This window comes from Corythoichthys intestinalis, chromosome 14, assembly GCF_030265065.1.
Source record: "Corythoichthys intestinalis isolate RoL2023-P3 chromosome 14, ASM3026506v1, whole genome shotgun sequence".
Lineage (NCBI taxonomy): Eukaryota > Metazoa > Chordata > Actinopteri > Syngnathiformes > Syngnathidae > Corythoichthys > Corythoichthys intestinalis.
The window spans coordinates 33,416,479-33,483,650 of record NC_080408.1 but is presented as its reverse complement, the minus strand read 5'-3'; the positions used below and the strand labels follow the sequence as shown (position 1 = coordinate 33,483,650).

Below are 67,172 nucleotides of genomic sequence, written 5' to 3'. Positions count from 1 at the left end.
CTTATATATTACATCCTCTGGTTGTCTTGCGTCTCTGACCGTTCTTTTGGGCAATTTACATTGATATTTTTGTGTAGCGATCGCAAATGCTACTCGTTGAGAGCCAACGAACACTGCACTTGGCACCAGGACACCCTAGGCCGCAGTTCAATGATCGACTTTGTAATCGTGTCATCGGACTTGCGGCCACATGTTTTGGACACTCGGGTGAAGAGAGGGGCGGAGCTGTCAACTGATCACCACCTGGTGGTGTGTTGGCTCCGATGGCGGGGGAAGTTGCTGGCCAGACCTGGCAGGCCCAAACATATTGTGAGGGTCTGCTGGGAACGTCTGGCGGAATCCCCTGTCAGAAAGAGTTTCAACACCCACCTCCGGCAGAACTTCTCCCTTGTCCCGGGGGAGGTGGGGGACATTGAGTCCGAGTGGGCCATGTTCCGCACCTCTATTGTTGAGGCGGCCGATCGGAGCTGTGGCCGTAAGGTGGTTGGTGCCTGTCGTGGCGGCAATCCCCGAACCCGCTGGTGGACACCAGTGGTAAGGGATGCCGTCAAGCTGAAGAAGGAGGCCTATCAGGCCTTTTTGGCCTGTGGGATTCCGGAGGCAGCTGACAGGTACCGGCTGGCCAAGTGGACTGCGGCTTCGGCGGTCGCTGAGGCAAAAACTCGGACATGGGAGGAGTTCGGCGAGGCCATAGAAAACGACTTCCGGACGGCTTCGAGGAAATTCTGGTCCACCATGCGGCGTCTGAGGAGAGGAAAGCAGTGCACCATTAACACTGTGTATAGTGAAGATGGTGTACTGCTGACCTCGACTCAGGACGTCGTGAGTCCGTGGGGAGAATACTTCGAAGCCCTCCTCAATTCCACCGACACGCCTTCCTTTGAGAAAGCAGGGTCTGGGGACTCTGAGGTGGGCCCTTCGATCTCTGGGGTGGAAGTCACTGAGGCGGTTGGTAAGCTCCTCGGTGGCAAGGCCACGGGGGTAGATGAGATCCGCCCGGCGTTCCTAAAGGCTCTGGATGTTGTAGGGCTGTCATGGCTGACACGCCTCTACAACATCGCGTGGACATCGGGGACAGTGCCTCTGGATTGGCAGACCGGGGTGGTGGTCCCTCTTTTCAAAAAGGGGGACCGGAGGGTGTGTTCCAATTATAGAGGGATCACACTCCTCAGCCTCCCCGGTAAAGTCTATTCAGGGGTGCTGGAGAGGAGGGTCCGTCGGGAAGTCGAATCTCGGATTCAGGAGGAGCAGTGTGGTTTTCGTCCCAGCCGTGGAACAGTGGACCAGCTCTACACCCTCGGCAGGGTCCTTAAGGGTGCATGGGAGTTCGCCCAACCAGTCTACATGTGTTTTGTGGATTTGGAGAAGGCGTTCGACCGTGTGCCTAGGGGAGTCCTGTGGAGGGTGCTCCGGGAGTACGGTGTACCGAGCCCCTTGGTAAGGGCTGTTCGGTCGCTGTACGACCGGTGTCAGAGTCTGGTCCGCATTGCCGGCAGTAAGTCGAATTCATTCCCAGTGAGGATTGGACTCCGCCAAGGCTGCCCTTTATCACCGATTCGGTTCATAATTTTTATGGACAGAATTTCTAGGCGCAGCCGAAGCGTTGAGGGTGTCCGGTTTGGTGGCCTCAGCATTTCATCTCTGCTTTTTGCAGATGATGTGGTGCTGTTGGCTTCATCAAGCCGTGACCTCCAACTCTCATTGGGGCGGTTCGCAGCCGAGTGTGAAGCGGTTGGGATGAAGATCATCACCTCCAAATCCGAGACCATGGTCTTCAGCCGGAAAAGGGTGGCATGCCCTCTCCGGGTCGGGGAGGAGATCCTGCCCCAAGTGGAGGAGTTCAAGTATCTTGGGGTCTTGTTCACGAGTGAGTGTAGGAGGGAGCGGGAGATTGACAGGCGTATTGGTGCAGCGTCTGCAGTGATGCGGACTCTGCGCCGGTCCGTTGTGGTGAAGAAGGAGCTGAGCCAAAAGGCGAAGCTCTCGATTTACCGGTCGATCTACGTTCCTACCCTCACCTATGGTCACGAGCTGTGGGTCGTGACCGAAAGAACAAGATCCCGGATACAAGCGGCCGAAATGAGTTTCCTCCGCAGGGTGTCCGGGCTCTCCCTTAGAGATAGGGTGAGAAGCTCGGTCATCCGGGAGGGGCTTGGTGTCGTGCCGCTACTCCTCCGCGTTGAGAGGAGCCAGTTGAGGTGGCTCGGGCATGTGGTTCGAATGCCTCCTGGACGCCTCCCTGGAGAGGTGTTCCGGGCATGTCCCACCGGCGAGAGGCCCCGGGGTCGACCCAGGACACGCTGTAGAGACTATGTCGCTCGGCTGGCCTGGGAACGCCTTGGAATCCCGCCGGAGGAGCTGGCTGAAGTGGCTGGGGAGAGGGAAGTCTGGGCTTCCCTGCTAAAGCTGCTGCCCCCGCGACCCGACCCCGGACTAAGCGGAAGATGGATGGATGAATGGATTTTTGTGTAGCGATCGCAAATGCTACTCGTTGAGAGCCAACGAACACTTAATTTTTTTTTAATAACAAATCTTAATTCTATAATTTATTTACACTACCCCCTTACTAAAGTTTTTTTTTTTACAACAGAAAAGGGAACAGTGGCAGTAAGACACCATTTGAATTCTTTTCTGTTCATTCATTGTCAGACAAGCAGCACGGCACAACGCCACGCTAAAAAAAAAGTTAAAAATATCAAAATAGCTTACCTGTTTGTCCTCTGAAGGTGCATGCCAACCCAACAAAATGTTTACTGCATATGAAATGTGAACGGCTTCACCTTGGCTTCACCGAGCTGGCGTTAAAATATCCGAGTTTATTAAATCTTCACATTTTTTTCTCCGAGTTTTTGGTTTCGGGAAACGTATGAAGAAAATATCCTTTGTATGTCGAAATGTCTAGAGTCGTTTCTGTATGGTTCCAAAAAAGCAATGTGTGATCGGCATGTTCGTTTTTGAAAGATGACCGGAGAAAACTGGCAGAAATAAAATTGTTTTTATGCAAGGGTGGGTCTATAATGTCCCACTTCCGCTTTACGATGCGACGTCACAGTCTAAAAATAGCATTTGTGCGGTACACTTTAACCATAGAAATTACATTTATTTATAAAGCTAGACGTCTGAAGGTGGAGTCAGTGGCGTAAGTAAGTAGCGGCCATCTTGCGTCGGGATAGTTCTATGGTGGGCTTTATTGTAGCCATCGTGATTGTCTCTACGAAAATACTCTTAACTTCCTGAGTTCTTGTCAGTTTTGGTTTGCTTCATAACAAACCGTATTAACGTTGCTATGATTCGAGCTGAATAATTAAAAAATATATATATTATTATGGATAAATCATATAAATTTTTACTATTGAGCGAACGGTCCTGACGCAAAATGGCCGACAAATCACGATGCTCGGCTATTGCATTACACTTACTGTAATAAGGCATACATGAGAAACTGATTTTCATTTTTAAAAAATGTATTTAAAAGTAACATACATGAACAAAATATGTACAAATAACTAAAATTATGCACAGTGAAATGGAATATATTTTGAAGATAATGCAAATATTTTTTTTTAATATTATAAGGAAATAAGTAGCCTAACATAGGTAAATGAACAAAAAAGTCCAAATTTCACATAAACTATACTGCCAAATGTATCACATTTGAGACAAGCATTTCTGGACCTCATTGCAGTAAAAAAAAAAAAAAAGTTTAAAACCTTATTGTGTTCAATCTCACTTTAGTTATATTTGTATTACCACGATAACTGCATGTAATGCTTAATGTATCATTTATGATACAAATTAGAGAACATACATATACAAATTAATTTAAAAAAAGAATAAAAGAACTTGTAAAAAGTGAAAATCGACTTTTGTCTCCTTCAATATGTATCAATTAATAAAAAGGGTTAGGTTTTTCCGTCACTTACAGATTGTATGGATCAATTGTTTAAATTTCAGGTCGCCGCTAAGGGCCAAGAAGTGGAGCTTGTACTAAAAGTGGCAGTGAACAAGTACAAATGAAAGGGATCTCGTATTTTCTTTTCTTTATTACCCAAGTAAAACAGGTACATTATATTGACTTTTCCGCATATTTGCTTTTCAAATCTTTGGAAGTGAAATGTACATTAAATGTTTGCATAATTCTGTGTTTAATACAAGACATACCGCCATTGAAAACATATTACGTATTCGATCTGCTCAAATTAAGGCAAAGAAAATGGAAGCAATTTGAATGAGCCATGAACCGTGGTTACAACAATCCTGAAAATGAAGCTGATATACAAATGTTATTAAAAAAAAATAATAATAATTAAAAAAAACCACCAGGTGCCTTGTGTGCAGGTAAGACATGTCCAGCAGAGAGTGTGAGTAAAAACACCAAGACATGCCAAATTCATTGACAAGTTTCTACATAGCAAACCAGGGTAGGATTTTAGATGAATTCATATGATGATTTTACAACAGTACACTGCATTATGACCTCATTGACATGGAGAAGCATCACACTGAAACAAGTGGTGAAAGGCAATGCAGATTCATGCGGCACCGGAGTTATTCATGAACAATAAAGTTTTTTTATATATTTATAGGGAAGCCTACATGGTAAACAATAGATGAAGAGAAATTTTATTGACACCAATAAACAAGAACAAACACATATTTATATTCTTTAGAGAAATATTTGAAACATATCTCTTTATCTACAATTTTTACACTTAAATATTTACTGTATATATTGCTATTAGAAAAATGAAGTGGGTGAAAATAAAAATGGTCAAAGCAGATACATGAATGTTCAGTCCTTATTTTCTGGTACACATTCGTCACTTTTTAGTAACTTTTCAGTTTACCATGACCTCCATGTAAGATTAAGCAGCATTGCATTATCTCAATACAGTATTACAACCTCCTTTCCCCACTATATGGCACGACCCTTATTTATCTTAAGGCCCAATCAGACAATAAAATGTGGTGGAAAACAAAAATTTTTTAAATGCATTTCATCAATCCCATGCAGCCAAGGTCCTATCCGTTAATTTTTTTCATTGCACATGCCCTACAGTGTATGTCAAACGGTCATTCAACAAGTCTTTGCCAATCAGCCTTTAAAATGAATGGGGGAAAAAAATAAATACATAAAATAAAACTTAAAAAAAAGAACCTTAATGCTAATTAGCCCTGCCCAGGGCTATCAATAGAATGGACAAACATGCCCGTCAATGGCATTAAACAAATTAAATGCCATTAAATGCTAATTAGGTTTTACACAGGGGTGAAAGTGGACCGGAACGAGCTGGAACGGAGTTCCGCTATGAGTTTATTAGGCGGAACCGCCCGGAACGGCGCTTTAATCCCATAAAGATGATGGCAACTGTCCAAACACCGTTACAAAAAAAAAAAAAAAAAAAAAAACTGCCACGCTGCCAAACACGCATCTCTGATAAGAATCTACTAACGTCAGATTTACATACACAAGTGTTAACAACAAGCCTAATAAACAGCTTGTGTAGCATCATCCATTTCCACTGATACTTATCATTCATTTATTTCTTCGACGTAGTTCGTTCCAGCATCTCTCTCTCTCTCTGCCTCTGACAAGTCGCGTCGCAGGCAGCAAAAAAAAAAAAAAAAAAAACATGGACTCTCCTGTTCGTCCAATTAGCTGACATACTGACACGTGATAAGCAAGGATGGTAATCTCTGATTGGTTCAAATGCATGTTCTTTCTCAAAAAAAAGGGGACCGAGATGAGCGGAAGAAGAGCTTGAGAGGGGCGGTTTGCAGCCAGAGCCCTCTCCGTTTTTTGGAACAACAAATAGAAGGGGAAAAAAACAAGCTTGTTGAACTAAAGGAGTAATGCAACAGAAAATTGATCAGATCTTTAAGAGAAAGGAAAGAATTGATGAGGTTTATTTTAACCTTCCATGTTAATGTGCACATTGGACTTATTTTTGTTCATTTATGTAAGGCTAGGCAACATAAATAGTCTGAAATATCAACAAATCTTCTGCAGCAGGATGGTGCTCCATCGCATACTTCAATCTCTACCTCAAAGTTCCTCAAGGCAAAGAAGATCAAGATCCTCCAGGACTGGCCAGCCAAGTCACCAGACATGAACATCATTGAGCATGTCTGGGGTAGGATGAAAGAGGAAGCATGGAAGACGAAACCCAAGAATGTTGATGAACTCTGGGAGGCATGCAAGACTGCATTCTTTGATGCTCCTGATGACTTCATCAATAAATTGTATGAATCCTTGCCGAACTGCATGGATGCAGTCCTTCAGGCCCATGGAAGTCACACAAAATATTACATTTGGATCTCACAGCAACACTACTGAATTCGCTTATGTTATGTAACATATTTTTGTATTTGAAGTATTTTTTGTTCAATTGTCACACTACTTTCTGTAGGCGACAAAACTTTTGTCTTGCCAAAATTTGACCTTAATGTCTTCATTAAATGATGAATCTTTTTTCTGTGAAACAAATATATTTTTTCACATTCAACATCATTTGGGAGGGACTTAGCTTTCATATGGGCCATTTCTGAAATCATTTGAATAATTAAAAATCCGGTTATTAGTAGGGCTGTCAAAACTATTGCGTTAACGGGGATCTTTTTTTTTTTTAAATTAATCACGTTAAAATATTTGACGCAATTAATGCACATGCCTCGCTCAAACAGATTAAAATGATAGCACAGTGCAATGTCCACTTGTTACTTGTGTTTTTTGGAGTTTTGTCGCCCTCTGCTGGCGCTTGAGTGCGACTGATTTTATGGGCTTCAGCACCCATGAGCATTGTGTAATTATTGACATCAACAATGACGGGCTACTAGATTATTTTTTTATTTAAAATCTTACAAATTTTATTAAAACGAAAACATTAAGAGGGGTTTTAATATAAAATTTCTATAACTTGTACTTATATTTATCTTTTAAGAACTACAAGTCTTTCTATCCATGGATTGCTTTAACAGAATGTTAATAATGTTGATGCCATCTTGTTGATTTATTGTTACAATAAACAAATACAGTACTTATGTAATATACTTAATTAATTTTCACACTACTTTCTGTAGGCGACAAAACTTTTGTCTTGCCAAAATTTGACCTTTATGTCTTCATTTAATGATAAATCTTTTTCATTTTTGTACATTCAACATAATTTTGGGAGGGTCTTAGCTTTCATATGGGGCATTTCTGAAACCAATTGAATAATTAAAAGTCAGGTTATTAGCAATTGTTTCTACAAAATGGATAAGCGACAAGACTTTTGTCAGGGACTGTAGATTTGAAGAAATGAGGGGAAAATAAAAATTAGATGGAGTTTTAGATGGAATTTTGTAAATCAGTGGAAAAAATACAATTTTGAATAGAAATCAGTTTCTCATTTATGCCTTGTTCCAGTATAATGCAGTAGCCTAATGCATGTGTTAAACCTTTCATTCATTCATTTTCTGAGCCGCTAATCCTCACTAGGGTCACGGGGGCGCTGGAACCAATCCCAGCTAACAATGGGCAATATGCGGGGTACACCCTGAATCAGTTGCCAGCCAATCGTAGGGCACAAGGAGACGAACAACCATTCGCGCACACAGTCATACTTAGGGACAATTTAGAGCATGCAGCCTACCACGCATGTTTTTGTGATGTGGGGGGAAACCGGAGTACCCGGAGAGAACCCACATAGGCACAGGAAGAACATGCAAACTCCACACAGGAAGGCCGGAGCCCAGGATTGAACCCTTGATTTTTTGCATTTCAGTGGTTTTAGGAGGTTTGACACCCCATACCCATTAAAAAAAAAAAAGGAATCAGACTTCCGGCAAGAAATTCTAGCCACTTTCACCCCTGGTTTTACGTAGTTTGAGCACTATTCAGAGTCTCATTTAGTTTATGCCTAGCTAAGAAACAAGTTCAGACAGATAACATGTATTCTGCAAAAACAGTGGATGCTTGATGAAACGTCATTCCCAAGGCTGCATACTGAAAAATATAAGACAGTGATCAGTCATTAAATCCAAATCTGATTGAAGATGAAGCTAAAAAATACTTTTTAAAATTATTATTATTTTTGACTAATTAGCTATCATGACAGAGATAGACATCTAATCCAATAATCCAAGGGCTCATTCACTGCCTGCCTTCTCGCAGTTCAAGTGGATTAGACGTCTATCGCTGTCAGTGGCAGCCAATGAGTTAATAAACTCAAACTGAATACAATTCAGTGACAAAGTAACCCTACCATAGAACTTTTAGTACCTTTTCCACTTTAAGATTTTAATCATAATATAGAATCTATTATCTTTTACAGTAAATTTACAAAGACAACAAGTAAGACAAAAAGTTGGGAGTAGTTTGGCGGCATCACTGTATGGTTCCACAATTATGTTTCCAGGAATCCGTTAAGATGTCACTCATGGAGGGCTCAAAAGCATTTCAAGTAAACAACAAAATGTTTTGCATACACTCATCAGCCGTCTTGGATGGATGGTCTCAAGTTGAAAATATATGAAACTAAAGACCGATTCATTGTCTTCAGGTCAAAAACTGTGATTTCCACTGTTTTTGCTCTCATACAGGTCCGTTAATTATCTGCCAAATATTTCCCTGTGAAGTAAAAAGGAAAAAGTATTAGTAAATGGAGAGCCACTTTGTATTGATGTGTGTCTTAAGTAGGGGGCACAAAATTCATCTATAGGGGGACCATTGTAAATAGAGAATTTGCTGCATCAAGGAAACGCTTAGCATCATTTGACAAGACAGCTACAACAAACATTGTGCCACACTTTCCTGTTGGTGGCTGACCCAGGCAGAGCGTTTGGCTTTCACTGTGATAAACTGAAACACACGCTGCGTTCAAACGATGGATTTAGGTGGAAAAAGGAGGAAAGTTTTACTGCATACAAGCAGGCAGGAGTTTCTCAATAGTGATTTGGTCAAGGATTCAAGGTAATTATCATATAAAATAGCCCCATGCATGCACTTTAAAACGTTGTGGGAAAAAAATGCATGGAAAAAAATTGCGTAACTTTAGCTCGAAATAATTACGTAAAATGAATTATAACTGCCTGGCTTTTTTTTTTTTTTTTTTTGCTTTCAACCAAGAATCTAGATTGCTCTATGTTCATATTTATAGAAATTCCAGGATGTACGCATTTATTTACAAGAATTTTCAACTTAAAAAGCTATTTCTTTTGTGATGGCCGTCTTGTTGTATCCATACACAGTATAGCGTAACTTTACATTCAAATGATCAGGTAATTTTCGGCCAACTGCCCGTTTTTTGGCCGGAAAAAAAAAAGTAGTAACTTAGACATTCCTGCATCCATACAAAAAAAAAAAAAAATCACCTTTTAGGTGTTTTATTTTATGTAACATTTCGATCTAAAAAAGACGAGGGATTCATAGCCGGCAATACGTACCTCCATGTTGAGGCAATAGTAACATCGGAATTCAACCTAAATAAGTTCTGATTGTATCTTAGAAAATGCTAATTTTGTTTTTGTGGAGTAAAACTAAGATGATTCTGCATGCTTTCCTCAAGTATTAAGTTTCTGATGTGAAAATTGAGTGATTTATTAGCTGTTGAAAACTTGCACTACATAAGAAAAAATTAAGTTGCTATTTTGGGCAAAAACTTATATGATAAGTTAAATATTGCTATTGATCCTGAAAATATAGGTCATTATCTCTGCATTTGGTCATTTTAGGGCATGTTGCGTAAAATTTGAGAATTTTATAGCCATTAGCCAAGTTTTGTTATACTTGTATAAAAAAAATAATCGGGATTTTATTATGGAACGACTGAAATTTTTTATGTCGCTATTCATGGAGATCATATATGACTCAGGGAGGTGCCTGTTTTATTTTAAGGTCGCTAACGGCTTTGGTTTTGAAAATATTTGAATTTTAAGTTCTTGAAAATAGGCACTCTACGTATCGGCCCCGTGCCCCGTTTCCCGTCTACTGACAGTGAAGTCTATGTGTAAAGCCATCAGAGAAAAAAATTCCCAGAGCAAAATATAGGCCAGTTTTCTTTTTTTCAATTTATGTATTTATTAATCCATTCATCAATTATCTACTGTTAATTTTTTATCGATTGCAATTTGTTTCGTTCTTATAATTATTATATGTAGAATGATTTATATCATTTATCGCCCGTGGCTTTTTCAAATGTACATGTTTATTATTCAATTCTATTTTATTTTTATTTATTTATTTTTTTTAAATATGTCAAGCAATTTAAAATTTTAATCCCAATTAATCACATTTAATCATAGTTAACTTGAAATTAACTCACATTTTTTAGGGTGAAAAAAAACCATCTTTTTTGGGGGGTCATTATTTTATCAAATATGATACTAATGCTGTCAAGTGCATGCAGTCCAGAGTTAACTCGTGATTGTTTGCATTTTGTTTTAATTATTTTTTTATGCAAAAATGATTATATATTTAAAGTTTTAAATGCACCTTTTAGCACAAGAGTTGACCAATGTGCTAACCTTACATCATTTAAATTCATTAGAAACAAGAGTTGGGCAACTGTACACTTGTAAAGATGAATTAAACTTCAGTTTTCCCTTAATAACTTCAAAATAAAAGGCCGGAACAGAGGAAGACACGTCTGCTCACAGTTCTGAGATCAAGGGTTCATGCCCGAGTCCTTTTTTTGGTAGAATCTATAATAGTTGTATTTGACTTTATATAGCTTTATTTTATTTACTTTACTTTTCTATATTTGTATATACTTTAATGAAATATCATTTGTTATCATTGGTTATATTATTATTATATAAGTTATAATATTATTTATGAATTAAATTACAAAAAAATGAAATGTGAAAAATGAGATAAAATGAAGCGGATTTTAAGCGGGGGCCAGGGCCCCCCTGGAGGCCAAAAAGTGTCATTGCATGTAATTCACTTTCCTATATATATATAAAAGTTGTAAAGCAATAAAACTGCCACAAAAATGAATGAAATGAACAAAAAAATGTATTTTTATAACGGGTATTATTTTTTTAGCACCTTAGACGGTCATTTGCTTTGCATATAATTTTCAAAAAAATACAAAATAAAAAAAAAAATAGAAAAGAAATATTTTTTAAAAATGTTTTTTTCTTTGATTGAAAATATGTATATTTGTTTTATGGAAGCAACTTTTTGGGGGATTGAATGATTTGGACACAAATCTCCTAAACCAAGAAGGATTGATTCAAAGAAAACTTTTTCAGTGAAAAATTAAGTGTTCAAATGCAAAATTTTACATCTCAAATATTTTTTCGTATTCAAAAAATTTTTTTGAATGAATTTTTTCTTTTTCTGATTGAAGTGATTTTCTTTTTGAAAATCTATATTTTTTTTTGAAGCAACTTATTTTTTGATTGAATAATAAGGACAAAAATGTCCTAGCCAAAATGTGGCCCAAACACAAATCAACATTACTTCAATCAGAAAAGTTGCTTCAATTAAAAAAAAAAAAAAAAAAGAAAAATAGCTTTCACATGCATTTTTTTTTTTTTTTTTAAGTTTTTTTGAGTTTCAAACTTATTTTTGCATTCAAACACATTTACTTTTGATTGAAGCGACATTTTTTTGGTTTAAAATATATATTTTGATTGAAGCAACTTTTTTTTTGTTGAAGCAACTTTTTTTGATTGAATAATAAAGACACAAATCTACCTCCATATGGTTCCGCCCAGGGGATACAATTTTTGACTAGGGTAACTACATTGGCACGATATCGGCGGGAGTGCAATATTCAATGGTTGACGATCTTGGTGAAAAGTATTGCCTATGCAGCCTGATTTAGAACTCCCCCAAGAATGATGGGAAACAAAAACGCTCATTGTCTTATTATTATAAATATACTTGTAAGTTAATTTTATTGCTGACACTGCGTTTCGGGGTCATCAACATGTTGTGACCCCCTGCCCCAAAAGTCGAACTCCGCCTATGTGAACACACCAAAATGCTTGTCTTCCAAAGCATTTCTATAGTTCGTTTATTCACTTTAGGGGAGGGGTTGCACCAGTCAGTCCACCTCAGAGTGCCACATTTAAGTTTAATCCATTACATTTTGTCTGAGAATGTGGATTTCACCCCGATCATCTGTCCTTTTGCCCGAAAATAGTGAGCTCCAGACATTCACTTACAGTTTACCTGTCGATTGCAGCTCAATAAACAACAATAAATGCCACAATTCACCTCAGAGTGCCACATTTTGGGCTAAAACAGCTAAAGTTACTTTTCACTTGACGGGGATTCCACCCCGGTCCTCCGTGTGCTTTTGCCCATATATAGTGCGTCTTGAGCAGCCACGAGAGCTGCACATGGCGGCAGGAGGTTCATTGCTGTATTTTCTTCCAAACGTGTTCGAAAACAACCATGATGGTTGCTGCCAAGCGGCCATGCGGTTTCACGTTCGTCATGCAGCCTCAACGTGCTCCATTTTGGCCATTAAAACACAAAATTAGGTTTTACCAGGATAAGTAACCAGTATGATTCCTGGCTCTCCCCCAAAACTGGTGTACAAGAGAACGCGCATTATCTTGAATTCCAAACAACGGGATGAGGGAAGGGCCATAATTTATGGCGCGTTTAAAAAATTAACGGCATCAAAGGAGGTTTGCTTAAACGCCATTATTAACGCGTTTAACTGACAGCATTAATACATATACAGTATATAATCATCTTTAAATTATTTTTTTCATATTATTGATTCATGTTTTTAAAGCTTTTTTTTTTCATTATTTCCCATAGCAAAATAAGAGCAGGCCACACACAAATACTACAGTTTGATGTCAAAAAGGTGGCCACCAAATATTGTCATGTGCGGCGCAATTTGCCCCCGTACTGCAAGTTTGAGACGTCCAGGCTCCGACTTACCTGCAGCAAATCTCTTTTTTATCAGGGATAGCCTGTAGCCGTTCCCAAGCAGCTGGATATCGCAACCGGACATTGTGCTGCCCTCACTGGTGAAGTGGACTGCTAATTGGGAGGGTTTACATGGACCCTCTGTCGTCTGGAAGCGGCCCAGGAGCGCCCCAACTCCTGCACCACAAAAATTAGACATAAAATGAAAACTTGTTGTCGTGAAATATGTAGGAATAGAATAGAATAGAATAAATGGCATTTAAAAGCACTCAAAAGGCAACCTGCCTCCATTTTCTGATCTATTTGAAAGGCTGGGAATCTTCCACTGTATCGTCTGCTGCTCAGGATTCCTTTAAAAGAAAAAATCTTATACAGTAAAATTTCCACAGTAAACTTAAAGGTTACAACACACACACACAAAAAATACTGAAAACATGATTGGATGGCTATTACCAGACTCAAACCTTAGAACAATCCTCAGGCAAAAGGTTTATGAGAGGTAGTGTACATCTAAAAAGCATTTCTGCAAATAAAATACACAGAAGAAAAGCCTTACCAGGTGGCAGGTGGCACCATAGTCTGGAGTTTGGTGATGCTGCCATCCACTGGAACCAGAAAGTGGACATTGTGGAGCGGTGCTGGACTTGTCATTGCCTCCGTGTTGTATTTGTAGTCTATTCTGAGGTCTGTGTTATCGGCATCACCGCGCCAGCTCAGAGCTAGATTGAGAGGAGTCGACTGGATACCGTCTGCTGCCACCTGAGACACACGGAAGGAAGGATTAGATCAGGGGTCTCCAAACCGTTCCTCAAGGGACTCTGTGGGTCCTGCTTTTTATTCCTAACGATCGAGCACAGGCCATTTAACCAATGAGGTTTCTGCTAAAACGAGCAGCACCTGACTACAGGCATGAAAATGGGTCAGGGGTTAAAAATGGGGAGAAGGGTGTAAAGGAAATATATTCCGGTACACTGTACAACTGGGGCTGTCCCAAACGACTAATTTTCTCCCGATTAGTCAGACGACTCTTTTTATGATTAGTCGACTAATAACCCCCCCCCCCCTTTTTTTTAATTGTATTTTTTTAACTAATTTAGCAATGAAATTTTTAATGACGCTTATTAAATAACGAAAACATTTTGGAACACCTAAATTCTTTATTAAAGTAAAAATAAACACGTAAATAACAATAATAAATCACAAATTAACCATGAGGTCAAATGCTGATAGCATTAACTAGTGAATGGAATGTAAACAGATTCAAAACACTCACTTCGCCTTTCCAACATGATTTAAAACAATTCTTAAAAATATATCTAGCATTAATATTATAGTATACTAGTATATATAAAAGTATTTCAATAATTATAATAATTATTCATTGCCAAACAGATTTTTCATAAAGGGTGTCATTTTAAAGCTATTAGTATAGAATCTGAATTCCGAAGTTTGTGGGATTAACTCCAGAAATCGTTATTTATATGACGAACATGACATGCTTTTATTTTGAAATGTTCACTGGAAGTACATTCGCTAAACCGCTAACCGTAAGCTTACACTCCGCAAAAAAGGCTCTTTTTGTCATTGCATATGTTGGCAGTAATCTTTTTTTTTTTTCCATTTTTTTTGTTTGCAAATCCTGTTAACCAGCATTTTTTTATTTTTGAAGTTTCACCTTTTAAACGCAAGTTTGCGTTTTGGAGAAGACTTTCAATGTTTTATAGCAGGCTAAAGTAGGTTGTCTTTTTCCCCCCATTAGCCTCAATGTAGCAAAGCTAACATTTACAATGTTTAATATAGATATATCTCCTTATTTTGTATGTCTGAACTTTAATTCTACAGCGTGTTAATGATCAACAAACATCTGTGAAAGGAACTGTTGTTTCATATACCATCAGCACGCACGCACAAATCAATGCTCGCACGCACGCGGCGATAAAACGCAGCCGTAAAAATTACAGCCCTCATTTTTTTATTTACCGTGCGATAAATGGACTTATTGCATATCGCGACAGGCTTCAATAAAATATGTTGTTAGTTAGTTAGTTAGTTAGTTAGTTAGTTAGTTAGTTAGTTAGTTAGTTAGTTAGTTAGACTTACGATCTGCCAGCTTGTAATTGTCTCCTGTCATCTTCCAAAATTACACCTGGGTGATGGCACTTTAGGTGTTCATTAACGGCCGACATGCAGCCAAGCTTGGCATTGAATAGACAGGACACAACAGTGTACCCTCCTTTGTTTCGTTGAAATAAGTAATACGTTTTAGCCACTCTGGTGCGTTTTTCTGGCTTTGTGCCGCTTTCCCCGCTTGCATACCAAGTGTCCAGCATTTTTAAAAAATCTCCCAACCTGCCCCCTTAAAAATCTCTGATCTACACAATTCACGAAGGTCACCCTTTTTGACTTCAAAACGGCGAATTTTGTCGAAAGGTGAGAGATTTTCATGCCTGTGACTACACTCAACTGATTACACTTGTTAGCAGTGTTGTTAATAATGGCGTTAGAGTAAAACAGCATCACTAATGGGATTATTTTTTTCAGAACTGAGTACTGTAATGAATTACTTTTCCCATCTTTGCAACGCCGTTTCCGTGACTGAGGAAGTGAAGGAGCACGTTAGTTAGTGGCGTTAGTACAATTTGGCTGAATGAACAGCAAGTTCTCAGATTTTGTTACAGTTGCCTGGGAGGAAACAGAGCTGGAGGGAGGAGGACGGACATGGTTGGCGACGCCATTGAAAACGAGATGCTAGGTGGCTCAGAGCTTTAGCATGGCATTCGCGGTCTCATTATCATTAGCATTTAGCGTGACGAGCGTCATCTTAAATTCTAGGGCAAGTCCTTTCCATATAGTTCGTGGCATCCAGGTGGGTACAATTCATTGAAAATAATGTACTGTTTTCCTGTTGAGTATGCATTTTCATCACCAAGTTGGCGTTGTCATTGTAGATGCTACAATATAATAATAATTTGTTATTGTTTTTTTTTACCAGCTAAAACAGTCACTTGTCTTAAACTTTTCTTGAATGACGTATCCATGAACCTTGCATTAATTTTTTTTTTTTTTTTTTTTAAACAAAACAACAACAGCAAAGACAGGAGATTCAGAACCTTACCTGTATATTGGTAAATAGATTGGTATAACATTGACCTTATAATTGTATTGACGGGTCACCTCCGTAAGCCACTGCGCAACGCCTTCAAGTAGAGGGCCGTCCTACAGTCCGCTTCAGTTATTCGCAGTTAGTCAACACATGCCGCGTTCTAATGCCGGATTTAGGTTGAAAAAGTACAAAAGCTGAGAAGTGAGTTGTTTGGGGATTCAAGGTAATTAGTATATTTTTCGTACCATGCATGGCATGCATTTTGAGACGTTGTGAAAAAGTCAATGGAAGAAACTAACCGGTACGGACTAACATCATTCTTCGACATATTTACGTAAAATAAATGCTAACTGCACTTTTTTTTTTTTGGGGGGGGGGTGTTTAACCAAGAATCGAGACTGTTTTACATCCATATCTATAAAGAATTCAGGAATTTAAGCATTTAGTTACAAGAATTTTCACCGGAAAAGCTCTGTTTACATATGGCTGTTGCCACATTGACCAAGAGACTAGCAAAGAGACTAAAATAAATGCTAACTGCACGTTTTTTTTTTTTTTGTTTGTTTTTTTTGCTTTTAACCAAGAATCGAGACTGTTTTACGTCTACATCTATAAAGAATTCAGGGATTTAAGCATTTATTCACAAGCATTTTCAACGGGAAAAGCTTCTTCGTCTGTGATTCCACTCGGTCAGCTTTGACGGCCACGCCAACAATGCAGGCCCTTGCACTGAACTGGCACCGAACTGTGATCAGTTCAGTACGACTTGTGTGTATTGTCACACCCCTAATATACACACACACACATATATATATACAGGTATATACAACAGGAAAATCAAAAAGGCTTTTTTCTCACAGCATTTGAAAGTTAATGTTTGCATCCCATTACAGTCCTACATAGGTGAAATGAGAAAAAAAGTAAAAACTGTGACCTATGTTTTTTCAGTTCAATTCAGTCAATTATGATAAACATATTTCATGTGAAAAATGTTATAGAATGTTGATGTGAAAGATGTTATAGTATTACCGTATTGGCCCGAATATAAGACGGCCCTGATTATAAGACGACCCCCTCTTTTTCAAGACTCAAGTTTGAAGGAAGACTTTTTGAACACCAAATTAATTTTTTTACAGAAAATAACTGCAGTACATCCGAAACAAATGATTATAACAATATATTTGAGAGAAAAAGCATGTTATTTTGCCTCATTCAAATCTTAATATGTGAACAATTAAATATGTAAACTTAAGTGCAATCACATTTGTAAATGAATGGCATCTGGTTTTTGAAATGTAAATAAACCAATCTATTGTGATAAAACAACAAAATTGCTATAACTGCATTAATCATCAAAGTGAAGTCTAACTGTAACTGTAGTCTTGAAACAAATCTGAATAAGGACAAAACATTGCAATAAAATAATGCAAACTGGTTAAACTAAAAAGAGTAGCTGAGCTCTCTCATGACAGAACATCACTTCAATGATATCTGACGCCATCTAGCGTCGTGAATGGGGAGAGTAGCTGAGATCTTTCATGACAGAACATCGCTTCAATGATAACGGGCGCCATCTTGCGTCGTGAATGGGTATAATGTCTAGACCGCAAATATAAGACGACCCCCTCTTTTTCAGTGTTATGTCAATGCAAAAAAACTCCTCTTATATTTGGGCCAAAATGGTATGTAATAATGTGTAGAACATGAAAAGTAACGTTAGTTACATTGCTGAGTAACTAATTACATTTACAATGATGTAACTGAGTTACTAACTCAATTATTTTTTGGGAGAAGTAATTTGTAACTGTAACTAATTACTTTTTTAAAGTAAGATTACCAACACTGCTTGTAAGACACTAGATTGGTGCAAAGGTGTCGTCGTGTTTTGTTAGAAAGAAATCCTGCACCCACTGCGGCCCGATGTGGAATTGTTTTGGAACGGACTCCTGGATTAAAAGGTTGGATGGACTGATCAATGGGTGAACATATAGATAGTTAGACAGATAGACAAGTACCTGATATTTGATCATATCCACATTGTAGTATGTCGCCTGAGGCTTCTGTTCAGCCACTTTCTTAAGATGACTCATCAAGTTTTGCATATTCACCCAGAACTCCTTTGTGTCTACACTGTCTGTTGGGGAATCACTAAACGCATCAGAGAAGAAAAAAACATTTGGTCAATGCCTTTTAATTTGCGTCAAAATGTGCATTTTCTTGCTGCATAAGCCTACCAGCACAGCAACTGCGGATTGGGGAGGACCTGCTCCAGTCGGGTGTAGTTGCTGATGCTAAAGATGAGAATGGGTTGAGTCGGGTGACTGGCAAAATGCCTGGTGATGCCTGCGGGGAAGGAGAGCACCAATTCCCCAGTGATCTTCACAACACACCTGAAACAGCAGGAAAAAGGGGTGGTTCACTGGTAGAATTCTCATTTGCCCTGTGGGAGGAGCAGGTTATTTGCTTGCTGTAGACCTCCCCGAGCCCAAGACTTTTGGGAGTTGAGCCTGAGATAAGACCAAAACCAAAGAAATGTTTAGATGTGAAAAGATTGCACTTATACCATATTTAGTCCTTCATTTTTTAAAAATACATTTGAAATCCAAAAATAGTGTCTACAATACATGCAGAAATCTCAAGTATTATTGTTTTTTCCAACTAAATTCTTCCAAAATTGTAAAATGTTCTTTCATCTCTGGGGTCGTCATTTTGTTCAATACCACCCTCTGCTCTCGACCGAAATTAACGTTACAACAACTTTGGCGCTGAGAAGTGAATATAACGTGACAAAACCCTGAAAAATGATTAAATACATAAAACAAGTTCAATTAAATATACAGGACTCATGTCATTCATTGAGGCAAAATGTGGGCCTACTTGCTGGGGTCAGCTCCCTTGAAATAGGCATTGATAGTTTCTGTGAAGGCAGCTGCCACTGGAAGAGTGTCTTGGGGTCCCATGGTAAGTGGGCTGGGCCCTCTTGAACATCCTAAATGAAACAAACAAAGGTACATTCACCAAAACGATCAGTCAGAAAAAGTCTAAATGAAAGTTACATGACTAGGATTTAAGAAGGGATGAGCAATGAGGATGATGTAGACAGAACACGGTGCATTCTGACTTGACTCACCCTCTAAAGCTAAATAAAACCTGCCGTGGTCAAACCAGACCAGAGGCTGTGATGCCTCTGAGTGAGCAGACAAGGGGGGAGAGAACAGTGAATGAATGAACATGATGGTGAGCTGACAACACAAGGATAGGCAAGCTGGATAAACCCACAGGCACCTGTGTTGGATATGTTGAGATCCCGGCCTAAAGTCGGCGTGGATGCTGCGCTCTGTGACGTTACAGAGGAGATTGACGAAGAGCTCTCTGCCCGAGCTAGTGGGGCAAAAGGTGGGGGGCTTCCAGACACTGGAGGACTGAAGGGACGAGTCTAGATGCATAAAAACACAATGCCTTAATAATGATGCATGCAATGATACGTATTTTACTGAATATATTCACAGAAAGCAAGCCTTTTGGTGACTACAATCCAAATCAAAGGTCAGACTCGAACGCCATACATACCAGGTCTGTGATTGGTTTTCCCGGGGGCAACTTTGGCCGCGAAGAAGGTCGCGGTGGAGGAGGAGGAGGAACCGGACTGCCTCGAGATTGCGGTGTGGCGGAACGAGCTGGCGAAGATGGGTCTAGGGAACATGGCGGAGTCTGAGGTTAATGCTGCCTTCATATCGCAGGAGGGCAGATTTATGTTGAAACGATTCAATTCAAATTTTAAATAATTCACATACAAAATACTAAAACATGCGTTTTCTGAATAAATGTACTTGTCCTGTGACCAAATCTAAAAATACTCAGAGATAAGACTGCTTAATTTTTTTTTTTTTTTAAAGGGATCCACGGATAGAAATACCTGTAGTTCTTAAAAGATAAACGTAATAATGAGTTAAAATAATTTGATATTGAAACCTCTCTAACCTTTACGCTGCCGGGCTTCCAGAGTATGACTCTTACGACATAAACATATCATCTGTTCAACCGTTTCAATTTAACCCGAGAGGAAAATTAATGAGCATGACAGCACTGTCTATATTTCACAAAACGAGCAGCAAAAGCAAAATTAACAGGTAAGACGGGATGAGACGAGATCATAGTAGAAAAAAAACTGTTCTGCCAAAATGTGCTACACCAGTGAAACGTCTACAAGAGGCGAATTTGACACCAAAGTACTACCGGGCGCTTTCCGCTTTTTTTGTTTGGATGCATACAGAGAGAACATAATAACGATGCCTTGATAAAATACTTAAACATAGTAATATCAAATAAGGGTGGTTTAAATATGCTACTTGACTAATGTGGTTAACATATCAACAATGTGCTTGAACGCTACCACAAGAAAACAATGCTTAAAAGTATGAAAGGGAAACACGTGCAAAAAGTATCTTGAGGCAATGATAAGGTAATAAAAGATGCAATAAAAACACAAATAGTAAGTACTCCCTTTTTAGCGATGAGCGCGTGTATTGGACGTCTCGCCGTGGAGAAGGAATTGCAGTAACCCGTTAGTAATTGTCGAGTGACAATGACAATCTACGTCATCACCCCAAGCGTCCATTGGAGGTATAAAAACATGGCGCCCTCTGTCGGTCAAAACATGCACTAAATATTATAGATTTTTAAATCAATAGCAATATTATATGTGTTTCTGATAACACATTTTAGTGAAAGAGAACAATTGTGGCTTTTTAGAGCCTACAAGTCCGAGGTTCCCTTTAAATACATCTGGAGTACCCCCTAAAATTTGTTTTTTCTCTTGTCCTTCCCACCCCCAATGACCAAACTGAATCTCAGATAAAAACGTTAGGATAACAAATTTTAATTTGCTTTACTTATTTTTAGGAATAATATTTCAAAATATTTCAAATAATAATTCTTATTAGTGGAATGTGTGTCCCACATCATACATGACGCAACCCTGTTTCCATTCCTTTTTATCATGGTAGAAGAAGAATAAAGCAGTGAATCACATGATCTGAAGGATTTTACATCACCAAACATGGCCCCAACCCACTCCCGCATATAATTGGGTAGGGTAAATTTATGTGCACGCTTCTACATTTCATATTTTCAAAAAACAGTTGCCTTGATTGAATGTCTCACTCTACCTCGTGGAACCCTGTTATGGATATGAAAATAATAAGACAATTAAAAAAAATTTTTTTTTTTACTTATTTACAGAAGCAAATGTGACTTTTCAGTCAGAAGTAACAGCTTGCTAAACTGCGAGCATCTACTCCTGAGAAATACCTTAGCTAACATTAGTACGGATTTACAACGCTGTTACCTGCAACTCTGTTACTGTGATTTATACTAAACACCAAATAACCAATGTAATAAATATTTTACAATTGATCTTTGGGATAAGATAATCAAACATTTGATAGTTTATTACTGATTATTAATGAATTTGTAGCTGAAAGTTAGAAAACAAAGCTTATTTTTCGAGAATTTTGAAGCCCAAATGTTCTCCAATTCAGGAATGACCTAGCAAATGCAGGTGAATATTTATATGAAGAGCTCTGTACTCACGGCTACCTGAGTAAGGCCCAGGGGAAGACATAATAGATCGATATGTGGTTGGAGGAAGAGGAGGTGGTGTTCCACGGAAGCTCGGTGTTAGTTCTCTTGGTGAAGCTGTGAATTCTGGCATATCGTCTCTTAGGTGTGCTCCGTCTGGAGTCATTTTACCCCCCACCACCCCTAAAACCAAGGGCGATATAACTCCTGCTCGAGGAGATCTTCTCTCCGCTGGCAGAGGAGGCGCAGGGCTGATTGATAGTGGGGAGGGTGAGTAATGTGAAAACTGGAGCACCTCCTCATCTATTGCCTCCTCATCAAGGCAGACTGCTGGTGAACTAGTGGGAGAGAAGTAAGGAGGCAAGGGAGGCGCCGGTTCATCCGGAGGAGGAGGTCCGAGTGTGATGGAAGGGGGGGAGTCAAGCGGTGAGAAAGAGTCAGTAGAGAAAAATGGGGGTGAAGGCGGGGGCTCGTTAGGTGGCGGTCCAGGTGAGAGGCATGGGGTCGAGGGTGTTGATGAGGGTGTGTCTGGGGCAGGAGAGTCCGGCGGAGGGGGTGGCGCCGGCTCATCCGGTGGCGGAGGTCTTTCATTTGTGAACGTAACCCATCTGGCAGACGTGCCGTCCTCTGAGGTGCGCGGGCTACCCACAGGGCCGAACACATCGTCCAGGTCAGGGGCCGGGGAGGGAGAGAGGACGTTCAGGTAGATGGGGGCAGAACTGCGAGTTGCTCTTCCGTTGGGTAAATCGACTGTAAAAAAAAAAAAAAAAAAAAATCAATTAAAACCTAGACCACTGCATATAAATTCAGTAAACTTGTAAAGCTATTTACCAGCAGAATGTGAAGGATAACCTTGACTTCTCGTTATGTTTTTGGGAGGGAGTGGAGGAGGAGCTGTAACAAGGGTTGGACACAGTAATCAAAATTTAAGCGATTGGGAATGTGTATCAATAAACATACCTCCTGTTGGAAAACTTCTGCTCAGAGGCGAGTCCGAACTTGGCCTTGCTCTTCCCCACACATTGACCGGAACCACTAAAAATCACATAGTGACAGGATGACTCCTCTGTAACAGCTTCGTATGTATTCATTTTAGTTCCGATACCATCATATCTTGGATAATGGGTCTCTGAGGGTATGCCAAAGAAGGCAGGGATGGTCTGTGGTAGTCTGTCACTGCAAAGGAAAAGTGGATGCCGTAAATCTTGGATTCTGCCATTGAATGGATTGGATTTCTATCCCTGTTAGTGGCTGCGAATGTGTCAATAATAGATAACATTTAAAAACCTCGGGATGTCAGGAGCAGCACTTGGCGTTGGTGTAGAGCGTCTCGGTCGAGCAATCTCTTCACCTAAAACCAAACACAATAAAGTATCAAATGTATACCTGCTCTTTAAAATCAGTATAAAAAAGTACATTGTTGAACAGATGCACTTACATGATAGGTGCCTCTTTATCTGTCCCTGCAAAACAATCAACAACAACAAAATCATCAGACTTTTTCTGGAAACATTGAATTGACATATACCGTATTGGCCCGAATATAAGACGGCCCTGATTATAAGATGACCCCCTCTTTTTCAAGACTCAAGTTTGAAAAAAGACTTTTTGAACACCAAATTAATTTTTATACAGAAAGTAATTACAGCACATCTTTGAAAGAAATGATTATAACAATATATTTGAGAGAAAAAACACCTTATTTTGCCTCATTCAAATCTTAATATCTGAACATTTAAATATGTAAACTAAAGTGCAATCACATTCGTAAATGGATGGCTTCTGGTTTTTCAAATGTAAATAAACCAATCTATTATGATAAAACAACAAAATTGCAATAAGTGCATTAACCATCAAAGTGAAGTCTAACTGTAACTGTGGTCTTGAAACAAATCTGAATAAGGAAAAACATTGCAATAAAATATTGCAAATTGGTTAAACTTGAGAGTAGCTGAGATCTGTCATGACCAGGGGTGCACATAAGTGGTCCGCATGCGCGCATGCATACTGGACGTAGACAAATGCGCTGGCCCTCAACGGCTTCCATACGCTTTTGCGTACCGATGGCTGACCACTGTATTTGTGGCGGACGCGAGAAAATAACTTCTCAAAATGTCGAACAGGCAGGCCACACTGAGTAATTACTTCCGTGTTCCCCCACCCCCGTCAAAAGACAGACAGACGACAGAGACGTCACCGGAGCTACCGAAAAAAAAGGACTTTTGCTGAAAAGTGGCTACAGGATGTACCATGGCTAGAAGCAAATGATGCTCGCACGGATATGCGGTACAAAATGTGCCGTGAGAATCCCAATGTCGCCGATAAGAGCAGCGCATTTTATGTAGGGTCAAAGAATTTCAGCCATCCAAACTTTGAAAAGCACGAAAAAAACAGCGCATGTGGCAATTAAGCAAACTATCGATGTCAAACAGGACCATACTCGCCCTATGGACAAGTGGCGGAATAGGACGGAATAAAGGTAATGAACAGCGACATCCACTGACAAACATGTTTTTGCTCGCATTTTACAAAGCTAAACATGCACGTTCAATGAGGTCTTATGAGGAGGACATCCCACTTTTAAAAAGGCTTGGAGTTAATGTGGGAGCCGCATAATGCCCTTTATTTTGAATTGGTGCTTTTTATTTCTTTACATTTCACTTCAAAGTAATGGCAATTTTGTTGTGCCAGTTGATGTTAATCAAGCATTAATTGTTAATATAATTAATTAAAGTTAATTGGCTCTAAGTAAAGCTTGTCATAAATTTATCGCATCAGGCGGGTCGTCTCTCAAGCTCAATGAGGACCAAGTCACATCTCCAGGTCCTCCCCTGAGAACCTGGGCAAAAAAATTATGTGCACCCCTGGTCATGATAGAACATCGCTTCAATGATATCTGGCGCCATCTAGCGTCGTGAATGGGTATAACGTCTAGACCGCGAATATAAGACGACCCCCACTTTTTCAATCTTATTTCAATGCAAAAAACACCGTCTTATATTCGGGCCAATACGGTATTTGAAATGCAATCAACTCAGATTGCGGTTTTTAAGCTTTGTTGTTTTTGTTAGGATTTCTTTTCATTAAAATATTTCCATTACATAAAAAATGTCTCATTTTGTGAAAATATGCATATCAGAGAAGCTACATTTTGTTACATTTCAATACAATATAGTATTTTTAGCATTAGAAATTTGTAGTTTATCCTAAGATTACAGTGGTACCTATACAAACGATGTTAATTCGTTCCAGGACCTGGTTTGTAAGTCGAAATGGTCGTATGTTGAGCAGGATTATCCCATAAGAATACATGATGAATTTGTTCCACAGCCCAAAATGCTGTTCCTGAACGCACAGCGACTGAAGAGAAAGTGAGAAAGGTGCGGAAGAGTTTTCACTTTTCATGTTCTGTTGTTGTTGGCATCGGCTACGGTGGACAGTAGCTGTGTTGTTTCACAAGTTCTAAAATAAATTATTAAAAACATTACAAAGCTGGGGACTTCCCTGAAGATGTTACAATAATAATAATTGTCACCTTAATTTATAAAGATTGGCGGATGGAGGTCGTAGGAGGACCGTCGAGTCCTTTTTTCAGCAATTGTACAAGCCTTCTTAGGACCCATGTTGATTTCTCTCACAAGAGCATTCGCTGGACTGCCTTCTTGCGGGAATGACGAAATGACAATGAAATTGCGGCGCTGTTGTAAATTGTCTTGTATCGAGCATGTCGTCATATATCAAGACAAATGACGAGTCAAATTTTATGTCACATGTCGAAAGGATTGCATGTCGAGGTACCACTGTATTTTGAATTTTGTCATATGCATTGGTATGAAAAAGTATCTGAACCTTTTGGAATTTCTCACATTTCTGCATAAAATCACCATCAAATGTCATCTGATCTTTGTTAAAATCACACAGATGAAAAAAACAGTGTCTGCTTTAACTAAAACCACTCATATTTTATTGAGGATCGTATGCAAACAATGAAAGAAGGGGGTAAAATAAGTAAGTGAACCATCACATTTAATTTTTTTGTGCCCTTTAAACTTTGGCAGCAATAACTTCTACCAGACGCTTCCTGTAGTTGCAGATCAGTTGCACATCGATCAGGACTAATATTGGCCCATTCTTTTCTACAAAACTGCTGTAGTTCAGCCAGATTCTTGGGATGTCTGGCATGAATCGCTTTAGATCATGCCACAGCATCTCAATGGGGTTCAAGTCTGGACTTTGACTTGGCCACGCCAGAATGTGTATTTTGTTCTTCTGAAACCATTCTGAAGTTGATTTACTGCTGTGTTTTGGATCATTGTGTTGTTGCAGCATCAATCCTCTTCTTAGCTTCAACTTTCTGACAGACGGCCTCAGGTTTTCCTGCAAAACATCCTGATAAACTTCTGAATTCATTCTTCCATTAATAGTTGCAAGTTGTCCAGGCCCTGTGGCAGAAAAACAGCCCCTCCACCATGCTTCACGGTAGGGATGATGTGTTGATATTGGTGAGCTGTTCCTTTTTTTCCTCCACACATGACGTTGTGTGTTACTCCCAAACAATTCAACTTTGGTTTCATCAGTCCACAAAATGTTTTGCCAAAACTTCTGTGGAGTGTCCAAGTGCCTTTTTGCAAACATTAAACAAGCAACAATGGTTTTTTTGAGAGCAGTGGCTTCCTCCGTGGAGTCCTACCATGAACAACATTCTTGGCCATAGTTTGAAATACAGTTGATGTGTACACAGAGATATTGACTGTGCCAGTGATTTCTGTCTTTAGCAGACACTCTAGGGTTCTTTTTTACCTCTCTGCGTATTCTGCGCTGAACTTTTGGGGTCATCTTTGGTTGACGGCCACTCCTTGGGAGAGAGCCACAGTGCCTAACTCTCACCATTTGTAGACAACTTGTCTGACTGTCTGATTGATGAACATTCAGACTTTTAGAGATAGTTTGGTATCCTTTCCCAGCTTTATACAAAACAACAATCCTTGATCGCAGGTCTTCAGACAGCTCTTTTGACCGAGCCATGATTTTTTTTTTTTTTTTTCCCATTTGGCATAACAAATCCAAACAACCATACAGCATTTATATGTGTTTACAATTAATTCAACCCGAAAAGAAAAGGGCAGACGGGAGAAGCCGAAGCTTATTGAATCCCGCCCCCAGTATACCATATAGGACGCAGAAAATATCGAATAACAATTTTTGACATTCAGATTTCGTAGTGATTACAAGTTTTTTTGTTTTTTTGTTTTTTTAATAACCATCCCCTCTGACTGTTTATTTTCCCAATAGTCCATTGTCAATCATGATAACGGAGCTCAGGAAAATGCGTCCTTCGCCTTTGAGTGTCTGTGTGTGAGTCACATCAGACAATGCTTCTCATCAAGACAATTCTTACCAGGTGTGTGTTTTATATTGGGCAGGGCACCTTTAAACCACGCATCAGTGATTGGGCATGCACCTGACTTAAAATGTTTCGTGAAAATTGTTTTCAATTGCTCTTTAAGTCTCTTTAGGCATAGGGATCACTTACTTATTTTCCCCCTTCTGTCATTGTTTGCATGCTATCCTCATTAAAATATTAAAGCCTAAAATGTTTGGGTGGATTTAGTTAAAGCAGACAGTTTTTTCATCTATGTGATGTTGACAAAGATCAGATCATATTTGATGGTGATTTTATGCAAATATGTGACAAATTTCAAAAGGTTCAGATACTTTTTACATAAGGACAATCCACAAGCAGGTATTTCCTAACTGTCCTCCAATTGTCATCGTGTTTCAGAGCATGTTTAACAGACTTTGACGCAGGTAGTCTTGTTAAATTCTGCACTGCAGAAGAGATGAGAAGTTTCGGGGTGTCTGCTTTGAAACAGTTTGCAGATGAAGCCGGAAACTCACCGGGCTGCGTCTCTGAGACCAGCAAAAAGGAAGAGAGAACAGACCTGGGTCAGAAAGTGAGTGACAAATCAGTCAGATGTACATCAACTGCACACAGTGTGCCGCTTCACTCTTACTGCAAAGCTTTTGTAAAGCAACATGAGCCATAACCCACAGGAGATTAGAACCTATGATTATTTAGGCTCCAGTGAGACAAGGCCAATCAGCATAAATGCTTTGTGTGTCATGTTCATGTGTATTATGAGACAGCTATACAAGTTAAGCTGTATAGTCAATGACAGACACTACCGTAATCGTGCAGAATAGGGGATATTTAAAACGATCATTTGTGTCAACACTACAATAGGGGAGTCCGCATGCAATCTGTATTGTAGGAAAACAAACATGTAATGCCTTACCGGACTTCTCTTCTACGAGAAGACATCATGAATGCAAAAAAGAATAATGAAAGCAACAGGAGTAGTTATTGAGCCCCCCCCCATACATAAAATAAAAGTTTTGTCGACGTGTTAGCTCACCAGAGATGGAGAGAGCGCCAAACCTCCCACTGAGGCTTTTAGTTCATCCACAGATGGAGGGACACACTTGGCACTCTCAGCAACAAGTGGTTTGATTTTGATTTTGAACTTTTTCTTGCTCTCTTCCTCATCCTCGGAATCGCTGGAGGAGAAAAACTGCTTTCCTGTGCAAGCTGGTGAACTCTTGTCAAGAAAAAAAAATGACTCATTTTCAACCTTCTGTAGCAATTGAAATGAAAGTATTACTTGGAGCCACTTTCATGGAAAGACAAAAAATGTTTATCAGGTTACCTGTACTTAAGGCTATTTTAAGTAAGAGTTGAGTCAGGGTGAAAAATGTACAGCACAGTTAAACTCGCCAGACTTCGGTGGCATGCGTTCAAAATATCACTGGCCAATATGACGACATACTGTATATTGACAAAATAACTAGGGCTGTAAAATGATTAAAAATTTTAATCGAGTTAATTACAGCTTAAAATTTTATTTATCGTAATTAATCGCAATTCAAACCATCTATAAAATATGCCATATTTTTCTGTAAATTATTTTTGGAAAGGAAAGATAAGACACAAGACGGATATATACATTCAACATACGGTACATAAGTACTGTATTTGTTTATTATAACAATAAATCAACAAGATGGCATTAACATTATTAACATTATGTTAAAGCGATCCATGGATAGAAAGACTTTTAGTTCTTAAAAGATAAATGTTAGTACAAGTTATAGAAATTTTATATTAAAACCCCTCTTAATGTTTTCGTTTGAATAAAATCTGTAAAATTTTCAATCAAGAAAAAAACTAGTAGCTCGCCATTGTTGATGTCAATAATTACACAATGCTCATGGTGCTGAAACCCATAAAATCAGTCGCACCCAAGCGCCAGCAGAGGGCGACAAAACACCAAAAAACACAAGTAACAAGTGGACATGACACTGTGCTGTCATTTTAATCTGAGCGGGGCATGTGCCTTAAATGCATCAAATATTTTAACATGATTAATTCCAAAAAATAATTACCACCCGTTAACGCGATAATTTTGACAGCCCTAAAAATAAATTAAGTATCTACACAAATTCCAACTATCATCATTATTGTGTATTTATTAACATTTTATAAAAAATGCACTTGACTCAACACTATAGTGCTGATACTTCTTAAATCAACGATGCAGAATGACCACCAGATGACACCAGCAAACCAAGGGTGTGATAAATTACCACACAACAAAAACATGAGGTTCTTAAATAAATCAGTGATCTAATTTATTTGAACTTGGAGCGGCTGACAGTGGATTATCATGCTGCAGTGCCAATGATGGTGACAGACACCCAATCCGTTTAAACTCCTGGTTCAAATGGATTGGACATCTATTGCCGTCAATGGGAGGGAATGAGTCAACGAAAGTGAATACACATAGCCACAACTCCTACAGTGTGAAAGAATAAGCCAACAACAAGGACAAATATGTAATTATTAATAACATTTTCTCTCAATAACATTTTTCCATCAAATAATTACTTTAAAAAATATACTAAATGGTGACATATTGTTATCGTAATATAAATTAGCCTGGCTAAATCAAGATAGAAGATGTTTTTCATTATAGCCCGGTACTCTTTAAAATCCCACTTAGTCAGGCTGTGAATGTGACCGTGAGTAGTAGAATGGTGAATGTGTGGTGAAGAGAAAAAAGTCAAGGCAAAAATGGGCCGGAGTAGACTTTCTCTTTTTACAGGTTTTTAAATTATTTTAAATGAACAGATGATGATGACACACTATTTATAACAAATTAAAATAGGAATTATTAATAAAACATGGAACAATGCATCAAATTAAATTAGAACCAAAAGACAGGAAAAAAATTACTTTATAAAGTCCAATCATAAAACAGCCCAGTCCTGTCCCCCATCAGGGTTGGAGTAACGAGAAAAAGCTTCTTCTCTGGGGGATTGCCCCGAGCTACCACCGTGACAGCATTTATATTGTTCATATGTTCAGCCTACTGGGCTAAGCCATGGAATCATGCTGTGGCATGTAACCACAGCCACAGGGTAATGTTACGACGGCGTGACGTCACGGCCGTAAAGTGTGTTTTTGCGGGAAGAGTGCTGCGTTAGGAAGACGGCGACTTACAATAAACAGCAGTGAGCACACAGTCAGTTTCCGAGCGTTTTATTGAACATAACATTGGCGACGAAGATGGAGCTTCCACTCTCTCCTCTTCCTCCGTTCCTCGCCCTGCCTGGCGAGCCGCCAATCCCGTGGCCCCGCTGGTTGGAGTCCTTCGAGATTTTTATTGAAGCCATCGGGCTAGCCGGCGCTAGCGATGCGCGGAGGCGGGCAATGCTTATCCATAGCCTGGGCGGCGAGGGCCAACGCATCTTTCGGACCCTCGGACCGGCCACGACATTTACGGACTGTATTGCGCTGCTCTCCGGCCACTTCGCTGCTCCACAGAGCGTCATGGTGCGGCGGATTATTTTCCGACAGCGTCGCCAGCGGCCCGGTGAGTCGGTCCACCATTACGTCGCCGACCTCCGGGGCCTGGCCAGCGTCTGCAGGTTCGGAGATTTGGAGGACGAGATGATTAGAGACCAGCTAGCCGAACACACGACGGACCTTAAACTGCGGGAGAAGCTGTTTTTATCGCCAGACGACACGTCGCTGTCTAGAGCCGTGGAAATGGCCTTCCAACTTGAGTCAGCGGCCCTGCTAGCGTCCCAGCTAGCCGCCTCGGGCCCGGCTCCAGCCCTTCCCCACCTCGCCCCACATCTTTCTCCTTCTCATACGGTTGCTCTCGCGGCCCCACTCCCCGACACCGCCGCCCCTCTCGACGAGCTGGAGGTTAATGTCGCGGGACGTCGGGGCGCCACGACAGGACAACATTGTGGAAACTGCGGCTCCTCGTCACACCGCACACGTGCGCCCACGTGCCCGGCACTTGGTCAAAGATGCCAACGTTGTGGTAAGATGAACCACTTTTCTAGAGTCTGCCGCTCTGCTCCTGCACCTGCGAACCCCGGGCCCCGTCCACCCAACGCATCTGGCTCCACCACAATCCACTCGGTGGGCGCCATCACCAGGCCGTTCAAGTGGTGCACAGTCGAGCTGGACGGCGTGTGCCTGTCGCTGCTGCTGGACACCGCAGCCTCCAAGTCGCTCCTAAATGAGTCCACAGTCCGGCGACTCTTCCCTCGAATGACTGTTAAACCAGGTACAGAGGACCTATTTGGTTATGGACACACCAAGATCGACATGGTTGGCACTGCAACTTTTTCGGTGCGCTATGGCGCTAGGACCCTCCCGGCTTTCACCTTCCAGGTGTCCCGCAAGGGCGCCAACCTCCTCGGTTTCGACCTGTTCTGTGCTCTAGGCTTCTCGATTACAGACAACCTGGGTGCCACCATTCTAACTGTCGCCACACCCTGGTTGCACCGCTGGCCATCGCTGTTCACTGGGCTGGGCTGCCTCACTGCCTTCAACCACCAGCCACTCCTGAACCCAGAGGTGACCCCAGTCATCCAGCCTCTCCGCCGTCTGCCCCTCGCTCTACGTGATGATGTTTCAGCCGAGCTGCAGAAACTTCTGGACGCTGGCGTCATTGAACGGGTGGACGCTTCACCATGGATCTCCAACCTGGTGGTGGCACGGAAGAAGACGGGTGGCTTGCGCCCCTGCATCGACCTCAGGCAGGTGAACAAAGCCGTAATCCCTGATAAATATCCTCTGCCCACTTCAGAAGAGCTCTCCGCCAAGTTTCACGGCTCCTCAGTCTTCTCCAAGCTTGACCTCCGCCAGGGTTACCTGCAGGTTCCGCTGCATCCAGAAAGCCGCAACCTCACCGCTTTTGTGTCGCACATGGGCGTTTTCAGGTACACCCGCATGCCTTTTGGTCTTAGCTCCGCCCCCAGCTGCTTCCAAAAAATCATGACCACCATCTTTGCCGGCATACCTGGCGTTGTCGTGTACCTGGATGACATAGTGGTGCACGGTGCGACAGCAGCTTCACACGACGACCGCCTCTCCAGGGTGCTTGAGGTGCTCACCCGCCACAACCTCACGTTGAACGGGGAGAAATGCATCTTCTCCGCGCCTGTCATCGAGTTTGTGGGGTTTCGCCTGAACGCCGACGGCCTCAGCCCACTCCACTCAAACGTGGAAGCCATCCTGAGTCTGCCTGAGCCCTCCTGCCCTGCACAGTTGTCCTCATTCCTGGGCATGACTGCGTTCTACCTGCGTTTCCTTCCACACTACTCTGAGACCACGGCACCGCTACGCGCCCTCCTCAAGCAGGATGCTCCCTGGTCCTGGACACCCACGTGCTCCGCAGCAGTCCGCCTGCTGAAGACGCAGCTCACCTCCCCTCCAGTACTCGCGCACTTCGACCTCCGAAGCCCTACGCTGGTGACCTGTGACGCGTCCAACACGGCGATAGGGGCAGTCCTGTCCCAGCTGCACGGGGGGACCGAACGTCCCGTGGCGTTTGCCTCACGATCCCTGACTCCCACGGAGCAGAGGTATTCTGTAGGGGAGAGGGAAGCGCTAGCCTGCGTCTGGGCGTGCGAGCGGTGGCACATGTACCTTTACGGGCGGCACTTCACACTCCGGACCGACCATCAAGCACTCACAGCCCTCCTGGCCACGACAGGGTCGGGACACAAACCGCTGCGCCTGTACCGGTGGTCGGAGAGACTACAAGCCTACAACTTCACGACGGTGTTCACGCCCGGTAGAGATAATGTTGTGGCTGATCTGCTCTCCAGGGCCACGCCCAGCTCACCGCCTGACATCGCCCCGGACGGCTCGGAGTCAGAGCTAATCCTCATGCTGCACGAGCCCCTCCAAACAACTGTCTCCCTGCAGGAGCTCCAGGCGGCCTCCGCACAGGACCCTGTGCTCGTACAGCTCCGCACATTTATCCGAGAGGGCTGGCCTGCAAAGGTGCCAGAGGAGCTGGCGCCCTTCCACCGGGTCAGAGACGACCTTTCCTGCTGGAACGATGACTGCGTCGCCCGGGGGCTGTGCACGGTGATCCCCAGCTCCCTACGACAACGCATCCTGAACATGGCACACGACGGTCACCTGGGCATCGTGAGGGTGAAGCAGCGCTGCAGGAGCCTGGTTTGGTGGCCAGGCATAGATAGAGATATTGAAACGATGGTGAAGGACTGCACCGCCTGCCTTATCAGCGGTAAGACGGGCCCGCCCCCTACGCCGCCTTTGCAGCCCCTCCAATGGCCTGCGACGCCGTGGTCCCACATCCAGGTGGACATCTGTGGGGAGTTCCATGGCACTCCTCATCACCAGCGGTTCCTGTTGGTGGCCTACGACCTCCACTCCAAGTGGCCGGAGGTCCTCCCGGTGAGTTCTGTAACCACACAGCAAATCACTGACTTTCTTTCCTCCCTGTTTGCACGCTGGGGTGTTCCTGACGCCGTTACCACCGACAACGGGCCCCAGTTCATCTCAGCTGACTTCGCTGCCTTCACGGGGGAGAAAGGAATTAAACACATCAGGACGGCCCTGTACCACCCGCAGGCCAATGGTGGGGTAGAGAGGTTTAACCAGACCCTCAAGAACGGCCTGCGAGCGCATCTGGCCGAAGGTCTCCCATTCAGCACGGCACTGCAGAACACAGTACTGCACTACAGAGCTACGCCACATGCCACCACAGGTAGCTCCCCAGCCTTCCTGATGCTAGGACGGGAACTCCAACTTCCCATGGATCGACTGCGTCCTCCCAAGAGAGATTCTCCAGGCCCTCCAGCAGCAGGAACCTCTGTCGGCGACAAGGTGGCAGAGAATCAACGCCGTATGAAGCACCGCTACGACATGGCACGTCGGGTGAGAGGACACACACTGAAGGTGTCGGACTGGGTCCGTATCCGCCGGCCCCATCGGTCCCACAAGCTACTGTCTTTCTGGTCCTCACCCCAACAGATATTAGCACAGTTGGGCCCAGCTACGTTCCGCCTGGCTGACGGCTCCCGTTGGCATGCCAGCCGCCTTAGGCGCGTCAACCCGCCATCAGCACAAGAACTGGCCGCCGCGGCTGATCCTCGCCACACTGCGGGGGACTGGGATTTCCCTCCAGTAGCGCCGGGAATTCCACCCGAACCCGAGGCGCCGGGTGACGCCCTCGGACCGAGGCCCCGCCCTATTCGGGCTCGGCGTAAGCCCCCGTATCTCAGAGACTATGTCCTTCACTCACGTTTAGGTTAGCGCATAGCCTGTTATGTGGCAGAATAAACCACTTGGCTATGCGGGTAAACAGGTAGTCTACCCTGTTTACCCAGATAGGTTGGCCACGTTCCGGCCTTAATGTCGTGTTCTGTAATATGTTTGAATGTTTTTGCACTTTGAAAAAAGGGGGGGGTGAATGTGGCATGTAACCACAGCCACAGGGTAATGTTACGACGGCGTGACGTCACGGCCGTAAAGTGTGTTTTTGCGGGAAGAGTGCTGCGTTAGGAAGACGGCGACTTACAATAAACAGCAGTGAGCACACAGTCAGTTTCCGAGCGTTTTATTGAACATAACACATGCGCTATTGAAAAATACAAATGTAATCAATAAATTCCTATGTCCCTATTATCATATATTTAAGGACGAGAGTTCAAATGTTTACAGAAAGAAGAACAGGGCATTTGGAACAAGCCTGGAGATAGTAACTGAACAGCAATGCATGAAAATGTGTAATTATACGTAAATACGCTGGAATATATCTACAGTGAATGTTGTATTGCTCACAAAAAGGATATCATCACCTTCATCACCAGGACGTTTGCTAAATCCCTCCTCGTCCACATCAGGAGATGCCTAAAATGACACGGATGATAATTGTAAGTTAGTGGAAGTCTATTTTAACTGTTCTCACAAGAATTCTGTAGGAAATTGAGAACTGCCTTTCCTAAGAATGCTTGACTAAATTCTTGTGAAAACAGGCTCTGTGATATGATGAGCTTCCGCTCTGATGAAACCAGTGATCATATGCTTTACTGTGTGTGCACTGAAAAGTGAAAAAGGTATTAGCAAGACAAGAGTGGGCAGTGAACACTCACATATCTGTCCCAGTCAAACTCTCCATAGAAACCATTGGGTGCTCCATTTGCCTTTTTCTGTACAAAATAACAGCAAGTAAGCGCAACATAATAAACGTAGGAGAAATAAAGAAATATATAAAGGATAAACGATGGTATTCTGGCACAGCACCTGTCCTCGATAAGCATTTATCCATTTTCTGTACCCCATTTAGCATTAACCCTGCTGACTTTGGGCAAAAGGTAGGGTAAACTGCCAGTATAAGACAAACCATTATTCCAACATTTTTTGGAGCATCTGGAGGATTGTCTCCTGTTGTCAGTCACTTTGTGCTTGTTGTTCTTCTTCTTCTTGGTGAGGACACTAACTAAAATTGCTACTCTTATTGCATTCGTGAACAGATGAGAATGAAATTTGGTAGGTTTTTTCTAGGGGGGTATACACATCGATCCTCTGAGCCTGATTTTGGATTTTTTGTCTCAGGGCTGAGTGAAACGATTCATTAGAATAAAGATTAATTAACTGAAAAAACAAATAATTTGATGACTTGATTAATTAACTGAAAAATTGCTACTACTCCATTTTTTGTGGAAGGATCACAATTAAATTTGGTGGGTAAATTTTAGGGATGTATACACATCAAGCCGCCGAGACAGATTTTTTTTTTTTTTTTTGGTCTTAAAGGGATCCACCGATAGAAAGGCTTGTAGTTCTTAAAAGATAAACGTTATTATGAGTTAAAATAATTTGGTATTGAAACTCTTCTTGATTTTTTCATTTTTATACATTTTGTAAAATTAGTGTAACTAGTAGGTCGCCATTGTTGTTGACATCACAGGGCGGTGACTAGAGGTGTGCACAATTTCCGATTCTTAGATTATTCACGATTCAGCCGTGGAAGATTCGAGAACGATTCACAAACATCCAAATTCCGATTATTGAAATATGCCAAGTAAAGCAGAAGTACAACACACTCAGCGCGCCGCGCGGTCTTCGGTACGCAATTAGGGACGGAGCAAGAGTAGCTAAAAATCATGCTTCGCATTACCCGGCCCCTCAGGTAACGCCAATGCTCAACTCACGGCTCTCGCTCAACTCATGCCACGAGATAAAAAAAAACAACAACAACATACCTGACTGCTGCCGAAAAGCTGCTACAAAGTACAGCCACATTATGTTACGGTAGATATCATTTATATAGGACTAGATGCAATATAGATTCGGTATCGTTAGCAGCACATTTACAAAAAGCTAGATGCGGGCGTTAGTAACGGCCGCCATCTTAAAGCAGTACACTTCCCTGCAAGGCTGTTGTTGCGAACCTTCCAAGCGAACCTAATTAACTTTTTATCTAAAATACTCCTAAATCGGTAAAATATTGACTTGAATCTATCTTTAAAATAGTTTTAAAACTTTCACATGTTGAAAGTAGACAAAAATTATGGAATAACAGGAGCAATTTTAACAACTTTAACGGTTGATTCACAACATTAAATTAATTGAAAGTAGTTTAAAGCTGCCGATACAGAATGGGGACTGGAGTTTTTTATTTACTGTTATTTTTGTATATTTGTTTACTGCTATATGTTAACTTGATACTGAAATAGTAGTTTGGTTTAGCCTGAGAGGATTTTTGAACAATTTTGGAACTAATGTACAAAACAATTTAAAAAAAAAAAAAAAAAAGGAGGGGGGTGCATCAATCATCGTTTTATAATCGAATCGGAGCCTCTGAATCGTAATCGTAATCGAATCGTTAGGTGCCTAAAGATTCCCAGCTCTAGCGGTGACGTCACATGGTTACGCTGCCGGGCTTCCAGTGTATGACTCTAGCGACATGAACATGTCATCTGTTTTACCCTTTCAATTTGAACCCGAGAAGAACATTAATGAGCATGACAGCACTGTCGATATTTCATAAAACATATTTCGCAAAAGCAAAGTGAATAGGAAAGATGGGATGAGACGAGACGAAAGTAGGAAAAAAAAACGGTGTTCTGCCAAAATGTGCTACATCGGAGAAACGAAAGGCGTATTTGACACCCAAAGTACCACCGTGCGCTTTCACCTTGTTTTGTTTAGATGCATACAGACAGAACATACTAAAGATGCCTTAAGAAAATACTTAAACATTGTAATATCAAATAAGGGTGATTTAAATATGCTACTTGACTAATGCGGTCGAAAGATCAACAATCTGCTTTAAAGCTGTCACAAGAAAACACTATGCCTAAAAGTATGAGAGGGAAACACATGCAAAAAGTATTTTGAGACAATGAAAAGGTTATAAAAGACCCAATAAAAACAAATAGTAAGTACTCGACACTTTTAACCGATGTGTGCATGTGTTGGACGTCTTGCCAAATAGAAGGAATTGGAGTAACTCAGTAGTGTTCGTCGAGTGACTGTGACAATCTACGTCAACACCCCAAGCCACCATTGCGTGCATAAAATATGGCACCCTCCGTAGGTCAAAACACATACTAAATATTATAGATTTTTTAAATCAATGGAGAACAGTTGTACCTTACTAGAGCCTATAAATTTTTAAGTCCGAGGTTCCTTTTAAAGCAGATTACCTAGAATAATTAATCGCAAAATTAAAATTACTACTTCGCTGTTATTTGTGGATGGATACCAATGCAATTTGGTGACTTATTGTTGCCTGTAGGTTCAGAGTAGGCCAACAGAGAGGATGCACACTCTTTTGTTGTGCTTTTCTTGTTACTGGCCTGATGACACATTACGGAAGCCTTGTCATAAACTTCATAATGATATTGATGGATCACATCCGTCATACACTACTCCTTGCCCTTAAGTAGAGGCCTGCCCACATCAAGAGGAGTTACTCTCAAACACACGCATGCAGCGATCTGATGCCGGATTTAGGTTGAAAAACTACGAAAGCTGTACCGCATACAAACAGGAAGGATTGTCTCAGGAGTGATTTTTTCGAGGATTCAAGGTAATTATATTTTTCGTACCATGCATGCATTTTGAAAAGTTGTGAAAAAAAATCAATAGGAGAAATTAGCCACTACAACATTGCATCATAGTTTGCAATATTTCCGTAAAATAAATGCTAACGGCACAGTTTTTTTGCCTTTAACCAAGACTTGAGACTGTTTTATGAACTTACGTCCATATCTATGAAGAATTCAGGGATTTAAGCATTTATTCACAAGAATTTTTAACGGAAAAAGCTCTTTGTTTTCATAAGGCAACCGCAGCACATTCGACATATTTACGTAAAATAAATGCTAACTGCCCGGTTTGTTGCTCTTTTAACAAAGAATCAAGACTGTTTTACGTCCATATCTATGACGAATTCATGGATCTAAGCATTTATTCACAAGAATTTTCTACGGGAAAAGCTCTTTGTGACAATAAGGCCCCGTTACAGTGGCTCAAAGACTAGCAGCACATTCCACATATTTACGTAAAATATATGCTAACTGCCCAGTTCTTTGCTCTTTTAACAAAGGATCAAGACTGTTTAACATCCATATCCATAAAGAATTCAGCGATTTAAGCTTTTATTTACAAGAATTTAAACGGAAAAAGCTCTTTGTGATGATAAGGCGGCGCTACAGTGGCTTAAAGAATAACAGCACATTCGACATATTTACGTAAAATAAATGCTAACAGCCCGGTTCTTTGTTCTTTAACAAAGAATCTAGACTGTTTTACGTCCATATCTATAAAGAATTGAGAGATTTACGCATTTACAAGAATTTTCAAAGTAAAAAGTTCTTTGTCTGTGTTTCCACTCGGTCAGCTTTGACGGAGATAGGACCCCTATTAATCGGCCCGCGTCCCGTCAATATAATTTTGAAGTCTATGGCCTGGTGTTCGTGTTTCTTTTAGAACTTGTTTTTTTATGTTGGCGGAACACCCAAGCATACAAGGGGGAACATGCAAACGCCACACAGTGATGTTGAAACTAAAATTCAGAACATCTGGGCTGTGGGGCAAAAATTTAAACTACCACACCATCATGCTTCCATATCATTAACATGCCAAGTCACACTACTACTGGAATAAAAGTGATTGTGAAAGACAACTCTATTAAAGTGATTTGCAAAATTCTTGTGAGAACAGGGAGTTTTCCCCAGTATTATAGCTCGTCATAAGAGTGGTACAGTATTTTGTGCAACATGCAGAAAAGTACACTCAAGTAGTCACATTTTTTCAACAAGAAAAATTAAATGGTTACACACATTTCCTTTCTTTCCAGTTCCAGTTCCTTCTTTGTCAGGTGAGCTCCTGTTTGAATTTAAAAGAGATGTCAATAGTAATATGTGAGCGTCACACTTTTCTAGCCCTGTTGATTTTCAGGGTTACAGGTAGTCAATCAATACGATACCGACAGCTGCAAGCATCAAGATTGGTCGGGATTATGACAATTTAAATCCAATTTAGATAAAAAATTGTATCCAATTTTGATGCTTTTGGATTGAGCTAAAGTTGGCTTTTCCAAAACGAGATAACAGTTTAATTTGTGGTTGGTGTGTTTTACAAATATCAAACCCGTACATCTACGGTAACTTACGTCGTCTCTGCATCCTTGTCTTTTTTCCGTAAGCCCAAGGCTTTCCTGGTTCGTTTTTTCAGTCCTAGCACACATCCGAAGAAAGAAAAGGAGATCGGCATCATGAAGATTTAGGCATGAGCACCCGGTACAGTAAATTGTTTTGACAATTAAATAAAGTTTTGCGTAAATAAAATACTGTGTACTACAACATTAAACATAGAGGGCTATATTTTCAGATACGGTTCATGTGAAAATGCTGCTTCTGTTACTGTATATTACAAACACAGGTAGGACGCAAAACTGCAGCAACATCATAAAACATCTTGTGTAAATCCACATAAAATAGATAAATCTAGATGATTTAGTGTAGGACAGGTATAATGGCAATCGACAAACAGCTTCTACAGAAAGGTAAGCTGTTTGGACTCAATACAGTAAAGACATGAAAGGAAACAAGCAAATGCTTATCAATGTGTTCAATTCATTTGAGTAATACCAGTGAGTAAAGCTCACAAAAACTATGTTGAGCAAGTACCAATTACACTGCTGGCCAAAAGTATTGGCATCCTTGCAATTCTGTCAGATAATGCTCAATTTCTTTGGCCAACTGTTCCAGGTCTCTAAGATTTGAAGGGTGGCTTCTCCAAACTGCCATTTTCAGATCTCTCCACCCGTATTCTATAGGATTCAGGTCTGGACTCATTGCTGGCCACTTTAGAAGTCTCATGTGCTTTGTCTCAAACCATTTTCTAGTGATTTTTAAGTGTGTTTTGTGTCATTGTCCTGCTGGAAGACCCATGACCTCTGAGGGAGACCCAGCTTTCTCACACTGGGCCCTACATTATGCTGCATAATTTGTTGGTAGTCTTCAGACTTCATAATGCCATGCACAAGGTCAGGCAGTCCAATGCCAAAGGCAGCAAAGCAACCCCAAAACATCAGGGAACCTCCGCCATGTTGGACTGTGGGGACCGTGTTCTTTTCTTTGAAGGCCTCGTTTTTTTCCCCTGTAAACTCTATGTTGATGCCTTTTCTCAAAAAGCTCTACTTTTGTCTCATCTGACAAGAGAACATTATTCCAAAATGTTTTTGGCAAACTCCAGCCTGGCTTTTGTCTCTGGGTCAGAAGTGGGGTCTTCCTGGGTATCTTACCATAGAGTCCCTTTCCATTCAGACGCAGACGGACAGTTCGGGTTGACACTGTTGTACCATCGGACTGCAGGACATCTTGAACTTATTTGGATGTTAGTCGAGGTTCTTTATCCACCATCTGCACAATCTTTCCTTGAAATTCCTCGCCAATGTATCTTTTCTGTCCACATCTAGGGAGATTAGCCACAGTGCTGTGGGCATTACACTTATTGATGACACTGTGCACGGTAGACACAGGAACATTCAGGTCTTTGGAAATGGACTCGTTGCCTTGAGATTGCCCATGCTTCCTCACAATTTTGCTTCTCAAGTCCTCAGACAGTTCTTTGGTCTTCTTTCTTTTCTCCATGCTCAATGTGGTACACACAAGGATACAGGACAGCGGTAGACTAAACTTTAATCCATTTTAACTGACTGCAAGTGTGATTTAGTTATTGCCACCACCTGTTATGTGCCACAGGTAAGTAACAGGTGCTGTTAATTACACAAATTAGAGAAGCATCACATGATTTTTCAAAGGGTACCAATACTTTTGTCTAGCCCATTTTTTGGGGTTTTGTGTAAAATGATAATGATTTAAGTATTTTTTTTTCATTGTTGTTTGTGTTTTTTCATTGCAAGCAAATCAATGAAGATATTACTACCATTGTATTGCAATCATTTTCTGTAAGAAATTGAGCTCTATCTGACAGAATTGCAGGGGTGCCAATGCTTTTGGCCAGCAGTGTATGTATACGTCAGCTACAGTATGATTAACCGGAAACACATTGTTCTAGTAGGCTTTTCATGACATTGTTCTGATTTCCGTGTGAGGATCATATGCTAACACCTACAGGTATTCCCAATTTTTCATAATTCATTCCACCTTGCCAAAGGCTCAAGTTCAAAATGAAGAGTAACCACTCCAAAGCATAATGCTGCCACAATCATGCATCAATGCAGTTATAGAATACAGTGTGACGAGCAGTATTGTGTTTGGATCAACCACCTTTCAGAATTATGTCCTAGATGATGAGGGCAATTAGCGGAGACATACTATAACATGTGAAAATTCTCAAGCTCAGTCAGGACGCACATAATGTACAATATCATGGGAGACTAATTGTAGGTCATTAGCTAAAATTAGCTGTCATGCATTTACATACACGTTTATTTAAAAATGTTATTAAACAATTGGCTTTTGTTTTGAAAAAAGTTATACTGTATATTAATATGATAATCAATTACATGTAGTTGTAAATTAATAGACTGTTGCACCTCTTCATGGGGCACATATAATTTCCTAGAACTAAGACAAACAAATATTTTTAATCGATTTCAATTTAAATCAATTTAACCAATCACTTTATCTGTCAATATTTTTCTTCTTCAATGAATTGGATTTAAAAATATATATATTGGGGTTGATTTCCATCAGCTATTCAATACCTGTGCAATATTCCCATTGACACTGGATAAAATGCACAAATACAACTTGATTTTGACTCAGTTACGCATTTGGTACATCACATCACTCAGAAAATCTGCAAAATGTTGATGATTGTTTTGCAAAGTAAAAGCAAATAATTGCTAATGTTTTTATGTTTTTGAATTTAACACAAATATAATTGGTCTGCTTTAATACAGTACGACAATAGTCTGAAAAAATGTTTGACAATTTCAAATTGGGTACGGTCACTAAAACAATTGATTGTCAAAACAGTTGTTGATGAATTTAATCATCGTCGATTAATGTTTGCACCTCTATGGTATGTAGCACAGATAGTTATCTGCAGATGTATACAATGACAACGATTATAAATCAGTAGGCCTACATGACAGGACACGAGTAGGATTACATTGTACCAGAGCACCATTTTTTAAAAATTATTTTTACAATCCTTGAACAAAGCTTGCCAATGGACAAAAAAACCCTTACCCATGATATGTAGCGCACAGTCGAAGTGTCCTGAGACATCCACATTGTACGACAGCACATCTATGAATTCAGTCCTTAATGGCCCAGCAGGACACAAGAGGGCAAGGAGAGGACGTGAGGAGTGTATAGATAATTACCTTGCATCATGGTTCCAGCTTTTCATCCTAGACTGCCTCTGGTGTGTAGATGGACAGAGGTGGAAATGATTCCAGCTGGTCAAAGGATGCCTGGGTAGGGCATGGCTAATTGTGCACGGAGGTTGACTCCCTCCTTCCCCAGAGGCCCAACTCCCGTATACAGGGATGAGAGGGGAGGTGGGGGTAGACGGCCGCAGCTGTGCAAGACAGCAGGGGATGAAAAGAAAAGCAAAAGCGTTGGGGGAATATTCCGCAAATGCTGGAATTAGAGGTCTTATCAGCGCACGTTAAGTCCCGGATGCCATGGTGGCACCAATGCACGCCATCTCTTAGATGAGAGATGCTGAGGAAAGGAAAGGAGAGACACCGAGCAGTAAGCAGAGTGAGGAAGACTGAGAGGAAGGTGGGAGGGAATGCTGATGTCACAGCTGCGTTAAACCAATCCCTGCATTCATGGTCACATGGCTGATGTCCCCTGATGCCTCCGGCTTCCATCGAGGAGAAACATCAGCCAAATGCATGCAAATTAAGACTGCACATGTACAGTATTGGCAAAAAAATGATATATAAAAGGTTACATCATTTCATGAACAGGCCGACTTACAAGATTTTTTTTCAAGATCCAATTTCTTTCATCCTATGAATAAAGAACAGCAATCACAAGTACATTAAGTGGTGGAAGGAATATATCCCGATAAAGTACAGTGCCACTTGTAAAGATGACAAATCAACACTTATTAATGTTTGAGCTGCTATTGTTACCTCAAATAGTGGAGTAACTGTTAATGAGCTTACCTAACCTAGTACCAGACCACAGGCCCGTCCCGTGTGCTTTTCTTAACAAGCTCCTTATGTAAGATGCCTGGACAGTGTCAGAAGTCACGCCAGCACAGATTTAGCCAAGGAGATTCAAACAAAATAAAGTCAAGAAACAGAGCTTCGGAATGACGACAAAGTACTACAGTTTGATGTCACTCGCTCAGTTATTGTCTCATTTGCTGCTATTGACAGCCAGTCCAACTGCTCAAATAGATTGGATATCTATAACTTTCAATGGCATTGATACATGATTAGGCCTAGACACTGTACACTGCCAAGTTTCAACACTCCCATTTAAAATGAATTGGCCAACAGCCCAACACTGCCATCTACTGCTGGTTGATAGGGACACAGTAAACCACGATTGGCCCAAAAGTTACGTAATTATGTATGGAGTAATTCATCATACTACAGTATATAATTCACCGGAATCTGTGTGTCTGGTTGGCTTTATTAGTAGACTATGAATTGTCAAAATGCGTGGGAGGCTGCATCTTGTGCTGAGGTAGAATAAGTTTACATTTTTTTTAGGGCTGTCAAACGATTAAAATTTTTAATCGAGTTAATTACAGCTTAAAAATTAATTAATCGTAATTAATCGCAATTAATCGCAATTCAAACCATCTCTAAAATATGCCATATTTTTATGTAAATTTTTGTTGGAATGGAAAGATAAGACACACGACGGATATATACAATCAACATACTGTACATAAGTACTGTATTTGTTTATTGTAAGAATAAATCCACAAATGGCATTAACATTCTTTCTGTTAAAGTGATCCAAGGATAGAAAGACTTGTAGATCTTAAACGATAAATGTTATAGCTACAAGTTATAGTAATTTTATATTAAAACCCCTCTTCATGTTTTCGTTTTAATAAAATTTGTAAAATTTTCAATCAAAAGTAGAGTTAATATAATAATAATAAGAAAAATAACAATAAGAAAAATAGAGTGACCAAAGTCTAAGTTTTATGTGTATTTTGCATAGCTATTTTGGTATGGAATGCCAGTTCATTTTGCATTGTTGTTTAACTGTGTGTCAGAATAGGGCCTCGTTACCATAGACTGAAGTGCTTTTCTTTTTGGGAACATTATTTTTTAGGGGAGAGATATGAATATTATTTTTGTTGTGCTTTCACTAAACGATACTTACAGTGGGGAGAGCAAGTATTCGATACACTGCCAGTGGGTTTTCCCATTGGCAGTGTATCAAATACTTGTTCTCCCCACTGTATGTTTGTTGTGAGGAGTTGCCAATAAACGGCGCGGTCCAAAGAACGCCTGTGTCCACTCGCCTCTACTGTATAACATATATCTGTACATATCTTACCCAAAATACAACAAGAGACACATAATTGCCACTAAAAGAAAGAAAACTTACCGAAATATGTGTGGAGCACAAATAGCAATTTGCATTGCATTGTGAATACGGCATTAGCGTCTCACAACTACTAATTCTCCCACGTTCAGAAGAAATAACATGAGTATGGAACGGCGCTGCCCCCAAGCGGCCGGTGGCATTCTCTTCACTCTTAATGTCCATAAACGGCCTCATTGTAATCTTTTTGAGGCAATATGCGAGATGGTCATTCACCCAAGCGCCAGCAACAAGTGAGCGTTTTTGTGTACTGTCATTTAAATCTGTCTGAGCGTGACATCTGCGTTAATTGCGTCAAATATTTTAACGTGATTAATTTAAAAAATTAATTAACGCCCGTTAACGTGATAATTTTGACAGCCCTAATTTTTTTAAGCAACTGGTCAAGGAAAGCCCTCAAAATCACTAAAAATAAATGACAATAAGGAAAATCGAACACAATTTTTTTTTTTCTGCCACCAGACGTCGCCATTGCCATGGGAACCTACCGTTCCCCATTCATTGAAAGAAACGGACAGAAAGAAATGAACTGAAATGAAAAATGAAGCAAAATCGCAACAAAAAAACAAAAAACAAAAAAAATGATTGCTTGACAAAATTAAAAAAAAAAAAAATCTTCGCACTCATATATTTCGGCTGTTAACATTATTTGTGTATGTGGTCATACTGCTTAGGTCAAGGCGGCGGGATTGAGCACACAAAATTTTATAGCATGTGATAAAATGAATTTAAATTTTTGCTATAAAATAAAATATTAGTTGTGTCTTAGTATGGCACACTGAATTTGTGTTATTTTAATTACAATGAAAGGCCACGGAACAGCCAAATGCCACGTTACTTTTGAGCTCTGACAATGAGGGAGGCATATTTTCACAAACTCATACATATGAAATGTCTTAAAATGCCATCAAGTGTAATTTGGAATGAAGTATTTGACTTTTTTTTTTTAATTTAAAAAAAACAACCAAGATATATATGGCGGAAAACAGACAAGGCTGAAAAAGCAGTTTCTGCTCTTGCACCCCTCTTTAAAATAAACTGCTGTATTTTAAGCCAAAACAACTGTTGTGTTTGATAGAACAATATGTCTATACGCTGCCATAGCAGATTCATGGCACATTAAGCCCCCGAACTATTTTTAATTTGTCCGTTTTACCCTGGAAACCCCCGTTTACAGACATCGCGCAACCGCTTTTGTTTCAACCTAGCCGTAAAAAGAAGGTAAGTAATCGTATTTATTATTCGAAATGTCTCTCACTTTTAGCTTAGAATCATTAATTGATGTCTAATATTTAGTTAAAAAAAAAAAAAAAAAAAAACGACTTTAAAAAATTATTCACTAGCATATTTTAAACATTTAAACTAATTACGTCACAATGAAAAAAATATCGTCTGTAAAAAAGTCACGGATATCTACCTCATAACTATCGCTAAATTGCATTTTTTTCGTTACTGTCGCATTTTCTCCGATATTTTAGATGATAAATAATCGATCCAAACAAAGGAAAATTGAAAAAAAAAATGTTTAAAAGGGTAAATATATAAAAATGAAAATCTCGACCACTCTTTGATGTCTGCGATTTCAGCATTGCAACCTTTGATATGTTACCATGTTTCACCCATAAAATCCCCCCAAAATCCGGCTGTGGCCATTCAAAGCTGTGTCCTGACACTCGGTGATACATGCTACATGAAGTTTTTGGATCGAAAAGAGGTAAGTATGCGATAATATCTCGTTAAAATCGTGGCGTCTTTCAATTTTAATTTTATTTGGGATCACCCCAAACTTAGTAGTGTACATAATAAAAAATCCCAGATGATACACTACCGGGATCTACAGCAATAACATAGGCATGTCATTCAGACTGGACAAGTGCGGTCGGATGGTCTCAAAGAAAGGCAAGATGGTCAGAATTGAAGGGGTTGAACTACCAGAGGACAAAATAGGTGATATCCAAGACAGCTAATGGCTAATGGAAATCGCGAGGAGGTCACAAGCAAGTCAGTCACAATCAAATATCTCCAGTAAGTAAAGCAAGTTCTGAAGAGTCAGCTGATTGGTAAGAACAAGATCCACGCCATTAACATGTACCGCTAGGCACTACAAATACCCAGCTGGTATAATAAGCAGGCCAAAGGAGGAGGTAGAAGCCACGGACATCAAGACTAGAAAGCTCCTCACCATGCACCGAGTGTTTATATACAGTGGTATGAAAAAGTGAACGTTTTGGAATTTCTCACATTTCTGCATAAAATCACCATCAATTGTGTTGTTTTCATATTTTAATGCAGATAGCATGCGAACAACGACAGAGGGGGAAGAATAAGTAAGTGAACCCTCTGCCTATGGAGACTTAAAGAGCAATTTAAACCAATTTTTACCAAACATTTTAAGTCAGGTGTGTGCCCAATCACCGATGAGTGGTTTAATTCTACCCTACCCACATGCAATACAATATGAAAACCTATAAATGTTTGGGTGGTTTTAGTTAAAGCAGACACTGTTTTTTTCATCTGTGCGATTTTGACAAAGGTCAGATCACATTTGATGATGAAATTCCAAAAGTTTCAGATACGTTTTCATACCACGGTATAATATCCGGATACAGACTGTTGCGGCCAACCAACCAGACACTGGGATCATTGTGACATATTTATGTCACGCTGCTGTTGCCATAGTGTGCACTTCCTGTGGGTGTGGTATTACAGTATAAAAAGGAATCTCTGTTATGTCTCTGTGACATATATGATGAGAAGCACACTGAATAAAGAAGTGTTGTTCCATTCAAGTCTCGGCCTTACATGTACTTAGATCAGGGAAGTACATAACAAAAGTGGCGACGAGGATGGCTGGACCTGCGTCAGCTTGGACGTGCTGTTTTTGGAGTTTACTGCGGGTTGCGGTGCTCCTGGGGACAGACGGCGCCGACCTCCGCATCCACATCGTGACTTCGTGGGGAGGACGAGCGGAGTTTTCAAAAGGAGCTTGAAGGTGCTGTATAACCAGGCGCTATGGTGGGAGTTATCGGCTCTGTTGGTCTTTTTGATGAGCTTGTGGAAAAGTGGAGCTCGTACACAGAGCGGTTCGGCCATTTCGTGGAAGCTAACGAAATAGTGGAAGAGAAAGTGGTGCCCACGTTTTTGAGCGTTATTGGGCCAAAGACTTTCAATTTACTGAGAAACTTGCTTCAACCCGATAAACCTGGTAGTAAAACGTACAGGGAAATCGTGGAAACTCTTAATGGACATTTTTCACCCAAGCCCCTTGTGATAGCAGAGAGATTCCGATTTCAGAGGAGAAATCAGGAAGAGGGGGAATCTGTCACTATGTTCGTAGCGGCGCTGCGGAAGTTGGCTGAACATTGTGAGTTTGGTGATGTTTTAGAAGACACATTAAGAGACAGATTGGTATGTGGACTGAGAAACGAAGCAACACAAAAGAAGTTACTCTCAGAAAGTGGACTGACATTAAAGAAAGCCTTTGATTTAAGCGTGGCTATGGAAATGGCTTCAAAGGAGGCTCAACAACTGAACATTACGAGCAGAATACACCAAGTGGCAAGTACCCAAAGCAATGTTGCTGGTCCCTGTTTTAGGTGCGGTAAAACAGGGCACCTTTCCTCCACCTGCTGGTGCAAAGAAATGAACTGTCATCATTGTGGGAAGAAGGGTCATGTTGAGCGTGCCTGTCGGAAAAAAACAAGCACAGAGAAAGATAAGGAAATGAATGACAAGAAGAAATCAAAGAAATATGTCAAAGCGGTAGAGAGTGCCTCTACTTCCGAAGATGAAAGTGACGTGCACACCGTGCATGTAATGAGCGTGTACGGGAAGTCAGGGTGTTACTGGGTCACACCAAAGTTAGAGGGTCACCCAGTCAAAATGCAAATAGATACTGGATCACAGGCATCGCTTGTGTCTTACCAAGTCTATAAACAGTGTTTGAGACACCTTCCATTAAGACCATCAGACACTGTGTTCAAAGCGTACACTGGACACAAAGTGCACATGAAAGGAATGACTGACATTACTGTGCAATGCAAGGATCAAACTGCTAAACTTCCAGTGTATGTCACAAAAGGGAATTTTGCTTCCATAATGGGACGACTGTGGATTAATGCACTTCGTGTAAATTGGCTAGAAGTTCCGCAACTGTCAGACGGTTCTTCACAACTACAAGTCATACTGGACAAGAATGAAGAGGTTTTCCGTGAGGAATTGGGCAGCATGAAGGACATTACAGTGAAATTGCACATTAAACCAGGAAACAAACCTGTGTTTATGAAGGCTAGGACAGTGCCGTATGCTATTCGTGACAAAGTCGAGGCTGACCTGGATGCGTTGGTCAAAAGTGGGGTTTTGGAACCAGTCACCACCAGCGAATGGGCGACACCAATTGTGCCGGTTCCGAAAAAGAATGGCGGAATTCGCACATGTGGCGATTTTAAAGTGACTTTGAATCCGGTGCTTTGTGTGGAGCAGTACCCACTTCCATTGATCGATGATTTGTTTGCAGGTCTGAGCGGTGGTCAAAAATTCAGCAAAATTGACCTCAACCAAGCGTATCTGCAGATGCATGTGGATGAAGAATCACGGGAGTGGCTGACAATTAACACGCACAAGGGACTTTTCAGATATTGCAGATTACCTTTTGGCATCACATCTGCTCCTGCTCTGTTTCAACGGGCTATGGATCAAATTTTGAGTGGATTGCCAGGAGTACAATGTTACTTGGATGACATTCTCTGCACCGGTGCCAACGACGAGGAGCATCTTCGCAACCTGGATGCTGTCTTAAAAAGGCTAAGGCAGTATGGTCTTCGAGTGCGCAAGGAAAAATGTGAATTTTTGAGACCATCGGTGGAGTATCTCGGGCATGTGATAGACCACGAAGGACTACACAAGGCTCCATCAAAGACAAAGGCAATTGTGGATGCACCCGCCCCAGAAAATGTGAGTCAACTTAGATCTTTTTTAGGTCTATTGAACTATTATGGACGGTTTATTCCCAATTTGGCATCACTTCTTAAACCATTGCATGAGCTGTTGTGCAAAGATGTAAAATGGAAATGGACGAATGAGTGTAACAAAGCTTTTCGAAATGCGAAAAACGCCCTGATTTCATCAGATGTTCTCACTCATTTCAACCCTTCATATCCAATACAGCTGGCATGTGATGCTTCACCCTATGGGGTGGGTGCTGTCATCTCCCATGTGTTCCCGAACGGAGATGAAAGACCAATTGCTTTCGCATCGAGAACACTTAACAAAGCAGAGTCAAACTATGCTCAATTGGAACGAGAAGCATTGAGCATTATTTTTGGTGTGAGGAAGTTCCACCAATATTTGTATGGAAGGAAGTTTACTCTGTTAACGGATCACAGACCACTGACAACGATTTTGGGACCTCATGTAGGAATCCCTTCACTGGCTGCTGCACGTCTTCAGAAGTGGGCTTTGTTGTTATCAGCTCACTCATACGACATCAAGTATCGTAAATCTGATTTGCATTGCAATGCTGATGGACTTTCGAGGTTGCCGCTTCCTGTCACAAAACATGAACCTACCTCAGTGGACATATTCTATTTCCGAAATGTTGAACATGCACCAATTTCAGCGTTGCAAGTAAAACGTGCAACTCGGAACGACCCCGACCTGTCAGTCGTCATGGAGATGGTAATTAAAGGACAAACCAAGTGTGAGAACACCGCTCTCAAACCTTTTTTGGATAGGAGGTGGGAACTTGCTGTTCAATCGGGTTGTTTGCTGTGGGGGAGGAGAGTGACTGTGCCACAGTCATTGCGTGCTAAAATGCTTGCGCAACTGCATGCAGGTCACAATGGTATTGTTAAAATGAAAGAAATGGCAAGAAGTTATTTTTGGTGGCCAGGATTAGATAAACAGATCGAAGAGACGGTAAAAAGTTGTTCATCTTGCCAGAAGATTCACAACAATCCACCTGCAGCCCCACTTCATCCTTGGGATTTTCCTCAGGACCCTTGGCACCGCATTCATATTGACTTTGCGGGGCCTTTTGAAAATCGAATGTTTCTGGTTGCTATCGATGCCCATAGTAAGTGGCCAGAGGTAGCTATCATGAAATCAACCACATCGGAAAAGGCAATTGAGAAGTTAGGGGAGATGTTTAGTCGTTTCGGAGCCCCTGAACTCGTCTCAGACAATGGCCCCCAATTTGTGTCAAAAGAAATGGTTGAATTCCTGCAAGCCAATGGGGTTCAACACATTAAGTCGGCTCCCTATCACCCGGCAACCAACGGCCTGGCAGAGAGGTTTGTGCAGACCCTCAAACATGCTCTCAAAGCATCACAAGGGCAAAGTACACTCCATCAGAGACTACACGAATTTCTCCTCAAATACCGAACATCTGTGCATGCAACTACCAAAGTATCGCCAGCGAGCCTCATGTTTTCTCGAGAGATACGAACTGGCATGGATCTTCTGAAACCACCAACCCTGAGTGAGATTGTTCAAATGGATCAACGGAAGCAAGTCAAGTACAGAGACCTGCATTCCAAGAACCGAGTTTTTGCACCTGGTGACTCTGTTATGGCCCGGAGTTACCAGAGTAAGATAAAGTGGGCCCCTGCCACCATCATTGCTCAAACCGGGCCTGTTTCCTATACCGTTCAGACAGCTGATGGTGTTTGGCGTCGCCATGTGGATCAATTGTTGGGAACATCAGACACTACTCCAGAACTGTCTATTGATTGTAATGATGCTAGCAGTGTAATTATACCAGAAATGTCTAGCTTACCGGATGTGTCAAACCCAAAAAATCCGGCTGTAATTGTGTCTAATTCAACCAATGCACAAACGGAACCTGAAACGGTATCGGAACCTGTTTCCACAAGTAGGAAATCGGAAGTGACTGTTGAACGTCGTTATCCTGCACGCGACAGGCGACCGACCGCCTGACAGATTGGATTTATAAGTAATAAGTAATGAGAGGAAAACAGGAGGTATTTTTGTGTTTATTTCTGGGACATGTTATGTAAGTGGGGAGGAGATGTGACATATTTATGTCACACTGCTGTTGCCATATTGTGCACTTCCTGTGGGTGTGGTATTACAGCATAAAAAGGAATCTCTGTTATGTCTCTGTGACATATATGATGAGAAGCACACTGAATAAAGAAGTGTTGTTCCATTCAAGTCTCGGCCTTACATGTACTTAGATCAGGGAAGTACATAACAATCATGGATAAGCAACAGAGGACATGTGATCGATGTAGCCATCCCCAACAATAGCAATACCAGGAAAAAAGAACACGAGAAACTAGAGAACTACAAATGGCTCAAGGAAGAGCTGGAGAGAGCCTGGAAGGTGAACGCAGCAGTGGTGCCCGTGGTCATAGGAACACAGGGGACTGTGTCCGCCACACTGGAGAAGTGGCTCCAGCAAATACCTGGAGTAACATCAGACATCCCCGTCCAGAGGAGCGCAGTCCTAGGAACAGCAAAGGTACTGCGCAGGACCCTCCGCTCCCAGGCCTCTGGTAGAGGACCCAAGCTTGAGATGAACAGCCACCCAAGAGAGGGAAGAGTTTTATATACAGAGGTATGTGATCTGATCTTTGTCAAAATCACACAGATGAAAAAACTCTGCTTTAACTAAAACCACCCAAACATTTATAGGTTTTCATATTTTAATGAGAATAGCATGCAAACAATGACAGAAGGTGGGGGGGATAAGGAAGTGAATGTTCATATTTTATATTTTGCATGCTATCCTCATTAAAATATGAAAACCACAAATATTTGGGTGATTTTAGTTAAAGCAGACACTGTTTTTTCATCTGTGTGATTTCGACAAAGATCACATCACATTTGATGGCGATTTTATGCAGAAATGTGACAAATTCCAAAAAGTTCAGATACTTTTCATACCACTGTATATACAGGCCAAATGTTTAGACAGACTTTATTTTACTACTTACTTTACTACTTTATTTTCATGACTATTTACATTGCAGATTGTCACTGAAGGTACTAAACTATGAATCAAAACATGTGGAATTACATACTTAGTAAATAAAGGTGAAATTAATGAATAGATGTTTTATATTCTAGTTTCTTTAAAGTAGCCACCTTTTGTTCTGATTCCTCTTTTGCACACTCTTGGCATTCTCTTGATGAGCTTCAGAGATAGTCACCGAAAATGCTATGCCTTATGAGGATTAATTTGTGGGATTTCTTACGGTATATATTCTCCAACAGTTAATGACTTAAAAATAGTGGTGTTATTTGCATTGACGATTTAGAGGGAATATCGTTAGCATAAAATTTTTAAACACAATGTAACCATTTTTCACTTTTTCCTGCAGTCATTAGGATTAGCGTCAAATTTGAAAAACCAGTGGGTTTTTCCCCACGAAGCAGACAGACACATTACGTGATCATAGAGGAGCACATATGAATGAATGAATGAATGTATGTCAGCTGAGCTGCTTGATTATATTATATTATATTATATTATATTATATTATATTATATTATATTATATTATATTATATTATATTATATTATATTATATTTAAGGGTGTAACGGTACATGTATTTGTATTGAACCGTTTCGGTACGTGGTGCTCGGTTCAAAACGGAGGCTTACCGAACGAGTTTCTGACGTAATGTAACCCTTACTTTTCGAGGCTGTGAGTCGAGCGGGTTACAGTTTCTTTGTGTAGATTACATTTACTCCGTCTTGTCTACTATAATGAGGACTAACACGGTCGAACAGTATAACCCAGAAACGTCAACGGTGCCACAACGTGGCCGCCGCGAGAACGCAATGAAACGCGGGCGTTAAAGTCAATCAGCCAATGCACACCAGTCACAGTGCGGCCGCGTGTTTTAGACGCGTCCCAGAAGCGGCTCAACACGACGCACGCGAAAACAATGGCAGAGTTTATTATTTGATGCGAGACGCGACCCTCCTGCGTCAATACTACTACCGGTAGGTAGGATCGGGCAGACCGGAAGTCACTCGTGTAAAAATACGTTGGATCCGGTCGATTTTCAAACTAATATGCAATCGTAATCCACTTTTTGAGTCCATCAGATCTCTTGAGTGGTAGATCGGGGCACAGTTGACTTGTCTTTGTTGATTTATTGCTGTCTTCTCTGCTATAATAATAACCAACACGGCCCCGTGTTCAATACAAAACCCTCCTACCACAACAAAACAAGTAGGAACTAATATTCACATAGGAACTAAAGTTATACAACATAAAATATACAATATAAGTGAATACTACTTCACATTTGTAAAATATAAACACATAATAAAATAAATAATAGCCTATTTAAATCAAATAAAGTGAAATGAGCTAAAACACCTGTAATTAAATAATATGAATAATACACAGATCCTGCTTACACAATTAAATTGATTAATTTCTGTGTGGCGCTTTAACTTGAGAAAATCCACCAATAAAGCTTTTGAAAACCGTTCATAAGGGGAAAAAATGATTCATTGAGGCATTTCATTTGTAAAATACATATTAAAATCTTTGTCATTGGGATTGCTTTTCTCCTTAGCACAGGACTTATTTTTTTCTTCTTTCTTTCAGAAAGAAAGCTGACCAATACACGAGGTCTGGAAGGCAAATTGTTGTTGGATTATCTTTAAATACCCGCTACTTTTTAAATCAGAATTCTGGCTTTGTATATAGGCTAGTGTTCCTATTGTTGAAAGCACAAAGGTGTGTAATAAACAACTAGCACATTTATATTTTGCATTTTGTTTTCTTACTGTACCGAAAATGAACCGAACCGTGACCTCAAAACCGAGGTACGTACCGAACCGAGATTTTTGTTTACCGTTACATTACATTACATTATATTATATTAATATACTGTATATAGATCCATGGCCTATTTTTCCCTGAATGATCCATTCATGATGACGTAAGACGTCGAGTTCCTGCCTTCTGCCACTAGATGAGGCTCTAATACCGACTAAAAAGACACATCCACCAGTACTGAATGAGGTCGTCATCCACATCTTTGCAAATTATGTTGAGAATCACCTTAATACCAATATGTGAAGGGTGTAATTCACTAATATGTTTATATGCATTCTGCGAGTATATTTTTGAGCGCTTTCATTTTTAAACCAATCTGCGTCAAGGCATTAAAGGGTGCTTCAGGTTTGCAGGTGATCAGAAGGTGGCAGTGTTATGCGCCAGAGAATTAACCAATTGTCTCTGGGCAGAAAAGGCTGAACAAGGCGAGCTGTGGTAAGGAGAAACGGGGGCTGAAAAAGATGATGTAATCCATTAAAGGGACATTCACACCCACAAAAAATATGACCGCTATTAAACGACAGAAGGTTGTTCTGTGATGACCCAATATAAAACGAATGCACATGAAAATGCAAGGGTGCCATACATGCTTTCATGGTTGGATAAGCTTGAATATTCATATTTGCTGTTTTTTGTTCACTCAGGTTAGACATTTGTTATGTTAAATTGTCGTCAATAATGATGACGAGTGGTAGACAAGATTACAGAATTTGTGCTATTCTTTTCATTGAATTTCACCAGATTTCAGACATACTGTAGTCTGTTTGCTATTCAATGTTATGTCCATCACATTCACCATAAAAACAATATTTCTATACAGTACTGACATTTGTGGTGAGTTTAAAAAAAAAAAGTATATATATATTGATATCGGCTGCTGATGAACCCACAAGATCTATCCATCCTCCATTTTCTCTAGCGTTTGTCCTCATTAGGGTCATAAGAGGGCTGAAGCTATATCTCAGCTGACTTTGGACCAGAGCCAATGGTCAGACAATCCCTTGCCAATTGAAGGCCACAGATAGACAAAACAACTATTTTAACTGCTGTATATTTTTGTTACACACTACACAGACAACCAGACCACACACACGCAAGACAGATGTCAAAGTGATGGTGCAAACAAGTGGTGTTAAACCCGTAAACTGAGTCTTGGTGGGTGAGGGGTAAGGTAGGTTATCTGGATGACTTGCCCATGGGCACTAAGACAGCAGTAAGGAATAGTGCAAATGAGTTATTGAAACCCAACTTGTTAGTGTTACTGTAATTTTTGTACTTACAGTATGTACAGTGTCTATCAGAAGACAAGTCTATTTTTTTGTCACCTATTTTCATTTTCAAAATACATTTTGTTTATCAAATCTTAATTTTCGCTCTATAAGGTGCTCCTGACTATAGGCACCACTCATCAAATGTGACACGAAAACGGCATTTGTTCATAGATAAGCCGCACTGGACTATAAATCGCAGCTGTCCTCACTGCATTATGGGATATTCACACCAAAACATATTCACCTGTAACGCTTCGTTTGACAGCGGCATCATTCGACTGTCATAAGACCAAATGAACCATCATGAAGCTTTGAACCAATTGGTTGCAAAGCTTTAATGCTGCAAGAAGCTTCATTTGGCCATCACTGCTCCCTTGGGGGAGACAGTCAACGTCTTCTGCCACCTGCTGTCAACACTGTTGTTGTCCAACATGCCTCCTAGCGTGCATTGCAGCGCTACAGATGTAAATAACAATCAAAATTCATGTTCTCTCCGACTTATTTATTCAGTTACTGTTCCAGTTGTTTCATTAATTGTTAGTTGCGGTATTTGGTAACACTTTATTTGACAGTGGCGTTATAAGACTGGATGTAAAAGATCCAAATTGGACCTAAATGGAGTTAGTAACATAATTTGCCAGATAACACTTAATGACATCTGTCATGTCATTTAGTAATCCCCATGATAGCGTCATGTCATAAATATGACTGTCTTATCACGGTCTTTTGACGCCACTGTCAAATAAAGTATTACCAAATACTATAACAAGCAATGAATGAAACAACTGGAGGAGTAACTAAATAAATAATTAGCACAGAACATGAATTTTGATTGTTAATAACATCTGTATGCGCTGCAATGCATATTAGGAGGCATGTGTTGCCCATTAACCCAAATAAATCAACAAATAAGCCGCACTGGACTATAAACCGCAGGATTAGAAATTAAGGGGGAAAAGCTGCAGTTTACAGTCTGAAAAGTAGTGAAAAGTAGTCTGAAAGTAGTTAACTAAAAAAATACAGTTTGTATGTATGTAAGTATATAAGCACTGTCAAATATAAAATATGCTGTGTATAAATTATAGTGTTGTAATAGTGAAAGCTTGAACTTTATCTCTGTTCTAGCTTTAAATTTTACATCTGCCAGGGCTACTTAAATTACTAGTAATACTGTAACAGACTTCATGATTTTATTATGAAGTCTATGACTGTAAATCCAATTTTTGAAACAAGAATATTTAATACATAATCAAGGGAGTTTCATGACAGTATCAGTGAACTAATTGTAATGTAAAATGTAGAGTGATTTGGGAAGTGACTACAAGCGTAAAACAGACCGCAGTGTTTTGGTAGGAAAATAACAAAGTAATATCTATCTAGGCTATTTCATTTTGGCCAACTGTAATATGACTAAGTAGCTAGGACCTTTAAAAAAATAGAAAAATAATCAAATAAAATTACAATGAAATAATAACTAAAAGGACTTTGCACCATTTATTCAATATGTCATGTACATTCAGAAAATTGAAACCTTTTGGATAAGATGGACCTGATCAAACAAAATAATTTGCATTACATTAAAAGTGGAGACTCAGGATCCGCCTTGTTTGCATATGACCTCAGCTCCGACGCCTTGGGCTAAACAGAAACACCATCCATTATGAAGCGTGGTTAACCAGCTCCCTCCCAAATTACAGTGACTCTGGGCTCCCATTTTTACTGATTTAGCGGTGTTGTGGTTCGCCATCTCATGTTACTGACTGTAATGGTGAGATGTACTCACGCAGGCTGTCCTACCCTAGTAAAAAGTCAGCGTTTTGTTGGCTATCTAATAGGCCTCAAATGAAGCTCCATTACAGATCTGTCACAGCCTTTAGAGGTTATTTAATTTTATTTAAGTGTATTTTGTGTCCATCAAAGCCTCAAAAGCAGGAAAGGTGTATCATTTCCTCAGTGTGTAGGGCTTGAATGACTGAAACTGGTGACATGTGATCATTCTTATTGCCGTATGATTGTGATTGGCAGCCCACCCGTCTCATCAGACCACAGGACATGGTTCCAGTAATCCATGTGCTTTGTTGACATGTCTTCAGCAAACTGTTTGTGGGCTTTCTTGTGTTCCGCCTTCAGAAAAGGCTTCCTCCTGGGGTGACAGCCATGCACACCAATTTGATGGTGAGTGCGGCGTATGGTCTGAGCAGTAACAGGCTGACCCCCACCTCTTCAATCTCTGCAAAAGTGCTGACAGCACTCCTGTAACGAGTCACATGGCATTTTGGAGTGGAAATGACAAGCAGTACTCAATTTGGATATTTGGGGATGTACATGGTTTGTAAGGGGTGTACTCACTTTTATTGCCAGGGGTTTAGATATTAATGGCTATATTTTGAATTATTTTGAGTGGAAAATAAATTAACTCTATTATATAAGCTGCACACAAACTACTTTTTATTGTGTCAAAGTGTCATTTTGTCAGTGTTGTCCCATGAAAAGATATACTTAAATATCTGCAGAAATGCGAGGGTTGTACTCACTATTGTGATACACTGTATATAAGTAAACTCCATTTACCATTTTAACCTGCTGGCACAACTCTTATCGTCTCAAGGCCTCCACATACCCCCAGTCGAGCCTGACAACATTTACCCAACGCCTTGTGTTTCCCTCTTCTACACCAGCCTGTTCAGAGACATTTGCCCCTTTTAATACTGCACTTTGACCTTGCAGGCTAAAGATAAGTTAGCCTTTCCTTCCATGTCGAGTAGCTACCGACAATCTCTTTTTAGCACACGTATGCAGCATCTGAGCCTAAAGGAGGAAAAAAATGTTGAAGATGTTTTTTTTTTTATTCCAATAATACAAAGGTCAAAAGTATGAATGTAGTACTACAGTATTTCCTTCACTTTCTACAGGCCTTGTGACAGTACTAATCAAAGGATTGTCCAGCCCAGCATCTCAAACTGTGAGCCCATTTCCGGATTATGTACTTCATTTTTTATAGCGTTCACGAATGTCTCTGGAATGAGAGGCCATGGAAAACTAAGGGAGGCAGTGTGGACTAGGAAGTTGTGGGGTAAGAAGAATAAATAATGAGGTAACGTATGTGTAAAACTGTGAGAAAGCGACATCACCAAATCCAATGGCCAAATCTGTATTGAAATGGCACACTCACGAATCTTTGCATATAACAAAAACTGAAACATGATAAAGAGCTCAACAATTTGACGTGGGTTACCATCTTGACTGCTTGACATTGTGTTTGTTTCACAGCCGGGTTGCTCATTTATCTGGCAGGGTACGTAAGCATTACTTAGAACATCCAATTACACTACAACTTTGCTCCACTTAAAGCTGTTAGTGACCTGCTTGTTTCCCTTTTGACATTTGCACAGCTGACACACAAACTAACCCAATCTGACAGGTATAATCATCATAGGTAAGTGGTCATACAAGCTTTAGAGGCCTTTGACCTTCAAGCGACATCCTTTATTCTCATTTGATGACAAAGACTGAATCCAACCAAAAAACACATTTTTGTATTGTCTCCATGGGCCTTACAGGGTGAACCTGCTACATTCGTTGCCAAAAAGTCTCAAAAAGAATAAATTCCCACTAAAACATAATTATCTTTTGTTGGGTTTTTTTCTCTTAGTATTCTGAGTATTCAGGTATTTTTTCTTGTTTTCTAGTATATATTTGAGTAAATTTTTTTAATTTTTAAATTATATTTTCAGGAAAAGGAAGCAACATATATTTTTTAAACAAAATGAAGTAATACAATAATTACAAATAAAATCTTTTTTTTTAACAGCTCTGGGCTTTGAGTGGAGAGGCACAAGCAATTTGGTGGGCGGGCCTCACCCCCTATGGACCCCCCATGTCAAGAGGTTCATCAGGTACCTTTACAGCATGCAATGTGTACAATTCTTGGTCACACAAATGAGATTAATTTCAGAGTAAGAAATATACGTATTTTGCTGGTCTCACTATGATTTTGAAACATAGGTTTCCCTGTATGTCAGAATAATTCCAGTTCCACGGCATAATAAACATAAAACTATGCATCAAGTTTAATATATTATAATGCCACACAAGTAGTAGCCTGTCTCTAGCCAAGTCACCGCAAATAGGCTCCATCTGACCTATGACCTTGCACATGAAGTTCTAGAACAAGGGCGTGAAACTTTTTTTGAGGTTGGCCTTGGTCATCAATTTTCAGGTCTCACTGTGATTATGTCTACCTTTTTCACAGTGACCTCTCTTAAAATGAATTTCATTTACTAGTATTGAGCGCACGATAAAAACCCCTAAAAGAAATTAGAGTTCAAGTTATGACAACAATGTAATCAGTATTTTGGTATATTTCTGTACAAACTGTGCACACACGCTGCATATAAAATATGGTGTGCCGAAATAAGTGAGGGTTTAAAAAAAAAAAGGATCATAGATATGAAAGAAGAGATCAAGGTGACTTATGGAGTTCTTCCCTTCATCCAAATATGGGGAATAGTTTGTTAATATGGAACCTTGGATGGAATCGTAATATTGGTAGTAGTACTGTAAATTTAACATATACTGGACTGTCTCAGAAAATTAGAATACACAATATTCTAATTTTTTGAGACAGTCCTGTGTATATATACAGGACTGTCTCAGGAAATTAGAATACACAATATTCTAATTTCCTGACTGTCTCAGGAAATTAGAATATTGTGTATTCTAATTTCCTGAGACAGTCCTGTATATATACACAGGACTGTCTCAAAAAATTAGAATATTGTGTATTCTAATTTTCTGAGACAGTCCAGTATAATAATTAGAAATGGGCAATATTATTGAACAATATGAAGTGACACAATTTGCTTGGTGCAATACAACATTCGGTTTCCAAAATATTGGATAAAATCTTTTTGAGAAAAACATAATTATCAAATCGCAAATATTCTCATTTACATTATCTTACCATGTGCTTAAAGCAAGCCGCAACCATAGACAATGGTTACTAAATGATTCATTAAACTAGGCGTGCCCGGCGCAACTACAATAATTATAATCTTTCGATTTTTGGGTGGACCGATTTTCATTCGGTAGTTCTAAAAATCAATCAAATACTGTATGTAGACCTGGCTATATTACTGTAACTATCTAGCTATGATTTAAAAAAAAAAAAAAAAAAAAAGATTCTATTAGCATGCAACAAACAGAATTAGTTCAACATTGTTCTTTTTTTTTTTTTTAATTCATCTGGAAACATACAAATTGCCCAATATATTGCAATAAGCATTTGCTGTATTGAATAATATCAGAATATGGTTCACGTCGCAATACCCAGCTCTCTTGGTAAGGTTTTTCCCTGGTTGTTCTTTGGTCATCCCGCAGATGATGGCTTTCTGACCTTCTAGGGCACACATGAGCCCTTTTCACATACACCTGAACACCGTTTAAATCCTGGAATTTAAACGGGCGGCCCTTACATGTGAAAGCAGGGTCGAATGACACGGAGATGACGCATTTATCGAGTCGCGTCTTAGTATAATGTCCGGGACTTTCCCGGGAAGCTGTGTGTGTGAAAGCAGGCATTAAATTCACAGATCACACAACAATGGCTGATGACGCATATATCATACCGGGCCGATAGTCACTTCCTCTTTCTTCGCAGTAAGACGAAAAGCGGTAAACAAACATCACAATTATCAACATAACAAGCTGGATATAGCTTAATTAAACTGAAAACAATACAAAATTAAATTGTTACTGGTTCGTAGAGCCAAGTAAGAGAGTCCATCGTCCATCTTTGGAAATGGGTGGTTTATTTTGTTGCTGATGTTAGGGTCCGCAACTGCGGAAACAAGGTTGTACCGCAGAAAACAATGGAGGGATGCGTTCAAGGTTTTATTAAATACAAACAAAAATACACTCGATCGCAGAAAAGGGAAAATAACACAATGGGTCCGTGACAGTAGGTCGCAGGGGTTCAATAATACTAACCTAAGTGGTAGAAAGAGAGCCGATAAGACAACAAAACAAATACACTCAAATACCAGCACAACGTAGGGGATTTCAAAACAAGGGCAGCAGACGAACAAACTAGCAAATGCACGAAATTTGAGAGTACAAGGTGTCAAATGTCGCCCAGCAAGTTAATATCTCGGCACCCTTCTCTTCGATCGCCTGGGCTTAAATCAGTGCTTCTCAATTATTTTCTGTTACGCCCCCCCAAGGAAGACGTAAATGTTTCGCGCCCCCCCCCCCCCCAACTCTCTGCCGCCACTGTAAATAGTATCATTCGTCTATATTACTATTATAAGTACGCCTCAGCCTAACATTGTGTCCTTTTTTTTCTATTAAAGAAAAAAAAGTAACATAGATCAACTTATAATAAAGTATAACTTTTTTAACATTGTGTTGCTTGTAACAACAGAAAAGACTTAACGCGCATCAATTTGCCTGAAGTTAAAAAAAAAAAAAAAAGTCACATCCAAACTGTAAAAATACACTCAAGGTACATTTTTGACCATTTGATACTGAAAAATAAAATGTAATAAAATCAGTAAATAATAACAAATTCAAATTGATTAGAAACATTTACTCTTCAGGACAACATGCCAAAAAATTTGACCGAAAAAAAACAAAACTGAATAGGGGGGGGGATCTTTGGACAGAAGGAAAGTTTTTATTTTCGCTGATTCACCACAGTGCTCACTGGTTTACTGATATAACACTGACAAAGCGGGACGATGGTGACAATTGGCAATATTCGGCACATTTTCGCTGAAAAACAATCAAGCGGCTTATCAATGAGATTGAGGTCTAATGTCTTTAAGTGGCGTCTTAACTGATTTGGCTTCTCCGCTATAATCATTTTTAGACTCAGTAAACAGTGGTCTTTCCTCATTTCCCACTATATTAAAAGTCAAAGGCAAACGGCCCGAAAAAAGCGCATTCTCGGCGGCCGAGGGAGAACCGTAGGTGAGGGCGGTGGTCGTGACGATCCCAAGCCGAAAACGGCACTTCTCGGCCGGACACGTGAGAACCGAAGAAGACAGTGGGTCGCTGCGTGAGTCCAGCTCTGCATGAGTCTCTTCCGTGTGCTCTTGCTTACTTCAAAAATACTGCACGCACTTTGAAAATGAGAGCGCCACTGCCACCCACGGAGTGGATGTGCAAGTAGACTTTATTCTAGTACGGCAAAAAAAAAAAAAAAAAAAAAGCATGTTCCCCGAGGTCACTCGCGCCCCCCCTGGCATCGCTCTGCGCCCCCCTGGGGGGGCGCGCCCCACCATTTGAGAAGTACTGGCTTAAATGCAGTCTTGATGAGCTTGAATTGGCTGTAGGTACAACGTAGGGAACGCTTCCACAACTGGCTCCTTAACAAAACACGATCTGACCAACAGAATCCGGCAGCTGATGCCGACTGAAAATGACATAATGTCCGGGTCATAAAATCGCGCCAAAAGACCTCCCCGAACAGAGAGCACCGAGTGGGCAACACGGGACAGGTCTGTGAAAGTGTCCAACCGGCGTCATTCCCATGATATCTCTCCGTGCGTGAAAGCAATGACGCGGGTAAATCCCGCGTCACCTTACACGGGAATTTACCGGGATATGTGCATGAAAGGGTCAATTGAAACATGACTATGAAGAACCAAAACAAATCCCAATCTTGAAAATAAGATTGACATGCTCTGGTTGTGGTTCGCAGTCTCCTCCATGCAGGTACTTAGGCTGCTATTGTTGTGCAGGGGTCTTTGTCGTTTCCTCATTTTGTTATGGCTCCAAAGTGAGCGATTAACTGTTGAAATAACTTCCTTAAGACCTATGTAAGCAAACACCACTTAAAGTATTTGTATGGCCGCACATGAGAGTACATCGAAGAAAGGGTACGACTTGCGTGCAGGACAGCGGTGGTTTGTTTTGTCAGCAAAATGTCAATCTGTCTTTATGAGGTTATCCCATATGATCTCCCTAAATACATGGGGCTTGGTAGCCCATCTGGTTGGCAGTTGAGAGTTCCCCCTCCCATAACACCCGCCACCACTCACCCTGGTCTGGATGTCTTGCCTTTCTACCTCCCACTGAGAGGATATGAAAAAGCAGACAAAGCTTTCCATTCTCTTCTTTTTACTGTCAGATTTTTGGATCAGTGTAATCCTGAAATGGCAGTAACACGTGCACCGCGGTTTGGTTGCTCCCTAACAACTAACTTAAGAAGCAAACAATGTGACCAATTTTACTGGAAATGGACATTCAGATGAATTTTGTCAGCATACACACTTACATAGCTCAGTAACCTCCCTTAAAAATGTACAAAAAATGAGATATGTCCACCACCTCTAAATGGCCTTGGGCTCTCTTAAACTGTTCAGCATGTGCAAATGAAAGATGTGTCTTGGAATGACACAAACCTCTGAGAAGTGCACAACTAGCCTGGCGCAACGATACACACATCAGCCCTCTGGACAAGTTTGGCATCCACACCGGCAACTGTAGGCCAAAACTCATGTTGCGTGCTAACTCGCTCCCTCCCTCCCATCCCCCTCACGCTATCCCGCACTGCAATTATATGCATGCTCCCACCCAAAGATTCAAGAATAGGCCTTCTCAGTCAACAGACAAAACGAGTCATTCTGTCCTCAAACCATGACATCATGACTCCGGCAAGAAATTCAAGCTTAATTTAACTTTTGTCAAGAGAAGGGGAAAAGTGGTGTGCGTTACAGTGGCTGAATGCAGCGGTGGTGTGAACAGACACTTCTACATTTCAAGGACAAAAAAAAGTCCAGAGGCTCATATACTGTACAAAAGTATGCACACGTAGAAACATTATTGAAAGAAATAGACATGTATATGTTTGTAGTATGGCTTTGTTGTTAAAAAAATCACATGGAAAGGACACACGGATATACTGTACCGTAGATCATTTGTGTTATCCTAGTGACGAAAATGATTTGGTTGTATAAACATGCTTTACTTTAATTGAGATGTCCCTGTCAAGCTACAGTAGACATTGACGATCCCTTCAGTACTTTGCAGTTTCTTGAAGTTTCTTGGTGTTTATTGCCCAAGTGGCATCTATCAAACTGCTGACAGCTTTTGTGTCAAGCACACCTCACTCTCCAAATCTGCCTCGCAACAGAGTCCTCAGCTCCGTCCTTGTGGCTCTGGGAGGGGTCCTAAATAGTGAGTGAGCGCTTGCATGTGTGTGCATGTATGTATATATGATAAAACCGAACCAATGACAGGAACCTTAGCCAAGCCCAGTCCTGGCAACAAAGAGGCGGGTGGGTTTCATTGCCGTGCATCTCGCTCTCCCACACGCTCATAAATAACCATACAGAGTCTCTGCCCTGGCCAGGGGGAGAAAAGGGCCATTTAGGCTGCTTCTCTCCTCTCATGCCTTGGAACTGACCTTTTCTAAGGGTCAGTCAGTAGAACCGCCACTCGCACCTCCCACCACACACCTCACGTTCTCTCCCTGCTGACACCGACCTGAATCATTTGAACACTACAACTGTGGAGAGTAGCCACTTAGTAAGCTGGTCTCATTGTGGAGGGACATTTAAGACCCAGAGGCAGAAAATCTTACAAGCTCAGTCGTGGAGCATGTGAGATGGCAGCCTGGGTCAGGGGTGAAGGTCACAATATGGGAGGAGGGGAATAAATCCTGTATCATGGCCAACAATGGATGCAATCCCCACTGACAATGATGCCATTGTGGGCTATTGGTTGCTTAGTGTGTCCTGGAGCTGTGCCTAATAGAGTTATAGTGCTGATGTGATGGCTGCGTAGCGGGCAGAGTAGTATCCTTTTATATGAAGGAGGCAACTGCCTACTAGCTTGAAAAGAGGACTCAGCTTCTCGGGTTTTGCGTGAAAGCCTAGTTAGTGAGTGAGTGTGTGTGTGTGTGTGGGTGTGTGTGTGTGTGCGTGTGTGTGTGTGCGCACTTTGGGGGAGGGGGGCACCACACATGACTCCTCTTTCTTAACACTAACAACAAGATACTTTGTTGTTTTGTGTGCTGACTACAAAATCAATGTTCTTATTTCAGCACATCTTTGGTAATTTTCTGTTCTCTTAGGTCTAAGCACTGTTCTCCATCCAGCCATTTTCTAGCATGTATCCTGTTCATGGGAAACCAGAGCCTATCCCAGCTGATTTAGGGCAAAAGGCAGACTACTCACCAATCACAGGGCACTTCTTTAGAGAAAGAATGATTCAACCTGTCACCGAGTGGGCCAAAAACTAACGCTGGTTGTACAAAAGTCAGTTATTTGAACTTAAACTATTATTGATGATACAAGCTATTTCAGGTTCAGATAAAATTACTAAGTCACATGTCAATCAATTGATGCTGTTGTTTCCTTTGTATCTGTCTATTATGAGGACCATCTATTCTATGTTGTGTTGAGGTAAGCTGACATACACATGGGCAAAATTGTTGTCATCCTTCTGTTAAAAAAAAATGAACACGTCCTTTTGGTCCCAGCCTTTCACCTCCACTAAGTGGATGCCCAACTCATTCTCTGCCATTAATAGTGATAGATATCCAAATCCATCTAACTGGGAGGGCTTGTCAGTGATCATTATCTGCTACCGGTCAGTTTTAATGTATTGGATGTTTAGTTTTGCCATTGGCATTTAATGAGTTAATGTTTTTTTTTTCCAGGCCAGTTTTGATCTTTCTTTTTTAATTGGTTGGGGTAGGAATTGCCCAACATCTATTTCAAATAACTCAAGATGGTCCAAAAAAAGGCCATTCGCATGGCTATATTTTTCATTAATATTTGATATAAATATGTTTTGCTCAGACTGAATTGCATAATGTTAAACTTAAACCAGGTTTAATTTTTTTTATTTCTACTGATGTTACACAGATTACAGTGAGAATATGCTTTGTGATGACTTGTGACGTTTGAGTTGCTCTTTGGATTACTAATGTACAAAGAAGAAAACTGTAAAAAAAAAAAAAAAAAACAGCTACTATTGTAACTCAAATGTAAAAAGGCTTTACTGGAAATATGAACACGCTCAGTACCTCATGAATGTTTCTTGTGCTCTAAACCATCAGAGCTTTATTTGGCTCACACTTAAGACAAGATGTG

At 40.7% G+C, this 67,172-nt stretch overlaps 3 protein-coding genes across 6 annotated transcripts; 2 read left to right on the top strand and 1 right to left on the bottom strand.

The window, feature by feature from the left end:
* Positions 1 to 8,254: 8,254 nt before the first annotated feature.
* LOC130929740 (SH3-containing GRB2-like protein 3-interacting protein 1) lies at positions 8,255 to 43,140 on the bottom strand. 4 transcript variants are annotated; one of them, XM_057857174.1, is made up of 23 exons: positions 42,773 to 43,140; positions 39,584 to 39,647; positions 39,252 to 39,297; positions 35,052 to 35,108; positions 34,752 to 34,809; positions 27,980 to 28,155; positions 27,860 to 27,871; positions 27,462 to 27,473; positions 23,002 to 23,026; positions 22,851 to 22,914; positions 22,669 to 22,739; positions 22,524 to 22,598; positions 22,395 to 22,457; positions 21,576 to 22,313; positions 19,554 to 19,675; positions 19,269 to 19,419; positions 18,861 to 18,972; positions 18,218 to 18,373; positions 17,999 to 18,131; positions 13,437 to 13,639; positions 13,166 to 13,230; positions 12,893 to 13,057; positions 8,255 to 8,611 (listed from the first exon to the last, which is right to left on the bottom strand). In XM_057857174.1, the coding sequence occupies exons 1-23, from the start codon at positions 42,780 to 42,782 to the stop codon at positions 8,589 to 8,591; spliced, it is 2,601 nt and encodes an 866-aa protein (XP_057713157.1). In that variant the 5' UTR covers positions 42,783 to 43,140; the 3' UTR covers positions 8,255 to 8,588. The 4 variants fall into 4 exon arrangements, with proteins under 4 accessions (XP_057713157.1, XP_057713154.1, XP_057713155.1 ...); XM_057857171.1 differs by lacking the exons at positions 27,462 to 27,473; positions 27,860 to 27,871; positions 27,980 to 28,155; ... (3 more) ...; positions 39,584 to 39,647; positions 42,773 to 43,140 and adding an exon at positions 19,114 to 19,170 and having other exon boundaries at positions 23,002 to 23,271; XM_057857172.1 differs by lacking the exons at positions 27,462 to 27,473; positions 27,860 to 27,871; positions 27,980 to 28,155; ... (3 more) ...; positions 39,584 to 39,647; positions 42,773 to 43,140 and adding an exon at positions 19,114 to 19,170 and having other exon boundaries at positions 21,582 to 22,313; positions 23,002 to 23,270.
* LOC130929738 (uncharacterized protein K02A2.6-like) lies at positions 30,085 to 34,313 on the top strand. Its single transcript, XM_057857168.1, has 2 exons — positions 30,085 to 33,834; positions 33,931 to 34,313. Exons 1-2 carry the CDS (start codon positions 30,190 to 30,192, stop codon positions 34,210 to 34,212), a joined length of 3,927 nt encoding a protein of 1,308 aa, XP_057713151.1. The 5' UTR covers positions 30,085 to 30,189; the 3' UTR covers positions 34,213 to 34,313.
* Positions 43,141 to 47,736: 4,596 nt separating the features above from the next.
* Positions 47,737 to 52,481, top strand: LOC130929739 (uncharacterized protein K02A2.6-like). The gene has a single exon (XM_057857169.1). The coding sequence runs from the start codon at positions 47,988 to 47,990 to the stop codon at positions 51,909 to 51,911; it is 3,924 nt and encodes a 1,307-aa protein (XP_057713152.1). The 5' UTR covers positions 47,737 to 47,987; the 3' UTR covers positions 51,912 to 52,481.
* The last annotated feature ends 14,691 nt before the right edge of the window (positions 52,482 to 67,172 follow it).

What these genes read in the sequence shown, in the direction of transcription:
- LOC130929738 (XM_057857168.1), top strand. Translation starts at nt 30,190, where the DNA reads ATGGAGCTTCCACTCTCTCCTCTTCCTCCGTTCCTCGCCCTGCCTGGC. An exon ending in GCTACGACATGGCACGTCGG is followed by an intron (nt 33,835 to 33,930) that starts GTGAGAGGACAC and finishes TCACCCCAACAG; the next exon opens with ATATTAGCACAGTTGGGCCC.
- LOC130929740 (XM_057857174.1), bottom strand. An exon ending in CAGAAGTTTTCCAACAGGAG is followed by an intron (nt 22,458 to 22,523) that starts GTATGTTTATTG and finishes CCCTTGTTACAG; the next exon opens with CTCCTCCTCCACTCCCTCCC. An exon ending in AAATAGATCAGAAAATGGAG is followed by an intron (nt 13,058 to 13,165) that starts GCAGGTTGCCTT and finishes TTTGTGGTGCAG; the next exon opens with GAGTTGGGGCGCTCCTGGGC.
- LOC130929739 (XM_057857169.1), top strand. Translation starts at nt 47,988, where the DNA reads ATGGTGGGAGTTATCGGCTCTGTTGGTCTTTTTGATGAGCTTGTGGAA.